General features: G+C 40.0%; 1 protein-coding gene across 2 annotated transcripts; it reads right to left on the bottom strand.

The window, feature by feature from the left end:
• Positions 1-44,352: 44,352 nt before the first annotated feature.
• On the bottom strand, positions 44,353-65,234 carry ANXA1 (annexin A1). Of its 2 annotated transcripts, none has more exons than XM_081103065.1 (13): positions 63,385-65,234; positions 56,596-56,675; positions 56,394-56,502; positions 55,812-55,906; positions 54,057-54,170; positions 53,558-53,648; positions 51,945-52,024; positions 51,687-51,743; positions 50,076-50,169; positions 49,118-49,213; positions 47,965-48,023; positions 46,188-46,310; positions 44,353-45,017 (listed from the first exon to the last, which is right to left on the bottom strand). In XM_081103065.1, the coding sequence occupies exons 2-13, from the start codon at positions 56,659-56,661 to the stop codon at positions 44,961-44,963; spliced, it is 1,041 nt and encodes a 346-aa protein (XP_080959191.1). In that variant the 5' UTR covers positions 56,662-56,675; positions 63,385-65,234; the 3' UTR covers positions 44,353-44,960. The 2 variants fall into 2 exon arrangements, with proteins under 2 accessions (XP_080959191.1, XP_080959190.1); XM_081103064.1 differs by lacking the exon at positions 63,385-65,234 and adding an exon at positions 62,396-63,346.
• Between the last annotated feature and the right edge of the window lie 6,855 nt (positions 65,235-72,089).

Raw genomic sequence — 72,089 nt, 5'->3', positions numbered from 1 at the left:
AAAATGTAAAACCTCATAGCAAAACCAGTAAAAATATCATTTCACAACATTCAAAACTATTTAAGACCAGCTTAATTAAAATCCACGTGAGCTGCACAGATTCATTCCTGAGCTGAATCTTGGTTTCTTGTTGTTGTTTTTTTGTTTGTTTGTTTGTTTTTTGTGTGTGTGTGTGTATTTTTTTAACTATATATACTTTACTGTGCAAATATAAAGACAATACATTAAGAGACATATAGTAAATTGTGTGTTTTTTTTTAATTATTGCACTTTTCCTCACTAGGAATTTATGACAATCCTTAAGCAGTGTGGCTACATGGCTTTTGTCTTGATCTTCCCCGACAGCTGTTCTGGGTCCCTCTCCCAAACCATCGCTTCTGTGCCTGGATATATGTTCTGCCTCAGGACCCTTAAACAGTCTTAGCTCTTACTTGACAACTTCATTAAAGGGCAGTCTTCCAAATTTGAGCCTGTCTTTGTTAGCGTTGAGAATGTCTAGGTCATGATGCAAAACCACTGTTCTCTGTCGTGACTTACGTAATGTTTATGTTTTATTTCGGTATCTGAGAGGAGTCTTCGTGATCTTTGTAGGCAACAAAACTCTTCCTGCTTAACCCCAAATAAAAACCGATCTTCCGTTATAGTCATGACACGTTCTGTGTAACACCATTCATGTTCTCCAGGCAATAGGAGCTCGGTATATTGCTTACTATGGTACGGGTAACATATGTGTGAAAGTATAAAGGATACCTTTAACTCCATTCGGCAAATATGTGTTGATATTGAGGGAGCCTAGCCAATGTAAACTTGTTTCTCAACAACAAAACAATTCATAAACTGATCCACAAAGGACTCATACCCATGATGACTCGTGCTGTAGAAAGATTCGGTATTGAAGTAACATGAGAGTGCAAAAGGCTCCTCCCACACATGTTCCAGGAGAAGAGAGAGGCGTGTTGCCCTTCATATAATAATTTTGACCTCTCAAGTGTTACCTTCTTCACAGTCAGGATAAGAGAATGGACAAAATCTAATCAACCTTTTTTGTCTCTACTGAGTGACTCTCATTGTTGAGTAGCATGATGCTTCACTGCTCTCTACAACAGCACTAGATAAAAAGGATCAGCTGATGCTAAAAAGAAGAGTCATGAGTGGGTAGTAAAGGGCCGTACAAGGGCTGAGTCTTCTGTGACGGCAGAGTGCAGTGAAGAAATAGTGCCTTTCACCCTACCTCCGTGTTCACCCCACCTCCCAAAGAAGCACTCATCGCTGATAGCGTGAGAAGGGTCTGAGTGCAGATGGGAACAAAAGGGCCATATCCAGGGCTATCTACATCTCAGTTCACTGACGTACGCCGTGAGCTGGGATCTTTCCAGTTCCTACAACCCGTCACCACCCCCACGAGTATTTGAAGTAGTGCCCACTTCAAATACTCGTGAAAATAATAGGGCTTAAATATATTTGAAATTGTCTAACTCTATGACAGATCAGTTTCTAAACTGATAGAGGCAATGGGATTGTTGCCTTTATGTGTACCTTTTACTTTGAATGTTGACTATGGTATTATTTTCTAGTCATAATAATGTACATTGTTTCCGCAAAATTGGTCATTTTTAACATGCAAATTAGGCACATGGATGCTAACTAATTACTCTTTCATAAAGGCTTTTCTTCTAGCCCAGAACTTCATCCTTCATATTTTCCCAAATCAGGGATGACAGATACTTGGTACATATGCTGATTATCCGCCTTCCTAACCATGACGCAATAATGAATTATTGCATGCATTCCTGTTAAGTCTCAGAATCCTTCTCAACACAGTTCCATTCAATACTACAGTCAATCAGAGTTGGCCTGGGACATTACAATTTCTTTGCTATCACTGTGATAGATAATTACAGAAACTTCATATTGAAGGTCATCCCTTATATTCTTGTCTGCATTGTGTACTCACTGGCTTAGAGTTACATCTGTGTGAAATAGTATTTTTCCTTTCATTATGCTTTTCTGACTTTGACATTATGTCTTCTGTTACTTTTTTTAAAAAATCTTCACCGAAAGATATGTTTTTATTGATTTTGGAGAGAGGAAGGGAGAGAGAGAGAGATAAACACCAATGTGAGGGAGAAACATCAGTTGGTTGCCCTTGGTTCAGGCCCCAACCAGGAGTTAAACCCACAGTCCAGGTATGTGCCCTGACTAGGAATCAAAACTGAAACCTTTTGGTGTATGGGACGATGCTTCAACCAACTGAGCCACGCAGGCAGGGTTTCTGTTACTTTTTAATAGTTTATTTTATTCTGGTTTTAACCAGACCATGAATCAAATGTATCTCAGCACTAATAACTGCCTATTGGTTTGTTCTCACTCATTTCAGAATATGTCTTTACCTCTGCCATTATGATACCAAGAATTAGTTATTTCAGTTTTTATTGTGACTAAGAGTATGGGCCTTGGAGTTAAACAGCCTGTATTATGTTCCTTTCTTTGGTTTCCTTACCTGAGAACATGGATACCTAGTGTATCAACCACCTACAGCTGCCATGAGGATTAAATAAGACATATGCAAAGCACTTAGAACAGTGCCTACCATGTCTGATATATGTTAGCTGCTAGCAGTCATTGTCATACTGGCCATTGTTGAGGACCCAGGCTAAGTACATTTATTTTTATCTGTACATTCTTGATGTAAGATATGATCATTTAATCAACTGTTACTCACAGAACCCAAGGTTTATAATTATACAATGGGGAGGGGAGGACATGAACAGCAAAGCAATGACATAACTGTTATTGTCTCTTTTACTCACCTGCTTCCATGGGGCTCTCTCTCTGAAAGTGCTTTCACGTGATCTTGGGATTCTTCAAGGCATATCCTTTCAGGCTTCCCTGCTGCACTACCATGTCTATTTGCCTTTCAATCTCCTACCCAGCATCACAGTCCTTGTTGTTCTGCTCAACCTCACGGTCAAATTCTATTGCTAGCCAATAGGACTTTCTATAATTATGAGAATGCTTTATATTTACACTTTACACTTTTCAATACAATAGCCATTAGCTGCAAGTGGCTATCGAGCACAAATGTGGTTAGGGTGACTAAGGACCCACATACATTATATTATACTAGTAGCCCTGTGCAGGAATCTGTGCGCCAGTAGCTCACCAGTAGCTAGCTGGAGCTCCCCCACCCTTCCCCCCTCCCACCTCCCCCCATAGCTTGCTGCCCTGCCCCCTCCTGTAGCTCTTCGCCACCCACTTGTAGCCAGTAGCTCGCTACCACTCCCCTATAGCTCTCCACCCGCTCCCCAACCCTCCTGTAGCTCCCTCCACCCCCCCATCCCCTCCTCATAGCTTGCTTCCCTGCCCCGTCCTATAGCTCTCTGCCACCTGCTTGTAGCTCGCTGCCCCACCCTCCTGCTGATCCGTGATCTGGTTGTTATGCAGTTGGTCATTACGCTTCACGGCGTAATGACCATTTGCATATTACGTCTTTATTATATAGGATATTTTTATATCATTATTTTATGTAATTTATAATATATAAATAATGTTAATTATTTATTTTTTATTACTTACTTTTAATTATTTTAAATCTAAACAGCCACATGTTATAATTGGCTACTGAATAGGACAGCAATAGAACTTGCCACCCCTGCAGGTATGCCATGTACTACATGGACAAAAGGAAGACTTCCATGTTCCTATTGTGTGATTGCTTAGTCCCTGGGACCTTTAAATAGTCCTGTGGGTGCTCTTTGCCTCACAGAGGCCTCTTTGAGAAGATATTTAGTTTCTGTCTTCAGCTCCTCATTCTCTAGGCCATAAATTCTCCTTAGGTTGGAGAAGGACACAAAGAAGACATTTCAGTTTTGTTTCTGGGTCCACTCCTCTATCTCCTTACTGCCAACCCAGGGTCTCTTACTCATTTCTTCTCTTCCTCATTCCCTTTTTCACATCAATGCATGCACATCAACTTCCCTGAGAGCGCACAAAATCTTGGTGGCTATTGTACACATGAATGAATCCAGATACTGCCCATAGATCATGAAAACAAATTAGTATTTGCCGTGTTCAAATCTATTAGAAAACTAGAGAAACATAATTTTCCCAATTTCTTTTCCCTTCCTCTTTAATCTGAACTCTATTATCCACCAACCTCCAGGTCATTCTCTCAACATGCACGAACTCAGTCACTGATGCACATCTTTGTCTTCACTTCCAGTCATCCCCAGTGTCTGAAATACTCAGAAACAGCACATTTATAACCTTACCATTCCCTAGCATCACTGCTCCTCAGTGCTAACAAATCTATTCGCATTCCTCCTTTGTCCATATGGGTGAGGCCATGGCCTGCCTCCTGCATGTTTTGGATCTCGTCCACCTACAGGATCTCAGACCCAGGGATGTTCTTTTCTGAGCAGCTGTTATCCTTCCACTCCCCTCACTTTGTTTTATGACATCCAACCTCCTTGGATGATAATCACGTGTATTTATTACTCATCTTCTTTAACACAGGGTGGGCAAAAGTAAGTTTATAGTTGTGAGTGTGTGAGACACAGAATTTATTCTTCTATTGTTGTTTAGTAATTATTGTGCTATTTTCCATACAAATGACTGTAACCCTACTTTTGCCCACCCCTGTATATTGTAAGTTCTTGAGAGAGAAAAAATTTTGTTTTCTATTTACCTGCAATGCCTTATGCATAGGAAGTGACGCTTTCATGTACGTGGCATAAATCACCATGTTGGATGATTATATAAGATATATTTTTTCATATTCCTTGAATGCTATGCTGGGGCTCATTTGCATTTCTGCCCCTAACAAAACAGTCTACACCTAATTTTCATAAAATAAATCTATGCTATTTGATCACAGACCTGCACTTTACCAGCGGTATGTTTTGCAGCAAAGTTATTTAATCTTTTAGAGCCTCATTTCTCACTTATATAGAAGAGAGAAGCTTTGCAGTATTGTTTTAAAGCGATAATAATCAAAATCACCAAGTACAAAGGTACAGCTGTTATTCTACTTATCCCTCATTGGTATATGATGTCCAATATATAAAAAAGGGAATACATTAAATACATTTTAACACAAGAGATTACTGTTCTCCTTACACAATGGGAAAGAGTAAGCATTTTTTACAATGACTAGTTTTTATGAGAATACTATAAGGAAACAGGTATAAGCTTATCAGTGCTGGTGTGAGTGTAAGTCAGTGTAAATTTTTTATAAAACTCATTTAGTAATGAGAGAAAAGGAGGAAGGAAAGGAGGGAAGGAAAGGGGAAAGAGAAGTAAGAGGGACTGAAGAAGGGAGAGCAGTTAGAAAAGGCTGAGGGCCTGGCTGGCATGGCTCAGTGGTTGAGCACTGACCTATGAACCAGGAGGTCGTGGTTCGATTCCCAGTCAGGGCACACGCCTGGGTTGTGCAGGAGTGGGGCGTGCAGGAGGCAGCTGACCAATGATTCTCTTTCATCTTTGATGTTTCTATCTCTCTTTCCCTCTCCCTACCTCTCTGAAATCAATAAAAAAATATATTAAAAAAATAAAAGCCTGAGGGAGGAGAGGAAAATGAAAAGAAGTGTTAGAGCCGGTAAAGAGGGTAGAAAGTGAGAAAAGAGAGCAGGTCAAATAGACTTCATGCGCTACCTGAGCATAACGCTTCTGGGATGGGGAACTACAGGAGCACAGGAGTACTGCACGCTGCACCAACACTGGGTGGTTGCCTCTGGCTTCCCCAGTACCTCTTGTGCTCCTGCTCTGGCCCTCTCTCTTCAGTCCCCACGTGGCCCCGATCCCAAAGCAGGCAGACCATGCAGCCACTTTCTTTCTTTTTTTAAAAATATATTTTATTGATTTTTTTACAGAGAGGAAGGGAGAGAGATAGAGAGTTAGAAACATTGATGAGAGAGAAACATCGATCAGCTGCCTCCTGCACATCTCCTACTGGGGATATGCCCGCAACCCAGGTACATGCCCTTGACCGGAACCGAACCTGGGACCTTTCAGTCCGCAGGCCGATGCTCTATCCACTGAGCCAAACCGGTTTCGGCTATGCAGCCACTTTCTTAAGAAGCCTTCGGTCCAGGGCTTTGTCTTCCCCGGCCACATTAAATACTTCTTACATTCTTTTGATCATTACATGTGAGATGTAGGATCAATAGAAATTAGATGGCCAATGTCATGAACATCAGAAAATAGAATAGAAATATGCTATTTTCTCATTCATTCCACAAAGCTGCTCTCAGTGTACAGGTGAATGCTGGCCGGCCCTCTTTCTGCACTACCTCTGTGTGGGTGTGGTGCATTTTGCCTCTCTGTATCTCAATTTCTTTACTTTCTAAAACTGAATCAGTAGTTTTAGTTTGAAATCTGAGTTTTCCAGAACCTGCAGAGTTCAGTGGCTCTTTGGTGAGAGAGAAGTCCGAGACTCGCACAGAGGTAAGGAAGGTTCCAGTAGGCAGGGCTTGACAAAGTGGCTCTGATTTTTTACATCCCCATGCATGCTTTCCACTGAAGAAGAGTTTGCGTTCTCTAAACCCTAGTATGTTGAGTGGTCACAGATGTGTCCTCTTTGGCAGAGGACACACTCATAATCCTGTTGGTCTCCTCTTATTAGCCAGTTTCCCCAGCTGTCCCCAGCTTGCAGGTACTGATGGGTTTGCATTGACTAAAAAAATCACAATCTTCGTTGGTGAATGCACGTATCCCTATAAAAATGAACCTTCAACCTTTGCAATTCCTTTTCCTCAAATTTCTCTTTGCATCCTCACTCATTATGTGATTGGGCTTTTCTACCCAGACCACTCTCCTCCCTACTATTAGCCTTTAAAGCTCCCTGAGCTCAGCCATCAGCCCTAGGAATGTGGGACTCCCAGTTGCTAAAGAAGCTAACCCCGGAGGAGCCCAAGTAGCATCACATCCCCCACAACTCTGAGTGTTTGGAGTCAGGAGGCATTTCATGCAGAAGGGAAGTTACCATTCTGCCCCATCCTGCAATGCATCTTTGTCCTCTGTGATAAAAACTGTATATAGGGTGTTCCCCAAAATGTACACACACTTTGAATCATTATAAAGGCAGTGTTTATTAAAATGCATTTCATTTTCAAAATTGAGCTATCAACTATCCAAGTATGTATACATTTGGGGGCACAGGTTGTATATATCAGTGACCTTTGTTCTATGCAAATATTTCTATTGACTGCTCTACCATGGGTAAGAATTTAGAGCACTAGTATAAAAAAGTATAAGAAATCAAGAGCTTACTATGCTAAGAAAGTCAGAACCAAGACACCCAAAGAATCATAAGAAAGAAAAACAAGCAAGTAAACCATGTCATAGCATCCCATTAGCTGTTAAAAAAAGAGGTAGGCCCACTTTTGTTTTCCCTGAAATAAATGTACTGCTGTACAACATACACCTTATGCATTTTAAACCAGTTCCTGAGTTTATCACCTCTCCTAGGATAACCTCATTCTTAATACTGTATAGGTTTTATAAAACTAGATTAATTATATTTGTTAAACCATTAAATTTTTATTTTGAGATATATAATATATACAAATATATGCATGTACACAATGTATTATATGTTTGAATGTTCATACAGATCAAAAAATTTAAAAGACTTTTTAGAAAGATTGGATAAATAGAAAAGAATATATATCAAAACCAAAATAACTTTTTTCAATGCTTATCATTATTATCAAAATGTGTTCCTAGAAATATGCTATGTAAAGCAACTAAAATTATTTCACAGCATCTGAAGATGAAAAGTATGTTATAGAGTTAAATGCATATGGAAAGATGTGAAAATGAAAACTGAAAAAAATAAGGCGCAATTCTAGAACCATTGATGCTTACCCTATCCACAAGTAAATTTATTATAATATTTTTAAGTATGCAAGGAGAACTCATAGAACCTCAACTCCAACCCAAGTAATATTGGCCAAACACAATTTTCAGAGTACTCTGGAGGGCAGTTAGGGAAGCATGCCTATATCAGTGTTTTAGAAAATATGAGTTAAGGCCTTCATTGATTCATTAGATTAATGTAATATATTAGAAGCCTTTTTAATGGAATAGAACATCTATAAATATAAAATCCTAATATGCAAATAGACCAAATAATGGAACAGCCGAACAACCAAACAACTGAACAACCGGTTGCTATGATGTGCGCTGACCACCAGAGGCCACACGCGGACCATGGCAGGCATAGGCAGCAGGTGGCAGAGTGTGGAACATGGTGGGCTTCTGCCACAGTGGGATGGTGGAGCAGGTGAGTGGGGGCGCCAGACCAAGGTGGTTACTGAAAATTCTTTGCTCCGCACGCAGTGGTCCCACCCGACACACCTGCTGTCAGCACCGGCCCTGCTTGCACCCACTGCTGGCACCCAGAAACCAGCCCCTATCAATTGGTGCCATCAGTGGGTGCAAGCAGTGGCTGCTGGCCCCAATTGCCCCTCAGGGCTTCTCCACCTCCCCCTGCTCCTAAGGGGTGACCAGGGCCAGCAGCCGCCTCTCACACTTGCTGCCGGCAATGGCCCTGCTTGTACCCACAGCTGGCACCAGAGCTGCTGCTCACACCTGCTGCTGACGCTGGCCTCAATCGCTCCACGTAGTCAGCAGGGGTGAACGGTGCTGGCGCCGTCAGCACTGTGGGAGCGGCAGCAGCGGGAGCGGGACTGCAGGCAGAGAGGGATGCAGAGGGACCAGGCAGGGGCGTGGAGGATGGGCTGAGACCTGCCCCTTTGCCCACCACAGCCTCTTGTCCCACAGTTCCTTTCAAGGTGCACAAATTCGTGCACTGGGCCCCTAGTAAAATATAAAAGAATAAAATCATAGAAAAGATAATGTCAGTATTATCCATGGCAAAGGTACTATTTTAAGAAACTTTTTTTTAGATATACACATGCATAGAAATCGATACAAGATGCATTTTCTACTGTGGTTACCTGCCATGTGTTTTGATAGCACTTACCTTTTACAATAAGAGTGAAAAACAATTTGCATGACACCGATAAGGGGATATTCTACTTTGGAAGTGTTGCAAATGGTGACCCTTTCTGCTAGTACAAATGATAAAGCCCTTCCCAAATAAAGCCCTGCCGTCGGAGTCATCAACATGAAGTGATGATGTGGGGAGAGGAAAAGGAAGGGAGGCTAGAGCAGTGGGGAGTAGTTGGCAGTGATAAAGAGCCACTTCAATCTATCAAAGAAAAAAAATGCAGCTATTAGATTAGCTACTGTCCACAACTAGTGGTTTCTTCTCCACTTCCACATCCCATACACTCTTTTTTTCAGATGCCTGAGTTCTTGGACAATACAGACTTTGACATTTCCCCTAATATAGAATGACTCAAAAATCATTCCAATCAACAATCATTACAATCAACTGGGTGAAATGGCTAGAAGATGCTTAAATGCCTTTAGTGCCAGCTTCTCAGTCACTGAAGCAGACCTCAGACCATCTCTCGCCGCTGATTAGAATCCATCACTTAATGTATTGTAGCTGGAACTCTGATTTACTAGAAAAAGAGGAAAGGGGAAAAAGGAAAAAAGTTGAATGTTTTAATATGAACTGAACTCTACATCAGAGCAAGTTTCTATAGGCATTATGTTAGGCTTTTCAATTACAAGGAAAAACAAAGTATGAGAAGGTTGCCCACAGATGTGTCTGATTTAAACAATTATTATGGAAATGAGTTCTATGTTCATCTCAAAGAAGGTCTGGACAGAACATTCTGTATTAGGGGGAAAAAACCTAGACTGTGACTCAGTTTACCCAGGATTCTTACCCTTCACTAAGTAGCAATATAAAATGGACGCATTCATGCACCTCTCTGGGTTTAGTTTCCTCATCAGTAAAATAAGAAACTTGGCTAAATGTTGTCAGGCATTTCTTTCACTTTAAAACTCCTGTAATTTATGCCTAAAACTATGAAGCATATACAAAGAGACTCACAAATAATCCATGTGTTTTTCCAAATTTCCCAACCTTTTTTGGACTTGGATTAAGACCACTAGTTCTAGACAATGGGTACTGAGCAGAAGAGAGACCTTCCACTTCTACACTTCGATACCTAAACGCAGGTTAGATTTAGGATTCCCAGATTCAGCAATAGAAATACAGGACACACAGTTAAAGTTTAGTTTTAGGTAAACAGCAAACATTTTTAGGTATGTGCCATACAATATTTGGGCCCAACTGATACTAAGAAAGTACTCATTATTAATCTGAAATTCAAAATTAACTGGGTGTTGTATTTTATCTGGTGACTATAGTTTTAATTGTCAAAGTTTCTCATCCCCTGTGTAAGCTACCCAAGAAGACACTTGTTGAACTGGATGTATTGCTAGTTGTAGGAAATGGAATTCCTGAAAAGCTAGGTGGAAAAAACTGCTTCGAAGAATCTTACAAATAGCATCAAAATTCAAAAGAAAAAAAAAGTATGTGTTAAGTCCCTGCAACTTTTTTTATTTTAAATATAATTTTATTGATTTCAGAGAGGAAGTGAGAGGGAGAGAGCGGTAGAAACATCAATGATGAGAGAGGATCATTGATTGGCTGCCTCCTGCATGCCCCCTAGTGATCAAGCCAACAACCCGGGCATGTGCCCTTGCCTGGAATCAAACCCAGGACGCATCATCCACTGAGCCAAATCAGCTAGAGCAAGTCCCTATAATTTCAAGGTTTATTTCTTTCCATCTTTGTTGAGATATAATTAACATATTGTATTACTTTTAGTTCTACAACATGTTGATTTGATTCACTTATGTACTGCAAAATGCCTACCACCATAGCCCTAGTTAATACCTCTATTATATCATACTAGAAGCCCTGTGCATGAAATTCATGCATGGGTAGGGTCCCTAGACCTGTCCGGCGATCAGGGCCTTCTGGCTGCCGGCCTGGCCTTCCTTTGTTTTTCAACGCCGCCGGTGGTCAGTGCATGTCATAGCGAGCCATTGAACTCCTGGTCTCCCAGTCGAATTCCCAAGGGGACACTTTGAATATTAGGCTTTCATATATATAGACTAGAGGCCTGGTGCACAAAAATTTGTGCACTCAGGGGGGGAGGGGGTGTCCCTCAGCCCGGCCTGTGCCCTCTCGCAGTCTGGGACCCATCGGGAGATAAGGACCTGCTGGCTTAGGCCTGCTCCCGGGTGGCAGAGGGCAGGCCTAATCCCTAGGTGCAGCCCCTGGTTGGGCTCAGAGCAGGGCTGATTTGGGAATTGGGGCGCCGCCCCCTGTCATGCAAAGAGCAGGGCGGATTGGGAGGTTGCGATGCCACCCTCAGTCACACTCAGAGTAGGGCCTATTGGGGGTTAGGGCACCACCCCCTGTCATACTCAAGGCAGGGTCGATGGGGAGGTTGCGGCGCCACCCCCTGTCACGCACAGAGCAGGGCCAATCAGGGGGTTGGGGCGCCTTCCCCTGTCAGGAACAGAGCAGGGTGGATAGGGAGGTTGTGGCCCCGCCCCCGTCACACACAGAGCCACAGGGCAATCAGGGCGTTTGGGCGCTGCCCCCTGTCATGCTGATCCCAGTGCCGGGAGACCTCGTGGCTCCACTGATCCCGGTGCTGGGAGGCATATTACCCTTTTACTATATAGAATAGAAGCCTGGTGCATGGGTGGGGGCTGGCGGTTTGCCCTGAAGGGTGTCCCGGATCAGGGTGGGGGTCCCCACTGGGGTGCCTGGCCAGCCTGAATAAGGGGAGGATGGCTGTTTGCAGCTGGTCACACACCCTTCAGGGTAGGGGTCCCCACTGGGGTGCCTGGCCAGTCTGGGTGAGGGGCTGAGGGCTCGTTTTCAGGCTGGGACTGAAGCTCCCAACTGCTCCTTTTTTTCTTTTTTCTTTTTTTATTCTGAGCCAGCTTTAGCTCTGAGGCTCCAGCTCTAAGGCCTCCGCTCCTGAAAGCAGGTATCTGGTTTGTTTCAGTTCTACAATCGAAACTCTGTATCAACTCCAGGTCTGAGATCCCAAACCTGGTTTCTGGGGTTTTGTTTAGCTTCTATTTTTGTAACTATGTTTCAAACTGCCAGCTCAGAGGCCTGCAGCGGCAGGCGGGGAACGTTGCAGTCCTCCGTCACTGAAGCAAGCCTGCCTCATGTTAGTTTCAAGCTGCCTGGCTGCCGGCCGCCATCTTGGCTGGCAGTTAATTTGCATATCGCCCTGATTAGCCAATGGGAAGGGTAGCGGTCATACGCCAATTACCATGTTTCTCTTTTATTAGATAGGATAATTACCATTCCTTTTTTGGGGGTGAGAACCACAAAGTTCTACTCTCTTAGCAACTTTCAAGTATATGATACAGTATTATTAATTATAATCACCATGCTGTACATTAGATCCTCAGAACATGTTTCTTTTACAACTGGAATTTTGCACCCTTTCACAAAAATTTCCCCATTTCCTCCCCCCCAAAACTCCCTAGTCCCTGGTAACAACCATTCTACTCTCTGTTTCTATGAGTTCAGTTGTTTGTTTTTTTGATATCTTTTTATTGATTTCAGAGAGGAAGGGAGAGGGAAAGAGAGAAATATCAATGATGAGAAGGAATTGTTGATCGGCTGCCTCCTGCACACCCCTTACTGGGGATCAAGCCCACAACCCAGGCATGTGCCCTTGACAGGAATCGAACTGGGGACCCTTCAGTCCACAGGCCATTTCTCTGTCCACTGAGCCAAACCAGCTAGGTCAATGAGTTCAGTTTTTTAGATTCCATATATGTGATATACAATACTTGTCTTTCGCTGTCTGATTTATTTCACTAAGTATAATGTCCTCAGAATTCATTCATGCTGTTGCAAAGGGCAGGATTGCCTTCTTTCTCATTTCTTGATCACTCCTTTATTCATTCATCTACTCATGGATATTTCCATATATTGGCTATTAAAAATAATGCTGTGATAAACATGGGAATGCAGAAATCTCTTCAAGATCCCAATTTTATTTCCTTTGGGTACATATGTAGAAGTTGGATTGCTGGAGGATATGGTAGTTTTATATTTCATTTTTTTTGAGAAACCTACATACTGTTTTCCATAGTGGCTGCACCAATTTACATTCCAACCAACACTGCCAAGGGTCCCCTTTTATCCATATCCTCGCCAACACTTGTAATATCTTGTCTTTTTTATAATAGCCATTCTAACAGATGTGAGGTGATATCTTGTTGTGGTGCCCTGGCTAGCCAATCTACGTTTTCAACTTGGCCCCTCTCCTTTCACAGTCCACAGCCCTATTACCTAATCCTTTAGCACTCATTTGTAGAGTCATAATAATACAGTTTTCTTATCTCTTCTCTCCTATTCTCTTTTAGCTAGAGATAGTAGTTTCTGACTCTTATCCTCAACTTATGTCTCAGCCCTTCTATTAACTTTTTTCATTTTCTGCTGTTATATTTTTTTAATTCCCTGGGCATACTCATGGACTTTAAAGGTTGCTTTTCTAACAATAGCATCCTAGTCTTATTTTAACAATACACTATCTTATTTCTCTGAGGATATTAATTATAGTTTTCTTTAATACTTTAATGTTTTCTCCAGCTGCTTGTATTTGTTTGTCTGTTTGGTCTTGATCTTTTATGTTAGAGGCCTCCAGCAAATGCCTGGCCATACTTACTGTCTGCTCAGATTTAAGCTTGAGGGTCTGTAAAGCATAATTGGATTCTCTGCTTTCCCAGATGACTTTTCACCTTGTGGGTTTCATTGTATGGGGACTGGACTGGTTGGTTTCAGCCTTGGCACCCCAATTGTTGGGATGGTCTGTTTCCCAGAAAGGACTCTTCCAATCCCCCGCCTGGGAGGTACAAGCCAAACATGAGGGAGGACAGGTGGCCATTCAGTAGGTGGATCTTCCTTTCATCTTTCTGGTTTCAGTTCTGCTTGCCCCAGGCTTCTTCTGTAACTGGGGTGAGATGATAGGCCAATGTGGTTTCTCAAATGTAGAAAAAGTGGGCAGAGATGTGGGACTCTCGTGGCTACTTACTAGTACTCAGACTCTCATTCAATCATTGTGTCCTAGGCCCATCTTTACCGGGACTCTCAATTCCTTAGTCTCTCTCTCCAGGATTTTATATCACAAATCTGTTGGATTCTTGGCTTCCTTTCTTATTAACTTGTGTATCTACTTTTCGTGTGTTCTATCAGATCAGTTTCCACTCATCCTTCTGCCTGACAACGTTTCTGCTATCCAGTCTGTTGTTCTTATAGACTTACTGTGTTATTATTGTAATGACTTTCTACTTGTTCATTAAAATTGTGAGAAATTTGGATTTGAACCTAGGCCTGTAAAACTGAATAGCCCATCTACTTTACCATGAGAAACCATTGCCCAACAGAGACTTTGGTGGCAAGAATTAGATCTGTAAAGAAGTTGACCAAAAGAACAATAACTTTGACTCAAAGAACAATGATACCTTACTACTTGGTTAGGACGTGGTTTCAACCAGGCAAAAAAGCTTCAGTATGTCTGTTGCAGCACATCTCTCTCAGGAGGGGCTGGTAGAGAAAGCAGCAATGGTGGCGATAGGGGATCCAGAAACAGTCTCCTGTAAAGATTGCCACAAGGGAAGGTAGAGACATGCAGGGAAGTGAGAATCCAGGCTTAATTTCCTTAGATTGTTGGGGGGAAAAACTCCTGAGATTGCATGAGACTCACAGAGTATAGAAATAACTGAACAAGCAGTTGGGAGATCTGAGTTCTGGAATAAGTTCTTATTTTAACTTGTTTTCCAATCTTCTGACTGGGTAGGAGCAGGAGGCCAGCTATTGTTGGCAGCTTTAAGCCCACACATTTTGCAGTGAGTTAAAATAGTGATGCAAATGACATTAAGTGGTACAGCGTTGAACCTGTTTGGTTTTAATAGCAATCTGTTTAATGTCTGTAACATATATAAAAACCTATGAATTTAAAAAATATTGTTGCTTAGATGTTGAAGGGAAATAAATAATTAATATAAATAAAATACACAGTAAACAATAATCTTTGGGGTATGCAGATATAGCAAATACCTTAAAGGTGACCCATGAATGAGCAAAGTGAAAAATACTTGACTTTCTAACTTCCTGTCTCTGGACATATGTTTGGATTTATTTCCTCCATGCTTTCATTTCTACTTGTTTTTCTGTTTTTGTCTTTTTTCATTTCTACTTGTTTTTGAGGGCATTTTTTGAGAAGACACATTTTTAAAGATAAAGAATCAATTCAAAATGCTAACATCAGCTTCCCATTTTTTAAAACATGATATTCCCTCCCCCCCCCTTAAAATAAGGAAAAATAAGGCTATATAGAGTTTATTAAGACCAGGGATCTTAGCAAAATGGTTTGCTGTAGGCACTGTGGAAACAGATTGGTTATAGCATAGTGTCTAATAATACCAAGGAAAGCAAAACTATGACAGGTGTCCAACTTGGCAACAGTTCCCCAGTAAGACCATTTAGTTTTTGGCAACTGAAAAAAAAAGCTTCATTAGATATACATAAAAATGATTCATAGCAACTAATCTCCAGATCTTACTTTCCCCTCCCAAAGAGACAGGAAAGCCAAAGCTCTTACCTGCATTACAAGAAGATGTTTCCACAGTACTCTCCATAGGCACTAACTCCTACGGATTGGAAAATTTTCCTGTTGTTTTTTTGTCCCAATGGTTTTGAATAAAAATGTTAAGACAGATGTTCTCCTAATTGTGTCAGGTAGACATCAAGCCTTTGGCCCTTGGGTGATTTTAGGTAAAAAAAAAAAAAAAAAAAAAAAAAGTAAATTCTTAAGTACACCACTATTATAGTGCTTCATCGATTTGGTAGGGCTAAGGAAACTACTATAAATACTAAATATATTGTCCTTTTTTATTTAAGAATGGCCAGTTTTGAAAGGGACATTCTGTTGCCTCAGAGTTATAGTACAGAGCACTGGTTTGGGGGTCATACCTAACCTCCAGCCACTTAGCTCTTTAGTCCTGGGGATGATACTAAACTTCTCTAGGCTTCAGATTACCTATCTGTAAAATGAAATAATAAGAGAATCCAACTAGAAAGGAATATGTAAATATTAAATTATATAATATATTAAGTGCTTGGGAAAGCAACTGGCACATTTAAGATTGAAGGCATTGTTATTTCATTAATCCTATACATACATGTGCCAAGATCAATTTGATACTGTAGCTAAAATCTGAAAATGTCAGATTTTCTTCCCACGTAGCAATACTTTTATTAATGTCACTCATTAAATTCTCACATTTTTCTCTGTTTTGCTCTGTTTCATTCTCTATTATCTTTTCTTAAGGTCCTGTAGTTGCTTGCACATTGTTTCCCTGCACAGTAGAGGATGTGGGTGACTTAGATTTTTGTTGTATTTAGTTTCAAAGATGTGTTCTCAGAACCTTAAATGTGGCACTGCATCTCTGTTTTGTATTGTCAACTTTTTAAAAAGCTTCATTCGTTTAGCTGTGCACTGGCATGTTGTCACAATGAGGCTCTCACAATCCACTTGGGAGAACAAAAAACATCTTGCAGCCTCCGCTGATGCATAATCAATAAGGACCTGGCTGCTTGAGATTTTACTTATCTTATAGCTACCTCTGCAGCATAAATGGAGATGAGAACTCTCAAGGATTCCAGGGGTATTCATCAGCTCTGCCGAGGGATTTTGGTTTCAAACTTAGAGACCCACCTAGAATGCTTTTATCATCTTCATCTGCTGCAGATACAGTATCAATTTAAATTCCCTCAAGGCAGCCAATGTTCACACCCCGATTTATATTCTTAAATTAGTAGTTTCAAATTCTTGTCTCATCCCTGTCTCCCAGCAGTTCTGAGAGGATATAAAAGCATGGAAACTTCCTGATTTGATAGTTAGTGAAGGGCACTGCATATTTCTCAATGTTTCATTTTACCTTTTTCACTTAACAAAATAGGTAACTCAAATATTGACTGTGTTAGTTTCCTATGGCTGCCATAACAACTATCACAAACTAAGTGGTTTAAACAACAAAAATGTATTGTCTGGCAGACCTGGAGGCAGCAGGCTGAGACCAATGTGTTAACAGGGGCCATGCTGGTCTCTGAAAACTCCAGGGAAGGATCTGTTCCAGGCCTCTTCTGACTTCTGATAGTTCTTCGTCTTGCAGCAGCATGGCTCCAATCTTTACTTAGCTTTCTCCTGTTTGAGCATCTATCCCTGTGTTCAAATTTCTCCTTTTCATAAGAATACCAACCGTATTGGATTAGACATACCTGATTATAGTATGACTTCATCTTAGCTAATTATATCTGCAAAGACCCTATTTTTAAATAAGGTCACATTCTGAAGCTCTAGGGATGGGACCTTCAACATATGCATTTAGGTGTGTGCATGGGCGGAGGGAGGGCAGAGACACAATTCAACTCATAACACAATTGAATGCATAATTGCAGTTATGAATAAATTACTTTGTTCCAAGACCTAGTCTAAAATAAGAGCTTATTTTTCAGATTGGCCCCTGGTAGGTGAATGTATAGCATTGCACTCCCAGGGGTTCCACCCAGCGTGCTGAGTGATAGAAATACCGGGAGGAGCACAGGGATGACGCTTGTTGACTATGAGCTGACTATACAAATAGTATATATCTTTTCAGTATTGTGGCTGAGGTTTACAGTGTATGATGTCTTGTCAAGTCCAAAACATACACAAGGAAATCATGTGAAGGTCTTGTATACAACACTGATTCACAAATTAATAACACATTTGAGTCTGTTAAAAACATCTAGATAGACTACATAATTAGTAAATTGAGGTGTAAAATTGAGAATATGTTAATGCTAATTCAGATAAATTAGTCACCAGTTGTTAAATCCTCTGATCTATCTATCTATCTATCTATCTATCTATCTATCTATCTATAATCTTACCTAATAATAGAAAAACATGTAAATTGACTGTACCTTCACTACACTAACCAGCCAATCAGGAGAGTATGCAAATTAATCCAACAAAGATGGCGGTTAATTTGCATACATAGGCGCGAAGCGAAGACCGAAGGCGGCTCTGGCCAGAGCAAAGGCCTGGGTCCAGGGTGCCAAAGGAAAACCGGTGCCGGCAGCCAGGGGACGGGAAAGACTATTGCACAAATCTCTTCGTGCAACAGGCCTCTAGTCCTATCTAATAAAAGAGAAACATGGTAATTGGCGTACGACCGCTACCCTTCCCATTGGCTAATCAGGGCAATATGCAAATTAACTGTCAGCCAAGATGGCAGCTGGCAGCCAGGCAGCTTGAAACTAACATGAGGCTTGCTTGCTTCAGTGACAGAGGACTCCAGTGTTCCCCGCCTGCCGCTGGAGGCCTCTGAGCCTGCAGTTTGAAACATTTTAACAAATATAGAAGCTAAAAAAAAACCCAGAAACCAGCTTTCAGCGAGCTGGGATCTCAGAGCTGGAGTCAGAGCTGGAGTTATACATTGTTTCAAACCGAAACAAACCAGATACCTACTGTCAGCAGTGGAGGCCTAAGAGCTGGAGCCTCAGAGCTAAAGCTGGCCCTGAATTAAAAAAAAAAGAAAAAAAGAAAAAACAGAGCGGTTGGGAGCTTCCATCACCCGCCAGCCTGAAAACAGCCCTCAGCCCCTCACCCAGACTGGCCAGGCACCCCAGTGGGGACCCCCACCCTGATCCAGGACCCCCTTCAGGGAAAACCAGCCAGCCCCACCCATGCACCAGGACTCTACCCTATATAGTAAAAGGGTAATATGCCTCCCAGCACTGGGATCAGCGGAGCCGAGAGGCCTCTCGGCACCGGGAGCAGCGTGACAGGGGGCAGCGCCCGTACCCCCTGATCACCCTGCAGCTCTGTGTGTGACAGGGGGCGGGGCTACAACCTCCCTATCCACCCTGCTCTGTTTGTGACAGCGGAAGGCGCCCCAACCTCCTGATCAGCTCTGCTCTGTGCCTGATATGGGGGAGCTCCCCAACCTCTGATCGCCCTGCGGCTCTGTGTGTGACAGGGTGCGGCGCCCCAACCCGCCCTCCACACCCCCAAAGGCCCTGCTCTGTGTGTGACGGGGTAGAGCCATAACCTCCCCATCGGCCCTGCCCTGAGTGTGAGAGTGGCGGCGCCCCAACCCCCTGATCGGCCCTGCTCTGTTGGTGATAGAAGGCGGCGCCACAACCCCTCCCCCACACGGGCCCTGCTCTGTGTGTGATGGGGGAGAGCCATAACCTCCCCATCGGCCCTGCCCTGAGTGTGACAGTGGCATCGTCCCAACCCACTGATCCGCACTGCTCTGTGTGTACTGAGGGCGGCGCCCCAACTCCCCTATCGGCCCTACTCTCTGAGTGACAGGGGGGAGCTCCCCAACCCCCTGTTGGGCCCTGCTCTTTGCGTGACAAGGGGGAGCTCCCCAACCCCCTGATCGACCATGCTCTGTGCATGACAGGGGGGAGCTCCCCAACCCCCCTGATGGGCCCTGCTCTGTGTGTGACAGGGGGTGGCGTCGCAACCTCCCCATCGACCCTGCCTTGAGTGTGACAGGGGGCGGTGCCCCAACCCCCCAATCGGCCCTACCCTGAACGTGACTGGGGGTGGCATCACAACCTCCCGATCCGCCCTGCTTTGTGCATGACAGCGGGCGGCGCCCCAACACCCCAATCGACCCTGCTCTGAGCCCAACCAGGGGCTGCACCTAGGGATTGGGCCTGCCCTCTGCCACCCGGGAGCAGGCCTAAGCCAGCTGGTGTTATCTCCCGAGGGGTCCCAGACTCTGAGAGGGCACAGGCCGGGCTAAGGGACCCCCCTTCCCCCCCTGAGTGCACAAATTTTTGTGCACCGGGCCTCTAGTAAATATATAAAAGCCTAAGCAACCATTCAGCCAATTGACCTTTCAACCATTTGACTGGTTTGCTATGATGCACACTGACCACCAGGGGGCAGATGCTCCAACTGATAGGTTAGCTTGCTGCCAGGATCCTGCTGATCAGGACTGGGCAAGATGGGCTGGACGTACCCTGGAGCCCTCCCACAGTCCCTCCTTGGCCCCAATAGTGCACCAGTGGGATTCCTTGGCCTGGCCTGTGCTCTCTCACAATCTGGGACCCCTCAGGGGATGTTGGAAAGCCAGTTTCGGCCCGATCCCTGCAGGCCAGGCCGAGGCACTCCACCAGTGCACAAATCTGTGCACCACGCCTCGGTATTTCATAAAAAAGCAGGACATTTCATAAACTTTCATCTACAACCAGCCAGCATTCACCATTCAAATAACCATATAGAATTTAATGAAAAGTATGGATTATGAATTTTTAGTGTACATTTTACCTACAATAGCAGAGCTTTATTTGGGAGACAGTCACTTAAATAATTCCTTTTAAGGACTCTGGCTTACTGAAAATCATGTTTATGCCTAACAGAGTGCTTACCACACAACTGGTGCTGAAAAGTAAAGCATTTGTTGAATGAATAAGAATGACTTCCCAAGAAATCAGTACTTATGCTACTTTCTATCTTTTCCATAAACATGCATTCCTTGTGGACAAAGTTTGAACTAGAGACTAAGAAAAAAAGAGAATAAGGGAGATAAAAGGCTGAATACAGAAGTGGTGGGGGAAAATGACAAAGAAAAGGAGAGAGAAGCAAGAGAAAGACATAATAGGGGCTTAAGAGGAGTCTTCAGTTCCTCAGTTCTGTGAATTATACCACATTGCTCCTTGAGAGGTCATTCTTCTTGTACTACACTTACTTGTACCCTCAAATAGAATTTGGAATTTGAAATGGCTTTTCAAAATGTAAGAGATAGCCCTGGCCTGGTAGCTCAGTTGGTTAGAGTGTCGTCCTCAGAAGCCAAGGTTGTGGGTTGGATCTCTGGTCAGGGCACATATAAGAAGCAACCAATGAATGCATGAGTAAGTGGAGCAACAAAATTGATGTTCTTTTCTCCTTCTGTCTCTCTCTCTGTCTGTCTCTCCCTCCCTCCCCCACCATCCTTCTCTCTCTAAAAACACCAATAATAATAAAAAAATTCAACATAATCATTTAAAGCCAAAGAAATAATAATTTGTTAAAAGACTTTGTTAAAACATTCCAAGAGGCTACGTCATGGCAAGAAGTCCTAAATCCCATTGGCTTATTTTTATTGCATTAGCAAGTATCTGATGAAAATGTGCAAATCAGCCCATCTCAGCGTTTCAGGCTTCCTGTTGATTGTGTGGCAGAGTCGCCAGGCACATAGCACATTTGTTTTACAGCACTGCCTGATGAGCTCACAGTGTTTTACCTCCAGGACTGAAAGTCCTTAATTTGTTCTTTGAGGAACAGTCTGTTTTCATCAGGAGACACGCTTTCGTTGATCAAGCAATTCTACAGAGAGTGACATTAAAGAAAAAGAATCTGAGGATAAAGGCTAGCGAGGAAGTTTCTTCCCACCCATAAAAATATAGCAGTTCTTTTCCAATTAAATACATTTATTAATTTTTAAATGAAGTTTCTAGAATATGCTTGCATCCAGCACAATAGCAATCTCCAGGGCAAAGAAAAAATGAAACAAAAGCAATGGAGAAAAAAATGATCAGTGAATTTGTAGAGAGTGCTCTATTAAAGGAACATAATATAAGTGTCAAAGAGTATATAACATGTTTAGAACAGGATTTTGGTAAAACATTACTGTCTGCTTAAGAATCTATTATCATTTTCATAAATAAATTTTAAATATGTCATGGGCTGAGAAAAATATATTACAATAGATATTGTCTTTCCAGTTGGTATTAGAACTCTTCTTAGGCAATACCTTGATGTATTCATTTATCAAATAATAATATTTTTATTATATTATAAAGTAATAATGTATTTATTACTTATCTCCTACATGTTAGGCACCCCCAACTCTATCCCTTCAGACACTGGGTATTCAAAGATGAGATGACAGACATTCTTCTTCCCCATGTGGAGCCTATTCTAGGGGCCTTGGGTGATGGGAATAAAAAAGATTTATAATGTGCTCAGGGAAGGAGAGGAGGGATGAGACAAGCACAAAATTAAATAAAAGGTAAGTGTTTAGGAAGGAAGAGAGGCCCAAGAAATAAACACCTTAAACCTAAAGCAGTAACATTTTTGAAAACCAAATTCAGCAATACACATTGCAGCAATTTGTAAACCAATGTCTGCTTATAGTAGTCATGATAGTAATACCTTTGTATTTGTACAACTCTGAGCTCTGTATAAAGTTCTTTACCATTCATCATCTTCTTTTCTATTCACAACCACTCTGCAAGATAGAATGTATCAATCCCATCGAAAGACAATAAAACAAAGCTATGAGAGGCTACTTGAGTATCTCAAAGTCACACAGCAAGCAAATGGCAGAGAGGCCACTTTCTATGCCGAGAGCAACACTTGTCCCTCTCCTTTCAGCCGCGTAATAAGCCATCAGATGGTCTGCAGTAGCTGATGCTTCACCTGAGCCATCTTCCCTTCTGGTCACAGTGGAGCCAGCTCTGTACAAATGACCCAGTCAGAGATCTTGAATGATCCAATTTTTCTATTTGGTTCAAAGCAAATATCCAGAGGTATGGAGAAGGTAGACTAAAAGGAAGGAAACTGGAGAAGGATGTTGAGTTTAAAACAGAGCTCTTATCATGCTGGGTAATGGCTTTTCATAGTTGTTGTTTTTTAAAGCAGAAATTATAGATCCATAAAATGCTAATGAACGTTCACATTCACAGCATGTACTGTCATGACTCTGATGGAGAAGCACGCAGCTTCCATTCAGTTCTGAACAGGCTGCCAAATGAGAAATACCTAGTTTTAAGCAATCATAGATTAAATAATATCGGTAGCTTGCTTTGAAATACAGACACACCCACGCCACCACCACCACCGTAAAAATAATATTTTAAATTATAATAAAAAGAAATTAAATTATAATATAAGAAAGAGTATCAAAGAGGAAAATATTATTTACAGAAAATTGTGAAATTGACCAAAAATTAAACATTTTTAACAGTTAAACAAAGTAAATTAGGGATCTGATGGAAACTTCATTCTCATCCAAGTTTACTGTCAGTCACAATTCTTAGAAATGCCAATACCTGGGCGACATAACAATAATAATAACAAAAAGTTGTAATAATAATAAGCAAAGAACAGTCTTCATACCACTTTTCCTAGACCAATACCGCTTCTCTTTGCCTCGATAGGGATGGGTTGGAGTGTGGGTGTTTTTATATACTTGTGAATAGATTACCCAGCCAGTCCAGCCCTTGCCACCCAGCCCCCCACAATAAGAAGGCTGCCAACCTTTCAGATCTGAGTGCATCAGACTTAAATAATTTACTATCGCCTCCCCAAATCACTTTGCCAAATGGATTTAAGGGAGATAAATAAAGTTAAGGGAGGTAACTTGGAGTCAGGAAGTAGCCGATTATTTTTACTATTCCTCTGGCTCTGGGGGGGTTGAATGCATTGTGAGGCAGCCATGGTTTTGTGCAATGTGGTCACTTGTGCCCTTCTCTGCTTTCTCTATGTGGCTACCTCTCTTTATTTGAACCTATATTATTAGTACTTTTCCTGAAGATGAAATCCGTTCTGCTTTCTTGTACCTTCTTCCCAATAATTTATATTATGCAAGGACTGAGACAGTACTTTCTCAGCCCCAGATACATACACCATATTCCTCTCCCCAACTCAAAGCAATTTTATATTTATGTGTGCATAGATGTCCAAGTGAATGTACAGATGACTCTTAGTTCGGGTCCCCCAGAAGCCATCCCTGAAATAAGGATTTGAGTGCAAATAGTTTATTTGAAACATTATCCCAGGAAACAGTGGTGGATGGGGGGAGTAATAGCTTGAGCTAGTTCTCCTGTACTTGCAGACTGCTGTGTAAGAGGGCAGACCTGGCACCAGCTATTAAGAAAGCCATTGGACAAAGAGAAGCAGAATGTGGCATTAAGTCAGAACTCCATGCATTGCATGGTAAGGCCTAGAGCAGTGGGTCTCACCTTCCTAATGCCGCGACCCTTTAATACAGTTCCTCACCTTGTGGTGACACCCGATTTCATTGTTACAAATTGGACATAATTAAAGCATAGTGATTAATCACAAAAACAATATGTAATTATATATGTGTTTTCCGATGGTCTTAGGCGACCCCTGTGAAAGGGTCGTTTGACCCCCAGAGGGGTCGTGACCCACAGTTTGAGAACCGCTGCCCTAGAGAATAAAGTGGGACACCAGCAGCATCTCCTACAGGATAGATGCAACCCAAATGAGATAAGAATAAAACTACATCATAGGGTGCTGTTAGGATGAAATGGGTACATACATTGAAAACCCCATAGGGACTATGTGTGATAAGTATCCAATAGACATTATTATGTTATATTTTTGATTATTATAAATACTAGAGGCCCAGTGCACGGATTCATGCACATTGAAAGGAAATTAATTAGAAGACATATTTTAGAGGCCAGGGAGGGACCACGGGAGGGTTTCAGGGCGTGTCCGGCCCGTCTCACCCAGTCCCAATCAACCAGACCCCAGCAGCAAGCTAACCTACTGGTTGGAGCGTCTTCCCCCTGATGGTCAGTGTGGGTCATAGCAACTGGCCAAATGGTGGAATGAACAGTTGGACACTTAGCATATTAGGCTTTTATTATATAGGATAATAATATATTTTTATCAGTGTGTTTTGCATTAATTTTTAAATTTAGAAATCATTCATCTCGTGCTATCTAATGAATTATTTGCCTATTATAGAAGATATTTTAATGACATAAAATATAAAATGTAAGCAATTAAAACTATTGAACATAGAGACACAATTGAAATTATAAAATAAAATAGTGAAACTAATAACAAATACCACAGTGACCTGAATTTGTCATGACAGGTGATATATCTGTCTACATGCTGTTTAAAAGATTATGTAAAAATAGCAAGATTCTAAGCCAGAACTAGCTTATTGTTTATTCTGAGCAAAGATGCCAAAGGAAGAATTAGGAATCTCTTCTGAAGTTAAACACGCCGGGTGTTTTGAGGCTCAGAGACAGTATACAAAAAATTTTGACCACATTTTTCATAAAAATTATAGTCTCTTACCAGAAAGAACACATCAATATATATGACATGTGTTTGCCATTTATGCAGAAATACAGTGTGTCCATATAGTCATGTGCAATTTCTCCTGCTGCTGAAACGTAAGATAATTTTAGTGTATAGAAGGTAGGTCTGTTCTTATAGACTCATACAATCCATAGATATTACCCAGGGAAAGGTTTCTCTCAAAAGTCCAAACACAAATTTTCATAAAGAAGAGGTAGGTTAATGGTTTGCAAAGTTTCTTGATTCATGACATCCTTAAGGTTTAATAATACTTCTATGGTAGACCAAAGTTAACACCTCACTGTTCCATTTATTAAGTAGTTAAATCCAAGATATTTTAAAGTATTTATTTTCTAAAAACATAGTAAATGTAGAAAAAATAATGCATGAAATTTAAAGAAAAGTATTTCTTTCTTTCTTAAATAATGCATACAATGAAATGTCAGCACTTTTCATACTAACCCTACTTCCAACTTGGACTTTGCATAGTAACCCTACTTCCAAATTCCAACATTTGCAGTTCTTCAATTGAGAATAATCTCTGGCCTTGAAGCCCATGTTTCTACTCGGCAGTGGCAGGTGAGAAATGCCGAGGAATTAACATCCCCCAGGAGCACCCCCAGCCAACCAGTAGTCAGAGTAACTGTATAAACACTCCAGCACCTCTACCCATTAGGGAGCATAACTCGGAGGTGTTTGTTCTAGTCTGTTTCCCAGAGTTTCCTATTAGGATTAAGCTCTAGTATCCACAGTGGGAGTTTGCTTTTATCGCCTGCCTTCTTCCCTTTCTGTCTAACTTTCCTACTCCCCTTCTAGTGCTTCCTGGAATCGCCTCCTAACCAACCTACTACTTACTGGAACCCTTGTCTCAGGATCTTCTCCTGGAGGAAATCAAACGAAGACAAATGAATTAATGATTCGTTAGCTTTACACCATGTGCTAGCAATGCTTTTCCTATCATTTTTCAGTTGTTTCCTTGCTTTCTATCACAGAAGCCAATCTGAAGCTTTATTTATATGCTAGGCACTGAGCTGATCATTATGCTCACACAGTACTTAACCACACTGCTATTCACTCAGCTGAAATGCATCAGTCCCCCAGGGCTTTTCCACTGTGCCCACTGGACAAATACCAGCATAAGTAAACATAAATAGGACATACAGTGCCTGCGTTTCAAGTTCATAGTCTCCTTTAGCTTGTCCTTATCTGGGGAGCATTGTGGTTATGCCTGATGTTGTCCCAGAAGTCCCTTCAACGAGACTCAACCTTATCAATTCTTTTTCCTGCTGCGGTTGGGTGTCTTCTGCTGTCTTCCAAATCACTGGTTTCATCCCCTGCCTCATCTAACTGACTGTTTATTCCTTCTAGTGAGTTTTTTATTTCAGCTTTTGTATTTTTCCTTTCTGACTGGTTCTTTTTGATGGTTTATATGTCCTTTTTTTATGCTTACTATCTCTGTTTAAGTTCTCACTGAGTTCTTCCCCTAAAATTTGAGCTAGGTATCAGGTAGATTGCTTGCTTCCACTTTATTCACTTCTTGTCCTGAGGTTTTCTCCTGCTATTTCATTTGGGGCATGCTTGTTTGCCTTTTCATGTTGCCTCTGTATTTGTTTCTGTGTTTTAAGTACTAGTAGATCTGCTATGCCTCCCAATCTTGGTATGACGGCCTTTTGTAGTAGGTGTCTGTGGGGCTCAATGGTGCAGTCTCCCTGATTGCCTGAGCCAGGTGCTCCAGGAAGATCCCCTGTGTGGGTCATGTGAACCCTGCTGTTGTAGTTGAGACCAGACTGCTGCTGACGAACCAATGGGTGGGATTGACCCTCAGTCTGGCCGACAATGAGGATCGACCCTGACCAGTATGAGCTGTTGTGGGGATTGACCTCCCAAAGAGGAATTCATCCCAGCAGGCGCTGGTGACTGCCAGGATGTTTCTTTGGGTGTGCTGCCCGCGGAGCTAATGGAATTGTGCTCTAATCTTCTTCTAAAGCCCGCTCCTGGCTGTGTTTGTTCTGGGGCCTTTTGGGAGGCACTCAGGTGCAGGTCAATGTCTGACGCTGCCTGTGACCAACCCTTGGCCGTCAGTTTGGAGCTACAAAAATGACCCACAGTTCGGAGCTGCCTCTGCTGGGCCTTGGTGTATGTGGTAGGGGCCAATGTACACACCAAAGTTGGTTTCCACCAGTACTGAGCCTGAGGGCAGGTCAGCAAAAGGTTCAAGGTACCCTAGATCTGCCTCTACCTGCCCTCTGCCTGCTAGGCTCAGTCACCGAAAGTGCATCTGGCAGGAGGCAAGTTGGGTGAGTAAGTTCTCAAGAAGTCCCGAGCCAGGGCCAGTGGTAATCACCAATGGGGTTCATAGATTCAAACTCGGCGCCAGTGTTGGGCCTGAGGCTACTCCGCAAAAGTCTCAGGGGACAGACACCAAAGCTAGTAGTGACCTGCCAGGGGCCTGCGGACCTTTTTGGTGGGGCAAGATCTCAGGGAGCCCTCAGGGTGAGGCCAGCAGAGTTCATCAGGCTAAACACAGATTAAGATTTGACTATGCGGAGGGAGGGCTCTGCACAGAAACAGTGATGCCAGTGAGGCCTCTCTTCTTAGGAGAAAACAATGGCCATCACCCCAGAGCTCCTTGTCTGTCTCTGCCACTGCTGAGTCTGCTTGGATCTCCTCAGAGCCTTCTAAGAAAGTCTGCACCACAGGCCCAGGCTGTCCAAAGCCAGCTGAGTCCTACACAGGCCATGAGCATGGCTGGGACCTTATGGAGGGAAAAGATGGTGTCTGCAGGTGGAGCAGGAGATGGACTCAGCACTGAGACCTTGGCAGCTGTCCCTCAAACCCTCTCCCTGTATGACTCCAGTCTGCTCCGACCCACTTCTCCTCTGAGTGCCTGCAAATGAGACTTTGTGTGCTGGCTCTTTAAGAGAGTACCTGGTTTTCTATCAGACTCCCCTCTGCCCCCTCCCCCATCTCTCCCTGGCAGATGGAATCAATTGGTTTTCAGAGCCAGCTGTTGGGTGAGCACCTCTCCTAGGCTCTAGTGCCCCAGGTTGGAAGCCCAGCATGGGGTTGAGACCCCTCGCTTCTAGGAGGTACCTTTGCAGCTGAGAGATCCTTGAATATTCTCTACCATCATGTGTGGGTGTGGGGCCAGCCCTTTTTGTGTCTCCATTTTCCCTATCACTCTGGCTGTGGCTTCTTCTGTGATCCCTGGTTATAAGACTTCCGTTCAGCGAGTCTTCATTTGGTTATTCATGTTGATTGTTGTCATTTCCTTGTCACTCAAATTCGGTCCTGGGAGGAGGTGAGTGTACCTTCTACTTACTCGGCTACCATCTTGCATCCGTCCCCTCGCCCCCCATCTGTGTATCTTCTGTAATGAGGTATCTGTCCAGAATTTATGCCCATTTTTAATTGGGTTGTTTGTTTTCTTGTGGTTGAGAATTAAGATATATATCAGTTCTTTATCAGATCTGTGTTTTGAAATCGATTTCTCCAAGTCTTTGGCTTACGTTAAAATCTGTTAGAAGACTGACATTCACAAAAAAAATGTCTTCCTCTCTACACTCTCCTGCTTTCCCTACCATTAGGGGCTTCTCTCTCTTCCTCCGGGGACAGCCTGATGGGACCCCACCTGGAGACCCATGTTCTCTGCTGGGGAGGAAGAGGGCTTTCTGAGTACACAAGAGATATGTCATTGACGGTGGCCTCATCTGGCAGCCACAGACCAAGTGGACGCCACCTGACCTGAATTTGAATGAGATGACGGCTCTCTGCCTCCTCTCCACTGAGCAGAGCCCCACTCACAGAAGCTGGACGTGCTGGGTGTGTGGGCTGGGCTGGCACAGGACTGAGGCAGAGGTCGCTGCTGGAGGACCTCTGTGGTTTGGGTGCTGTGGCCTGCCCTGAAGCCTCAAACCTGGTGCTCTGACCTCCTGGCGCCTTCTGTGAACCCCCTTGTGAGGTTCGTTTTGCTCACACAAGCTCAAGTGGGTCCTGCTGTTGCAACTGAGAACTTCCCCTGGATAGAGCATGTTCACGGTGGTCCCTATGACTGGCTGAGCCTCCCTAGATCTTCTTTCCTGACAGAGAGGAAGGGGCTCTGTGCTTCCAGGGAGAAAGAGCAGGTCCGAATGTGCAGGCCCCGCCCTCCCGTGGCCCCCATGGCAGGGCAGGCTGCTCAGCTCAGTTGAGTTTTGGAGCAAGGTGGAGCTGGTGTGGGGATAGTGGAGAGGAGGTAAGGGGGGAGACATAGGGGAGGGCAGAGGCAGGATGGATGGGACCTTCTACCTGGGTGTGTCACTCCCAGGGTTCGCCAGGGGCAGGAGCAGTAGGGAGTGAGCACTGTTGGTGCAGGGTTTCCTTTTGGGGTGATGAGACATCCTGAAACTAAATGGGGATGATGCTTACACAGCATCGTGAATATCTTTCATGCTCAGGAATGACACCATTTAAAATACAAACAAAACAATATAGAGCAAGCATGTCAAACTCGCGGCCCACAGGCCACATGCCTCATTTATTTGGCCTGTGTTAGCCTTTAAGTTTGACATGCTTGTCATAGAGGGAATGCAGAGAAGTAACAATTACAGTCCTTTTATCGAGAAACTTATATTTGACTTGAGATATACACAAACAAAAGTGTCCTTAAGAATGTATAGCCCTGGCTGGTTTGGCTCAGTGGATAGAGCATCAGCCTGTGGACTGAAGGGTCCAGGGTTCACTTCCACTCTGGGGCATGTGCCTGGGTTGTAGGTTCCATCCCCGGTGTGGGGTGTGCAGGAGACAGCAGCCGATCAGTGATTCTCTTTCATCATTGATGTTTCCCTCTCTCTCCCTCTCTCTTCTTCTCTGAAATCAATTAAAAATATATATATTTTTAAAAAATAATGTATAGAAGCATACACATACTTACCCCCAAAAAAGTACTGAATGTAATTATCATTATTATGTAGGAAAAAAAAGTTTAATATAAAAGGGCCACGAAGGCTGTTAGAATACAGTAAGAGCTCAATCAGTTGAATTTCAAAGTGCAAAAGGAGTGAAGTGCATCCAAGTTGTGGTAAAAGTAAGTAAAGGTGGGAACGATCACACTCTTTTAGAGGGATTTTGGCTAAAAAGATTGGACTATGGCATTGGGTTTTCAATTGTGGAAATCTCAGTTGCCACCCAGAAATTGACATTACATTCTAGACCAGTGCTGCCAAGAGAACTTTCTGTGATGAGGGCAGTGCTTTATCTGTGCTGTCCCATATTGTTGGCACATTAGGCTACAGAGCACTTGAAATATGGCTCGTGCAACTTTGAAACTCAATTTTAATTTTATTTTATTCTAATTAATTAAAATTTAAGTGGCACACGAGGCTAGTGATGTCAGGGTTGAACAGCACAGCTCTGAAGAGTAGGTAAATCGCTGTCGGTTTTCAATAGGGAATGACATGATGAAAACTGTGTATTTCAGTATGTTTTTTCTTTTCTGTGAAAATACTGGGACTCAGAGTCTCTGCTCAGTTATACCAAGGTTACCTGTTTTGGTATGTGGGAATGGCTAAATATCCTGCTCCTTCCATAACTAGCTTTTGCTGAAAACAAGCCCCACCAAAACTATATTTGTTAGTTAGGCATTCCCTGATTCCTTTAAGTGCTTATCAGTGAAAGAATGAGAAGATAAGAGGATTGTCTGGATGAGGGTCAGGGAGATGCAGCATGGTGGAGAGAGGAGAGGCTCCTGAGGAAATGGGAAGGGGGATTACTACCAATTACAGTGCCAAAGAAAATGAAAACTTCCTGTGTCTCAGAGGTCAGAGCAAAGAAACCCTTGGAGAGCTTTTCTGGACCTGAAAAGGGACTGCGGGGCTGACAACCAGAAGGCCTAGATGCGATTTCCTAACACGTGGAAAAACTGCACTGAGTGCTCACAGGGTGATTAATCCTCAGTGCTGCAGATAGGTGTGCCAGGAGGACTTGTCTTTGTTTTATTCTAGACTCTGAATCTGAGTTCCTGGCCCACAAAAGTGCCTCTCTCGTCCATCAGTCACAGAGAGCACACATCTAAAACATCTCACTCCTTTCTGTCTAGATAGCTGTGACTGTTACACACATGTTTGTGTCTTTAAAAAGCACCTAACAATCCACCTTACCTTTATTTCAAATGATGTTTTCACGACAATCCACATGGTCTCTTTACTTCTCTACCACCATTAAGAAAAGAAAGTTGTACCTATAAGGACTTTGCCGTGTAAAATGTAGACACCTGAGAATGGGGTAGACAGGCCCTTGTTGAGAGCTGCTCCTTTTCGTTGCCTCCGAGAATGGATTTAACATCATTAAATCGCAAAAGGCAGGACAGAAAGGTGATGTTTTGACAAAATGAGCGTGGTTGTTTGGAAGCCAGCCCCTGAAGCAGTAGCTCCGAATTGGGGGCCTTGTGGATTTCTCTATAAGGCAGATAAAAACTTCATGATGCATTTAAATCCCTTTCCTCAAACATTTCTCTGATTTATTGCCGAGACATCACTGAATTTAGTAATCCAGATTACCACGGGGGTTCTATTTTAGGGTCCTTCTGTTACTGTGACCACTGCAGCGGATGGGGTTACAGCTAGTATATCCTACCCACGTCAAATGCATTGATTCTTCAGGAGAAACCTGCGCTCCACTCCCATCGTGACAATGTCAGACTCATCACTGGGCATTTCTCTCTGAATTTCTTTTGTCGCTCCATGGTGGCCAATCTATTATTAACTCATGCGATGGTGTGTTGTCCTTTAGTTTTGTTCTGTGCCTTTCAGCACGAGCTCACTGTCATGTGTATGTGTGTGTGTTGGGGGAAAGGGTGGGTGATGGAAAATGCATGCTGAGGGTCACAGAGGACATACATAATTTCTCTGATTCTGAGGGCAGAAAAATATGTAACCAAACATTACTCTCTCCTACAAATGACAATATCTCCATCTATTGGTGAAAATGGGCTCAGTCATCATATTCTCTTTTAATTCCTTGGCATTTACAAAGTTATGTTAGAATGTAATTTGTATTTTACCTTTAGAAATTAAGATTTTTTTCCCCCCAAGAATAATAAATGTTTACTAAGCCAAGTTGGAGCCCTCCCTTCAGTCTTTGCATAAAAAAAAACAAACAAAAAAAAAACTCCATTTACCTCAGAGACAGTTTGGCCTCCAGAAATGACTGTTTCTCGTTATCCAGGCCCAGAGTTTGTCAATAATCTCTTTCATGATTTTTGTAAGACACTGGAAGGGAGGCCATTATAAAGTGTAATAAAATAACAAGTTTAATTAATTTCATATGGATTCTTGTATTTGGTCTGCAGAGCAAATTGCCCAAGAAATTTCTCATCTCCCATAAACAATGTTTTATCAATGTCATGGCAATTACTCCCCGGTAAACGAGTATATATTATCCACATATAAGCAAGTAAATTACATTTTTCACTTGAAGGAATATAGGCCAAAGAAAAATGTTAAGATTTTCTGCTTTCACTTAAGTTACTGCAACTTCAAACAAATAATTATTGGAATATAAAGCCAATAAATTCAGGCTGTCATTTACAAATGTACTTAATTATGTTATTGTTATTTGTTAATGGAAACTCAGGACTGTTTGTAACTAATCTTCCAATTCATATCAAATTATACAGACAGTAGTAAAAAAAAAATTATTTACGTAAGTATAAACACAGAGTTACCAGAGTCTAGATGGCCCAGGCAAAGACAGCCACTGAGCTTGCAGCAGACTCCCACCAGGTGGCAGCACTCACGTGAGCCTTGTACCTGAAGTACCCAAACCTCCACTTTGTTGGTGTGCCACAGGAATTTGGCCTTTCCGGGATGGAGTCCGGTAACCCAATGCAAAAGAGTAAGATCTTTCAAGTCAGAATGCAAATAGATTCATGTGAAACTATGGCTATTTCTTTCCTGGGGCTGTAATATCAGAATTCACAGAGAGAGAAGGGGATGGAAGTAAATACAGACATGTAGACATACACACACATTTGTTTCCTAGCTCTGTGTGTTGAACAATCTTAAAAGAAATCACACTTCAGCATATACGACTAGATCTTGTTTCCTAAAAATCAGTCACCCATAAAAGGAACCAGGGCTCTTTGGAGAAATGAGTGATTCCAAATAATGACACAAAAGAGGTAAGTAATCTTGTGGACACACCCTCTCCAGCTCATTAGGGTGCAAATGAGTGAAGAGTCAGCCACAGAGGAGACAGCCAAGAGATTGCAGAGTTGCTGTCCATTGGACCCCTGGGCCAAGCCGAAAGCCATTCACCTCTAGACTTGTTATGAGCAGGAAATAAATCCTTGCTTGTTTAAGCCAGAATTCATCAGGTTTTCTTTTATCTGGAACCAGAAACAACTAACATTTAAATGATCTAACATTTAAGTGCACAAATGCAGTTACTAGAAAAACTCAAAATAATGATATAATTAACACACATTTGTGGGATTATGTGGGCCTGTGGAGATTGATTAAAGGTTATCTTCATCTTTTGAGAAGAGATATTAATAGATATTTTTAAGGTTAGTAAATTAAGAAACAAGTATATAGGTTTGTAATAAGAATTATTGAGGTAAGCCATCACAAGAAGTAAAAATATAAGATTTCAAATGGTTTATACATAGAGAGTAGCGCTTTCTTAGACAATACAAGAATAAATTATGGAAAATTGCACCATTTGAAATAAAAATAAGGCAATGATATATGTTGAGAATATGAGATGGAAGAAGATATATAAGAGTATATATATCATTTTCTTACTTTGATAACATGTTAATACTTATTTGTACAAATACAAAAACACAAAAAGAAGTATTTACCATGATTTGAGGCATTTTCTAAGTCTATTTTTGGGATTTTTTTTTCTCAAGAATTGACCAAAAAAGCCAAAATATTTTTCTTCTTTTTTCTCTGCACAGATGGAAAATAATAAAATGTTTCTAGGGTAAAGGAAATAATTTACTTAACCTTTGGGAATAGATTTTAAAGAGCCCTTGAAAGCAGTAGTTAATAATATCTGATTTCATAAGCTGTTAGTGGGTGCTTTTTTTTTCCTCCCTTACATTTCTATTGTCAATATTCTCTTTTCATATCTTCTCATTTTGTGTCAGGTATAGACTCTCGGTCAGATATTGATGGTCTTAAACATTTAAAAATCTCCCTCTACATTGTGACATGGCTTTTGGCACTCTGCAGAAAATTCAAGGGTCCACTGGCAAGCACCAAGCACAGGAAGCAAAGAGTATTTAAAAGCTACCCTTTCTGCAAGGACAGGATGCTTTTCTGCCAGACTTCTGTTTCCCAGTTACTGAGTTCTAAAAGGATTATTCATGCTCAGTGATAGTTGAGCATGTTCATCGCCAGCAGAGTGTTTCTGTTGCGTAACATTCCTGTTTGCTTCCCACCCCAGTGATTTCCCTGGAAGCAGTCAGTGCCCTCACTATGTTACTATTTGTTGCCAGTGCAACCTCTGGTAAGAGGTGGCCACCCCTTATGCCATCTCTCACTGACCCATTCATTTATTCGGCAGGACAAATCTTCACTTTCAGGTTGCAAGTGCAGACGTGGTGAGCTTCAGTTTCTCGGGGGACATCCAAATGTTCAACAGGTCACTAGATGTGCCAGGCTAGAGCTCTGGGAAATCAACACGTACAAGTTAGATTTGAAGGTCACCAGAATATGGACGGAAGTTAAACACATAAATGTGAATTATCTTGACATGTGACCATTCGTGAGCCAAGTATGGCATATGCCACCTTGGATGATACCAATGCTATAGACTGAGAGCTTGTGTTCTCCCACAATTCCCATGTGGAAACCTAAACCCAAAGTGATGTTATTAGGAGGCGGGGCCTCATGAGTGGGATTTAGTGATCTTATAAAAGAGGCCCCAGAGAGACCTCTTTCCCCTTCTGCATGTGAGGTTACAGTGAAAAGTCAGCTGTCTGCCAACTAGGAAGAGCGCTCTAGACACACCATTCCAGACTTTCCAGCCTCCAGAACCGTGAGAAATAAGTTTCCATTGTGTATAAGCCTCATGGTCTATGGTGTTTTGTTATAGTAGCCCAAATGGACTATGACAACCAATAGCACTTAAAGAGGAAGCAAAGGAAGAGAAAGCTGTGGGAAAGGAGAAATGGAGAGAGAACCAGGAGAACCAGAGGACTGTAGTCACGAGCGGAGGGAAAAACATAAAAGAATATGTCAACCGGGGCCTGTGTATCTCAGTGGTTAGAACGGCAGGGGTTCGATTCCCAATTGAACATACCTGGGTTGCAGGTTCAATCTCTGGCCCCAGTCAGGGGGCATGTGTGGTAGGTAACCAATCAATGTATCTCTCTCACATCGATGTTTTTCTCTTTCTTTTTTCCTTCTCTTTGCCACCTTTCCACTCTCTATAAATCCTCAAGTGAGGATTAACTAAAAAAAAAAAAAAAAAAAAAAAAAGAATCATGATGCAAATGATCCCAGGAAAAGAATGACTAAAAATGCTTATTATATGTATTGAGAAGTCACTGCTAATTGGCAGGGTTATTTCAGCAGATTGGTGAGGAATAAATAAGACTGAAGAAACAGACCCAATAACTGAGGTGAGCTCTTTCAGGGAACTAAGTTAGGGAAAATGTAAAAATTAGCTTTCTAAAGCCTGACTTCAAATTAAAATAATAAACATAAAATTGCATATGAAAGCATTACTGTTACACAAATAGTGTAGACATATAGCTTTCCCCATTGTTGATAGTTTTTCTTTTCTATTCTTTTAAAAATGTTTTCTCATACTTTTCCTATATAGGCTATGTCTTCTGGGCTACACTATAAACCCTGAGAAGAAATACAACATTTTTCTAGTTCTTGATATTTGTTTACACACTTCTTTGTACATAGTTAGGAGGAAATTTTTAAAGTTCATCACTAGATGGCAGTAAAGATAAAAAATTGAATGAGGCCAAGGTAGAAAACTTCCACTATTAATAATTTTGAACTAAATTATGAATTTGCACATTTGGGAACAGTGTAAAAGTTATACTGCAAAATACTATGGCTAATACATATTTGAAAAAAGATGCTGACAGACTGTACTTAAAAAGCAGATTCTCTTGGAGGAAAACAATGGAAATATTGAAGGAAGGTGGTACAAAGCACAAATGAGTAATGACAACTATGTATGTCACTTGTATGACAACTCTGACCTCCACAACTCCCTAGAGAGAAACCTACAAGCCTTTATACAATATGACTATCATGCCTAAAACATAAAGTTCAGTTCTGTGCCTTCTGTCACAGAAAATATATATATACTTCCTCAACAAGTTGAGAAATTCTTTACATGTAGTATTTCAGCATTTTTCATTCTAGCATTTTCTTCACATCTCTGGAAATACAAAATATGTAGCAACTAGAGGCCCAGTTCACAAAATTCGTGCTTGGGTAGGGTCCCTAGGCCTGGCTGGTGATGAGGGCCGATCTGTGGGGCGACCGGCAGAGTGATCAGGGGGCCCACTGGCACCTGCCTTGGCTGGCCTGGGGCCTGCAGGCTGGGGGCAGTTCCTGCATTGAGCATCTGCCCCCCTGGTGGTGAGTGCGTGCCATAGGCACCAGCAGTTCCGCTGTTTGGTCAATTTGCATATTAGTCTTTTATTATATAAGATGTTAGAATGTTGAATAATAATTTTCACTATATTTATGCATTTTAAAAATATTTAAATAAGTTCACAGTTTCTTTTATTTGTGATCATTTTCTTTTATGAAAGTTATAATGTTCTTTGCTGTCCTTAAATTATGCATATTTATCATTTTATTCTTTGCACAATGTAAATACTTACGATAAAACATTTTTGTTATGAAACCTTTGCACTCTACGCAGCATTATTGGTGCCCCATGAACAAAGGATCAAGGAGGCCCGTAACCCCTATGTGGATATATTCACCTCCAAGAAAGTATCACAAAAGTAGTGAATAGCCCAGTGGTTCAGAGTTCCTCCTCTCAGCTCTGTATTAATGCCATTTTTCTCTGAACAGCCCCTATGATGCTTCACCCATTACTTAATTGAAACTGGTAGTTTATGCCGGTGATGGTACCAGATGCCAGGGGTATATAATGAACCGGTTTTTGGTTTGGTTTTTATTTTACTCTGTTTGTTCTCTTTTGATTTTGTTTTGTCCTTTAAGATGGAAAATTCTTGAGTCTTTAAAATAAAGATAGGAAAGAACTAGCAAAGGAAAAGATTTAAAAAAGAAATTAGCAATAATGAGTCCCATGAGGTACAAATGCCTCACTGTTGGATGCATTTATATATCTTCTCATGGAATCCATCATAACTCTGAGAAATGAGGAGAAATAAAGAACTGCATCCACTTTTTAAAATATACATTATTTAATAAATGATTTTTCTGCACTGTTCCTTTAAATACGTCAAATTTGTCTTTTTATAAGTAGGTTTTTTGTTAGATTATTTTTGTTTTAGAAAAATACATAAAATTTACCCAAAACATAAATCAATATTTTCTTGTAATGAAAAGGGACAATCTTTGAAAAATTATCATACATGACTAGATCATAAATTTCACATGAGTCTTAGCTTAAATCTAGAGCAAATTTAAACCGCCTCATTTTGCCTTTGGTTAATAGAATCGTTCTTCCAAGTTCCTAAGCACTGGCAGAAAAATTAACTCTGAATGCTGTCTCATTTAAAATCTAATAATGACAGTTCCTCTGTAGACTAAGTAGCCAGACTTTCACACCCCACATTAACCTCCAGTGTCAGGTTCCCCCAGGTAGAAGAGAGACGTTAACCAGCAACCAACAGGGCCAGGAGATGCTGAGCCGGAAAATCACACATATTGTTGTAAAAATATCTTCATTGATTTTAGAGAGGAAGAGAGCAGGGAGAGAAAGAGAGAGAAACATCAGTGATGAGAGAGAATCATTGATTGGCTGCCTCCTGCACACCCCCTACTGGGGATTGAGCCCGCAACCCAGGCACCTGCCCTTGACCGGAATCAAACCCAGGACCCTTCAGTCCGCAGGCCAACGCTCTATCCACTGAGCCAAACCAGCTAAGGTGACACTCCAAAAATGTTTAGATTGTGGCCAGAAAAGGAAGTAGAAGAGAAACTGATAAAACTAAGCTTTTTGTTCCTAGACATACAGTATAGAGGAGTATCTAAAAGTAGATTTTTAAATCAGACTAAAATTCACACCAGATGGCACTAGAAGTTTATTTTTCCTCTCCTTAAACTGAATATGAGGGCTTATGAAGAAGAATGGGTTATTTTTAGACCACCTAAAGGAGTTACATTCAGGGTCCCCTTCATGGTACGCAACCTGTAAAGTATTGCCCCTCGTTCAGAAAAGCCTCATGTTCGGTTAGAATTCAGTGGTTCTCAACCTTCTGGCCCTTTCAATACAGTTCCTCATGTTGTGACCCAACCATAAAATTATTTTCGTTGCTACTTCATAACTAATGTTGCTACTGTTATGAATCGTAATGTAAATATCTGATATGCAGGATGGTCTTAGGCGACCCCTGCGAAAGGGTCATTTGACCTCCAAAGGGGTCGCGACCCACAGGTTGAGAACCGCTGGGTTAGATGGTCTGCTCTCACTGTCTTGAAATTCTCAATAGCTTTCATTCAAGGAGCCCACATTTTGGTTTTGCCATGCAGCCAGGCTTGGCTATAGGTTCTCTGCATCTTCAAGTTGTCACGTGGCTTTATTTTCTTAATCTCACTAGAGACAAACCAATAAGGTTTTTTTGCTTTTTTTCTTTCTTCTCCATTTGAAAATTAACATAGAAGTTGTTTTTTGCGCCCTAACCAGTTTGGCTCAGTGGATAGAGCGTCGGCCTGCAGACTGAAGGGTCCCAGGTTCGATTCCGGTCAAGGGCATGTACCTTGGTTGCGGGCACATCCCCAGTTGGAGGTGTGCAGGAGGCAGCTGATAGATGTTTCTCTCTCATCAATGTTTCTAACTCTCTATTCCTCTCCCTTCCTCTCTGTAAAAAATCAATAAGATATATTTTTTTTTCAGAAAAAGTTGTTTTTTGCTATATGACTATGTAGAGAAGTTCTGTGTGTTTTTTTCTGGACCTCCCCCCCCCCATGGTACTAGATTTTGTAAGACTAAACAAGAAATATGAACATAGAAAATTTAAAAATAAAATACACAGACACTAGATCAATCAGGATAAAATATTTAAAGTATAAAAGATGAGGCATTTGAAATCAATTGTTGGCTTGCATTCTGACAACACAAATATTCCAGCGGCCACAATCTTCATGGAAACAGAATGACAATAATTGTTTCCAGTTAGAAGCAAGAAACTAGACATTTATTTCCATTAGACTGGCCAAGACAAAGCAGTGTTCTTTCCGCATGGGTTGTTGGTAGATGACTCAGCTTGGGACTACGCCTGAATTTCTATGCACTCCTGTGGTAGGGCCTGACAAGAGAAAAATTCTGAGCTGTCCTAAGTTAACTTACAGTGGGCAGGAGAGTGAGAGTAAGAGACTAGAGTCTTTAACCAATTAAGAGCTGTGAGGCAACGAAGGGTAAACTGCTCCTATTCCTGAATGTATGTGAGAGCTTTCCATCACCTTCTGGGGTGACTACCCAACACCACGGCATCCCTCCCGTGATGAACTGTCAGGATTGTTGCCTGTAACCACTCCCAAGTAGTAAATCTTTCTCACTGACAGACTGTGCACCTATCATAGAACTACCCCAGATGCATTTTCCTTGCCCCCACTTATCTGTAGCTCATGTAAATTCTTTCAGAAAAACTCACATCTTTCTTCCCCAAAACATAATGTGTAAAAGCGCCATCAATGCCAGGACAGTGGACGTGTTTGTCTTTTCCTCCTGGCCCTGTTGCTGTGGTTTAGATTTCATCCAGGTCTCAACAAACCCTTTGTTTTAGAAAAGCTTGCCATGAAAGTTTCTTTTGTTTACAGGCCTAAAATAAACACACACAGCCCTAACCGGTTTGGCTCAGTGGATAGAGCGTTGGCCCTTGGACTGAAAGGTCCCAGGTTTGATTCCAGTCAAGGGCATGTGCCTAGATTGCAGGCTCAGTCCCACCCCCTTCCCACCCTGGTCGGGCCCATGTGAGTGCAACCAATGGATATGTCTCTCTCACATGGATATTTCTCACTCTCCCCCTCTCCCACTCTCTCTGAAAATCAGTGGGAAAATATCCTTGAGTGAGGATTAACCAACATACAATAAACACACACACAGACACACAGAGTGAAATCCTTAATGAACAGTTATATTCAAGTCATTTTCCTTTCTTTTATCTCATATCTAATTTTTTGCTCCTTTTCACAGGTGCTTTCCCTGGATGCCTTTGTAGTTTCCTATCCCTTTGTAGGAAAAAATAGTCAATATATAAGCTCTCATAAGGCTGACACTATTGAATTTAATAATCTTCAGGGAGACAAGAATCTAAAGAACATAACCCATAACCATTTATGACATGCAAGAAATCTCATTCCATTTACCTTTGCCATAGCTAGAAGTGATCTGATATTTCTGATATAATGGGACATTTCATAATGCATTATCATATCAGAAGAAGGTTTCTTTGGTAGAAAGGCATTGCAAGCTCCTCAGAATAGCAACAGCTACTGTTACTTAATATTTATTGAGGGTTGTTCTTTTTTATATGTGCTAGATCAGTGGTTCTCAACCTTCCTAATGCCACGACCCTTTAATACAGTTCATGTTGTGGTGACCCCCAATTTCATTGTTACAAATTGAACATAATTAAAGCATAGTGATTAATCACAAAAACAATATGTAATTATATGTGTGTTTTCCGATGGTCTTAGGCGACACCTGTGAAAGCGTCGTTCAACCCCCAAAGGGGTCGCGCCACACAGTTTGAGAACCGCTGTGCTAGGTGCTTAGTACTCATTTCGTTTTCATCACAACTGTGAGCGAGAGGAAAATGTCCCCCTTTTCCTTTTAGTTCTTCTGGCTGATCTGATAATCACATTGACATGAGACAGATTAGCGGGACAAAATAACCGAATTTAATGAGGGTTCTGTGAGAATAGGGCGCCCCAGGACAAATCCGGTACCTGAGGCTTCTGTGCCATGTTCAGCTTAGGAGAGAGGGGAGAGTGGTGGTCCAGACGACAAAGGGAAGGTCAGCTTCACAGATGGATGAGAAGGAGCACACATTTGGTAAGTACATTCTTGCCGGGCCACCCAGAAGCAACGGGCACAGCGCGGAGGTGGGACTCGCTAGGCTCTGCCTCTGCGAGTTCATAGTAAACCACCGTTCCCTGTAGTGGCATTTCCCTTCCTGGAGCGGGTCCTCTGTCTCAATTATTGTAGACAGGCTGAGGGGAGGTCACAGGTTCTTCCTGGCTATTTTATTTTATTTTCTGGAAAACAACCAGCTTGAACATAATATTCCCCAAAAACATATTTTGCGATGGCAAACTCTCGCAGCCATCACTATCTTCATTTTGCACTGAGCAGAGTGAGGAGGCAAGAGAAGGTGAGCCAGCCGCGCCCCGTGGTGGTCAGAGCGGCGGGGCTGGGATTTGAGGCAGGCAGCCTGACTCCCTCTGAATGAGGGGGAGAAGGTGCTCACCTTCTCTGAGTCATTCTTCCAAGCCATGGAGTCAACAGCGGTTAAGAGCGGCACGGAGGTGCACTGGGTTCGCATCACTTCGCATCACAGCCACAGGGAGGATTTGGAAGGTGGGTCGCCTTGGCTTCTGAGTCAACATCCCAAGGAAAGGACTGTTTCTGCGTGGCTGCATTTTGAGTTTCAGGACAGCGAGAGCCCTTTCTCTTCCTGCATTTCTGGCTCGGCCTGAAGTAGTGGCACAAACCCCAGTGCAAGAAAAACAATTTTTTTTCATATCATTCCCTTTTTCAAAGTCATTTCAGTTTGGAGCTAAGAATTAGCTTAATCTAAGCTTAATCATCACCAGGTCTATGTCATCTATAGCAAAAGAGATGGATAAAAAGTAAAAATTCATTCAATTATATTGGTTGATTGGCATATCATTACCAAATATCTTAGTATTTGGAAGCAATGATTTTTTTTTTATTTTCTTTTAGGTGATTTCATGTTTAGCTTCCCCTTTAATTTCTTATGTACCTAGTAAGTGTCAGTTACTTTACCTCCATATTTCTAGTATTATAGTAACTCTGTGAGGCAGGTGGTGGTGGTGGTGGTGGTAGTAGTAGTAACAGTAGTAACAGTAGTAGTATTACACTGATTAAAAACCATAGCTTAGAAAAGGTAATTATTACGGTCAGGGTCACTCAGTAAGTGGTGGAGGCTTGATTAAAACTTGGGTCTCTCGGGCTCCAAGTCACAACCCTCCGTACCCCTCTGCTCCCATATTATAATGAACCTCTAGCAAATATTCACAAATGTCTTTTCTTCTTTCTCTTCTTTGCTAGCAATATTCCACGACTTCCACAAAGAAAAAACAAACCACGTCTCAACCCTCGCTTGCTGAGTGTGATCTATTGAGCTATGATGTGGGTATGCCAATACATTGGACATGCCTTTTCGGCACCCCACAAAAACACGTCCCAAGGTAGTTATCTATTTCTTGCATTAAAATAATTAGGAGAACCATGATTTCTGTTTTAGAGGCAATGACAATGTGCGAACTTGCATAGACAGTTCATGTAAGATATCGCAAATGATGTCACATGGCATGTAAAGGCCTGCTATCGTCCTACCTATGGCATATTAGCTATTACAAAAGTGGTGGTCACAATATCTCCATTCTTCCCCGAATCATCAAAGACCATGCCACTTTCCTGTAAGAGGTGAAATGTAATTACCCTCCTCTGAAACCTGAGCAGTCTTGTGCCCCGCTTCTTACCAAAATAATGTGGCAGAAGTAATGATGAACCAATATTGATACATTATTATTAACTAAAATTTATAATTTATATAAGGGGCCACTCTTTGTAGAGTTCTGTAGGTTTGACCGATGCTTAATGCATGTATCCACCACCACAATATTTACAAAATAATGTAACCACCCTAAACATGTCCAGTGCTTCACTGACTCATCCCTTCCACCTTCCCTCAAGCCCTGGCAGCTGCTCATCTTTGCTGTCTCCAGAGTTTTGCTGATTTCAGAACGTCATGTAGTTGGAATCATACAGTATGTAGCCTTTCCGGATCAGCTCCTTTAGTTCAGCAATATGCACTTAAGGTTCCTCCATGTCTTGATACAGCATTTCTTTTTATCACTGAATAATACATACTCCACTGCGTGTATGTACCACACTTTGTTTATCTATTCACCTACTGAAGGACATCCTGGTTGCTTCCAAAGTTTGGATATGAATGAAGTGGTATAATCATTTGTGTGCAAGGTTTTGTGTGGCTATAACTTTTCAGCTCGTTTGGGTAACTACCTCGTAGTGTGATTGCTGAACTGTACAATGACACTTCAACTTTCTAAGGAGCTGCCTGTCTTTCCAAATGGCTGTAACATTTTACATTCCTATGAGTGATAATTGCGAGTTCCCGTTGCTCCTACAGGAGATGAATTTTAGCCATCCTAACAGGTGGGTAGCAGTATCTCGTTTTAATTTACAATTCCTTAATGACATATGATGTTGAGTATCCTGTCACATGCTTACTTACCACCTTAATATCTCTGGTGAGGTGCCTGTTCAGATGTTTTGCTCTTTTTTATTTGTTTGTTTGTTAATCCTCATTGGAGGATATATTTTTCCATTGATTTTTAGAGGGAGTAAAAGGGAGAGAGGAAATAGTTCAAAATGGATTACAAACAACTGTAAAATAGAACTATAACATTTTTAGGGGGGAAAAACAGAAGAAAATTTTCAGGACTTAAGGTTAGGTAAAGTGTCTGTAGATGTGACACCAAAAACACAATCAATGAAATAAAAAAATTGAAAAACTGGACCTCATTAAAATTTAATATACTGGCTCTGAGGAAGACTCTATTAAGAAGATAAAAAGACAAGCTGTATACTGAAAGAAAAGTTTTGAAAACCACATATTTGACAAAGCACTGGTATCTAGACTACATAAAGAATTCTCAAAACTCAACAATAAAAAGACAACAATGCCAAAATACAAAACAGCAACAATGCCAAATGCTGGTAAAGCTGTGGAGAAACTAGATCACTTGTATGCTTATTGTGAAAAAGTGAAAGGATTCAGTTACTCTGGAAAACAGTTTGACATTGTCTTAGAAAACTAAACATGCAACTCTCTTATTTTTTTAAGTGAGAAATTTTTATTGCTGTTGCCATTTTTTCTTTACACTGATTCACAAAATATAGCAGAATGTCCAGTTATTAAAATCACTGATGCAATAAATCCATTATTAGAAAGACACACTCTCAATAATCTGTACCAAGATGATAAAATGTAAGGAGTCTATTTTCTAACTCTGTATTTTCTTTAATTGAATATGTAATATCTATGTCATTAAATGATTATAATTTAGTATGCAGGCTCCATATCCCCTGATATTAAATTAAACCACTACATTACACACAGAAGAAAATCGGAACAGAAGAACCAGTAACACACTAATTGTCCTGTAAAATCATTTTATTTTCTGTTACATAAACATCTTTCTCAAGTAATGTTAACAGACCAACCTGTTATGGGGTTTTACAGTTTGGGACAAATATATTTTTAAAAAACTTATCACTATTATACAGAGTTGTGATATAAAAATGATTTATAGGCTATAGTTTTCAGAAAGCAGTTAGCTAGACTAATCCTGCTGAAGAAACTTTCCTATTTAAATCTTATAACCTGGCATAAAAAGATATGATTTAAAAATCTTCTGATCAAAAAGCTTGAAATCATCAAAGGAATGTTTATTGTCCTCCACAGAGAGCCACCAGGATTTTTTCATAGTCTCCTTTGGTTTCATCCTGTTGATTAAAAATAGAGTATTACTTAATGCTACCTGAAACCATAATCAATATATTTTTAAATAACAGAGTAATTATAATCTTAGTAGACTGAAGAGTAGTAGAACGTACATCACAGTATATCAATTATCTAGGATCTTCGATAAGCATATTATTTATTTAATTAAATAACTTAATTCATATAGCAGATAACTGATATTTGTTAGTGGATTATTATGTAAAAGCAATACCTGTCAAGATTCAGATTATGAACTTCTCTGAAGTGATTATGTTGTGCATTATAGCTATTATTTTCCAAGAATAAGATGTCATGCAGAATTGAGTAAATATAACACAACAATCATTTCAGATCTTCTTAAGGAATATCTGACTCATTCACCAGAGAAAGTTATAAGCTTGTGATTTTCTCAGAAGATTACAGTTATTCATTATATATAACAAATTACATTTATTTATTTATTTTTTTAAAACTTTTTTTAAAAAATATATTTTATTGATTTTTTACAGAGAGGAAGGGAGAGAGATAGAGAGTTAGAAATGTCGATGAGAGAGAAACATCGATCAGCTGCCTCCTGCACATCTCCTACTGGGGATGTGCCCGCAACCCAGGTACATGCCCTTGACCAGAATCAAACCTGGGACCTTTCAGTCCGCAAGCTGACGCTCTATCCACTGAGCCAAACCAGTTTTGGCAACAAATTAAATTTAAATAGTCACCCATCTTTCAATAACTTCAAAACCCTGGACTTGCCTTTACTTTATAGCATTATATTTTATTTCTCAACATTATAATGAGATCACATGAACATGTATTTTATACATATTGCATATGACAAAAATTAAAGAAAAACTTAGAATAATAAGTCTCTAACCCTCTGATCAATATTCATTGAAAAACAAATCATTATATCTCCCTGCTAAAAATATTTTGGTTGCTAAATTTATGTATGAGAAACTAAATTTTCTATAAATGCTGAAAATTTTGAGTATTTTTTCAGTATAGAACTTATTAGTAGATTTTACCAGTGAATGTTAAATTTACTTATAAATTATGTATCCTAATATAATGAGTTAATCGTACATATAAAATTTATAGATACAGTAAGTCAGCCTTTCTCTTTCGAAAAGAATATTATTTGTGGGAGTAGCATTATGAAAACCACAACATACCAGGATGGCTTGGCAGAGAGAGATACCATACAACTTCTGATAGCATGCTTTGATGTCATTCATGTCGATTTCAGAACGGGAAACCATAATCCTGGTCAATATCTTATGACGTGTTCCAGCACCCTGTCCAAAACAAGTGAGGGTTAATTTAAGGGTCTCATATTCAGAGCATACTCATAATAAAGCAGGATATGGGTTTGAATATAAAGCTCTTTTGTTAACTCATATAGTTCTATAGAGAAACTATCTCTACATTAAAGTACACACACACACACACACACACACACTCACACTCACACACACACTTTACACAAGTGGTAATAAAATTACGAACCCAACTGCTGCATCAGCAGTATGTTAAGAGCTTTTACAACCTCCTAACTGGCCTTCCACCATCCAGTCTTTCCTTTCTCTAAACTATTCAATAATCACAAATACAGTGAACTATCTAAATTGCAAGTCTGATCATCTAATTCACCTACTTGAAATCCTTCAATGGTCTTTTTCTCATAGGATAAAAACCAAGCATTTTATCCGGGCTTGCAATGCCCTGCCTAATTCTACAATCTCTTCTACCATGCAGCATCACTCTAACTGTACTTACTATCTTGAAAGGGTAATACTGCCTCCTCCTCTTGGGCCAAGCTTACTGTATCTCTCCTTCTCTTCCAACCCTGTTCACATCTGGCTAATTCCTGTTCACTGTCAGGTCTTAATTTAGCTGAGAACAAGGCTACAATTGACATCCAAAGTCTAGGGGTAGAGGACACTCTTCCCTTCTTCTACAATACTAGGTGCTCATCATTACCCATCGGATTAGCCCACTAAATAGAGCGGACATGGGCTCAGGGACCGTACTGCCCAGTACATAATGGCACAATGCTTATCATTTCATAAGGACTCTTTCCTATTAATTGAATGGTTAGATCTTTCTCTATCTCAAGACTTCCTTCTTTTGTAGTTGCTAAAGGGAAAAAAAGACAACTTTTTTATGACTTTTCACAGTACAAGTATACAGATGGCATCCTATATAATATGATGCAAGCAGGAGAATAGAGTTAAAGTGGTTGAAGTGTATCTCAATACATCTTAATAACACCTTCTACTTCAGTAATCTTAGCACAACATTTTAAAAGCTTAGAATGACATATTAACCGATGGCATGGAAGACAGACTAATAAAAAACAAATTAAACTTAGAAAAAAAGAGATTATAAAACTCACAACCTTAGCAGACGTAAGTTACTAAAATCACACATTAAAATCGAAATTATATCACCCTTCCTATGCTGACTCCGCTTTTATGCAAAGCATGAGTAACTCACAAATTACCTACAAGCTCGCCTTACCATCTTACCTATAAAAAATACAACAAATCTAACCATTTTATTCTAATAAGGAAGTATTTTACCTCTTGCATTGGATGGAACCATGATTCTTTTTAATGGGAAAATATTAAAATAAGTGTGGTTTTCATGCCCTAGTGTGTGCCAGCCTGCAGAATGAAGGTTCTGGGTTTGACTCCAGTCAAGGGCACATGCCCAGGTTTCGGGTTCAATCCCCAGTGGGGGGCGGGGGGGGGGGGATGCAGGAGGCAGCCAATAAATGATTCTCTTTCATCATTGATGTTTTTATCTCTCTTTCCCCTCTCCCTTCCTCTCTGAAACCAATGAAAATATATTTATAAAAATGTGTAGTTTTCAAACAATCTGGGGTGTTGTGTTCTCTCCACTAACAATAATTTCCACCCTAAGCAAATCATATAAGTAGAATCTTACCTTCATGGCCTGATGAAGCTTCTCAGCAAAGAACATCGGTTTGTTTGTGGCACACTTCACTGCAAGAGAGACACATTTTAGTTGACATATTGATATACCCCAAAAGAAGAAAGATGCATATGAAAGAAATAGTATATACAGGGTTTTGCAACAAGCAAGATTCTATTCACCCCTGTTTCCCACCTCCCTTCTCAATATGGATACTTGGTTTATGAGAAGCTATTGGTTTTTAAAATTCTTTCCTCATAACACCATCACCTCTCTCCTATTATCTTAAAGACAAACAATAGCAGCTTCATGCTATTCTGAGCATACTCTTCTTAGAAATGTGGAAACCAGTTGGTGTCAGAAGCCATATTGGCATATAATACATACTTTTTTCATGTCATAACAAGAAAAAAGTGGGAAAGGACAGGCTGTAAGAGGCAGCTGCCAAATGAAACACTAACAGATGTGTCAATTAGTAAGATAATCTAGTTTGCTACTCAAAATGTTATCCTTGGACCAAAAGAATTGGTATCACCTGGGAGTTTGTTAGAAATGCAGAATCCCAGGCCCCACACCAGACCTAGTAAGATGGGAATTTGTGTTTTGACAAAATCTCCAGGGGATTCCTGTGCACATTAATGTTTAAGAAGCTGCTTTAGAACACAGGTTCTCAGCCCTACCTGGTCAGCTGAATAACATGAGAGAACTTTAATGTCTTTTTCTTTTAAAGACCTTGTCAGAAGCTACCAGAGAACTACTGAATCAAAACCTCTGGGCTTGCCTAGGATTATTCAATTGGCAAGTGACAGACGAGGATTTGAATCTGTTATCTAATTCCAAATTCCATCTTAATGACCATTCTGACTTTCCTCTGTGCTATGTCCAGCCTGGTGCATCTTGTGGCATAAGTGGGGTCTCAGTACATATTTTCCAACTGCATATCTATTTTTCTAAAGGGAATGATATCTGTTATTATTAAGAAGGCCATTGTATACATTTAGCTAACTATGCATTGCCATTATCTCACATGTTGCCTCTCTCTGAAGTTTAGATGAACTATATCTGAGTTATTTTGCTTTTGCTCTATTTTGTTTTATTAATTATGGGACAGCAATGATGATGCAATTTTCACTTAGAAAATTCTTCTCCTTCCAGGACTACATACCGATAGTTGTGAAGCATTTCTCGATGTCACCTTTCATCTCCAGGTCCAGCACTTTGGCCATGTCATGCTGACTGTACTTGGCGTACTTCTGAAACACTGAATGGGACATTTAAACATTTAAACACTGAATGTAGAAAGCATCCCATTCTTTAGCAAACTTTGGCAAAATCAGGGCAACTGACTCAAAGCACTCCTTGGGATGACTGCCCCTCACAACATATTTTAAAGCTAATTACTGAACTGAGTATAGGATACTTCATCTTCCCCTAGGAATGTAAGTCACATGGCTATTTTGGTGTTCTTGCATATTTGGGGGAAAATTTTGCAAGTGTTGACATTTATTAGAAATGGCATGTGATTGATAATCATAACACTTGCTACATCAAAGCTAAGTGCCATAGCAAATGGATCTTCGCTTATATAAAAATCTGTATAGTAAGTTTCACTTAATTTTGGCATTAGAAATCAGTGTGCTATTATTAGAATTTTGGGTAATTATTATGACTTTCTATTTGCCGTGGCTTCCAGTAGGCTCAGCAACATCTGTGCTCAAAGGGAAAAACTCCTTTTGGTTTTTGTTCTGGAGCATCTATATACACTTATTTTTTACTTAGTCCTGAGATTTTTGTTTTCCTTTATTGTCATTTCATGTGTTCTGTTGTATGTATATACTTTGTCACATCTGCTCCAAATATTTTGGGGGAATAGGAATAGTGAAAATAAAGAAATAATGCTCTAATGCCAAAGTCACAAAAGGTGCTTCAAATACTATAAAACGATTCCTATAAGACATTGAATGCACAAAGATCAATAAGGGGTCAGAAGCTCTATACAATATTCATTGGGTGTATGAGTGATGCTGCTGATTAAGACTTTTTGCTTTCCTTTCTCGCATTTGCCCTCAAAAAAACTGCATCTTCTATAAATAGGTTTTGGGAACCTTTTTTTTCCTTCTTACCTCTGCGAAGGTGGGAATAGCTTCTGCTGGTAAGAATGGTAGTGAACACTTTCACATCTGTCCCTTTTCTCTTTTCTCCTGCTTCATATAATGCCTGTCAAGAAACACAAAAATAGACGCTTGACCACCTGCTGACTTAATATCTGCACAAGAATGTTAAGATTTTCTAGGCATCTGCTTTGTATCCAAAGGATCAGAAAACATGATGCTAAGATTCAGAGTATCTTCCACATTATCTCTCAAGGTGCCTTGCAAACATTAAAGACTGAATATATGTTTGAAGAAGAAACGTTTGATAAATTAAATTGCTTTAAGATTACATTCTATATTAAGACAACTCCAAAGACCTCTCTAATTTTTATTTACTTTTAATTGTTCAAAGTTATTATCAGCAAATGGTACTAATAAATCAACAATTCAACCATAAATAGCCTAGGTCTTGAATTTTGACGTTAGAATTTCTAGATTCAAATTTTGACTCTGCAACTTAATAACTCTGTATTCTTAGGTAAATAATTTAGCCTTATTAAAGTATAGATTTTCCTCTTTTATAAATGAAAAAGATAATCACCCTTATTATCACATATTGTTCTGTTAACTTTAAAATCTTAATTGCCATCATTCTCTTGGAACACACTAATCCAAGTAGCTGCCATAAATATACATCTTAGAGCTCTGATAGTCTTAAAATGGAAAGTAAATTTAAAAATGTCACAAGCAAATAAGAATTCTTTTTAGTATGGATAATTATTCAAGTACTAACTTCAGTTCTTTGGTTTGCTTACACAATTTCTATTAAAATGGTCAAACTTCCAATGGACATAAGAAGTTATTTTGGACTTTCCAGGCAAACCGATCTGATAAGTATGCACTTATTCCGCAAAAAGTTAATGAATGCCTATTATGTGCAAGATAATGTACTGTTACTGTGAAGGGAGTGGGAGTAGAGAAATATCCTTCTATTCTTACTGTCTCACTGTGATGAATTTATAGAGACAATGCTATCCCAAGAGGAAGGCATATGCAAATAATAGTTTTTATTTTTTTTAACAGAAATTCCAGGCCCTAAAATGGTACCATTTTCTAATGCTGCCAATGGACTGGCATATTAATAACCAGCAATCTCACTGAAATGATATATAACAATATACTTGAAAATATATAAATATGTTATTGTAATTGTTTTATAATTATAATATCATTACTATAACATTTTTACAATATAAGCTTATATCTACAAGCCATTCCAAGTTCATTGTTAAAAGAATGTTAGATGTGCTTACTCTTTCCACTTCACTTAATAAAAAATTATGCCTGATAAAATAAAAATCAGAGTTTTCTTAATATAACAATTCTTTGGGACAACCAATCCAATTCTCATTGTTCCCTTTCAACCCTTTCCGACTTTCTAAATAATGAGATCTATTGAAAACATTAAGACTGCATTTCTTTTTCTTGGATGCTCAAGGACAGAACAGTGCCCATCATTCAGGGAATGAACATTAGATGCCTGTGGCCTCTTGAAGTATCTGAGGCTTGCTTCCATGTGGAGGTCATCGGGTGTAACCTGACTTAAGGCAGGAACCATTTGAGGTAGGAAGAATTGCTTACCCTGGCATCTGAATCAGCCATGTCCTCATTTGAGGAAAAGTCCTCAGCTCGGTCACCCTGAAAAAAAAAAAATCCCATTCTCTTGGTAAGTTGTTTACTAGCATGGAATCACATGATTCATTTAATTCCCTTAAAAATCAGATAAATAATGTTCTTTGAGAAAAGACAGAGTCAATTGCTCATTTCTAGAGTGAGATGAAATCTAAAATTTTACTCTTCATTAAAGAAGAGGCCTTTCCTGAACCACTTGAAGTATACCTTAGCCAGAGAGAGCAAAGCCGTCCGATAATCTCCAGAGGTGTCTGTAGTGATGTCTTTAGCCAGGTCTCTCTTCAGTTCTGAAAAATAAGAGAAGTATGTTTTGCAGCAAATTAATGATAAATAATGGCAATGTTTATAATACAAGACATCTTTATATTAGCTTAAAAATTTCAATTCCAAGTGTTTAATGGCTTATGGAATGCATTCAAAATATAATTTTTAAAAATAAAAATAGAGATATTAGGTCAAGTAAAACTTTGGATCATCAAATTTATATCCCCTAAGGCAATGAAAGCAATTTAGATAATACTGTGAATGAAAACCTACAGTCACAGAGCTTTTGCTAATATGAATTGCATGGGTATTAAATAATTATTTCTGAAATAAACATTCCAGAATTCAAGCAATGTGAATAGAACAGTTATTTAAAAGAATAAACCAGAGGTACTTGCTTGAACATAGATTATTCATTTATTTTAATTATAAGTATATATAATAGTTTAGTTATGTATGTATATAGATAGACTTAAAATTTTTATTTGTGTAAACACCCTTGCTTAACTATGCAAAATAATGCTGTATTAGGAGAAAATTAACTGAGTTTATAATTAACCAGAAGATGGGGCAATTTAATAAGCTATCACTGGACTATATCTTGGGTATAATGGGAAAATATGGCTATTTCCCTTTGTAAACTATGTTTCATTGAACAAAAAAAAAAACTAAAAATAATGCCCCTCTTGATTATTATCACTTATAAATGGATCTAAGATAAATATTGATAATGAGATAAATGCTGAAAATGAGGTTGAAATCTTCCTTATCCTGATCCTTTTATTAAATTGCTCCAAAACAATATGCAAGCGCCATTGTATTCTCTGTGCCTGGGGTGAAAATTCCAGGTGCTGCATATTGGTTTGGGAAACTGGAAAAGGAAAATAGGAAGGACCCAGCATTGCTCAGCTACCCTCTTTACAACGTTGAGCATATCATTTAAATGAGATTTTTCACCGAATAGAATAAAATGAGGAATGGCGTGGTCTTTCATCCCTATGGATGCAACTAGACATAAAAAATAAGCAAATCATTTATGTGCATAATGCTAAAGTTCATAATGGTAAGAGTTTCCATCACAGGATTGTTAAATACCTACCTCTTTACCTTTCCAAGGACAAATGGACAATATATTTTGGGGGGGAGATTTTATTTTTATTTTTGTTATCCTTTCCAAAATAAAAGACAACAGTATATTTTAATAAAATAAATCTCAGGATAACAGAAAACGTTTTTAGAAAATTCTTTAAATTTAATGCTTTGAATTGACTTCCATTACAATACTATGCGGCCATTTGTCTTAGAGGGACACTTGATTAACAACCAAACATTAACCATTAAAAGTGCAAACATTGTCTCACTTCAGCACCCCAACAAATGGAATGCTATCCAGTAACAGTGTGTGATTGCAGTAGACATGTGAAAACAATAAAAATTTTTTAGTATGTAGAGTTTCCAAAGTCCCCCTAATTAACACCCACACTCAATTTTAAGAAAAGTATATCACATTTCCTTTTCCAACTAAGGCACTTGGACTGTTGGACATTAAAACTTACCTTCTCTATAGACTCTGTTAATTTCTCTGATTTCTCTGTTAGTTCTTGATGCCAAAATTTCATTCAGGGTGTCTTCATCAGTTCCAAGACCCTGAATTAAAAGAGAAGAGGAAATGTAGGAAAATCTTCACTTGAGAGCATCAACTAGTTTTTGTGTCCTGAACTTTGTTTGAATCTGGCATTTAGTACATTTCCCACAATATTTAGTAATTACAATTAGTCCTATCTGGCATATTGCTCTAGAAACAAAATGGCTTTTAAACCAATATTTTGGACAAAGATATAAAAGGTGAGATACATGGTTGATATAGTGACATGTTGAACATGGGAATAACACAGCGATTAATGCCAATTTTAATAAGTTAATCAATACATGCATTCTATTCCCTTAATTGATAGGCCCTTATACTAGATGCTGAAGGTACAATAAGAGGCCTAAGTGGATTTGACCTACACATTCTTTTCAGGAAAGAAGTTTTTTCCTAAATCAGGCATTTACCTTCATGGCAGCACGAAGTTCATCCGCATCAAACTGGGCTGGAGTTTTTAATAGAGCCAAAGCGACTTCCTCAAGATGACCTGTGAGGGCTTTCCTCAGAACTTCATCCAAGGGCTAGAAGAAAGAGGTCTTACAATAAGCGACGCACTAGATTACACAGCAATGTAGAGTTACCTGACCTTTAGGTAATTTTGTTGCTGATTCCTAAACTCAACCATATTCAGAGCTCCTCCCTCTGCATAGAAAAGGCACCAGATTCTCAGAATGCTTTCTTAATCTTTTAGAGTGATTAGAATGAAATTTTACTAAATTTGTTGATAGCTTATTTTTTTTAATTTTTCACTTATTTACTTTTTCGCTGTGAAGTTATTTTTTATTGAATTTATTGGGGTGATACTAGTTAATAAAATTACACAGGTTTCTGGTGTACAATTCTATAATATATCATCTGTCTATTGTAATGTGGTATGTTCACCACCCCAATCAAGTTTCCTTCCATTACAATTTATCCTCCCTATAGAACGGGGTTCTCAATCTTTTATTCAGGGAAGAAACTATAAAACTCAAAACATAGGGTTGTATATTAACAGAAACTGTAGTAAGAATTCTTAAAAAATATGTAACGTATTAACAATTTTTCCAAACTTTTGAGGTTTGCACTGCTCAAAGAAGCACTATATAATCAGCCACTGACATATAGTATTCTAAGTGCATTCCTTAAGAAACACTGCCCTTATTTGGTATAAAAAATACAAAGCTTACTTTTAAAGTAGTGTGGGCAAAAGAGGGGCCACATACTAAACCTGACACGCTCAGGAGAGGCCTGAATGGAGAGCCTTGCAAACTCAGAGACAGAAAGGAACCACATAGGATAGTCAGAACATAGATTTGCTCACTAAAAGCAGGTTGTGGCAGGTAGTCAGGTACTAGACCCGCAGCTTCCTTGACAGAGGTCAATCTTGACCTGAAGTGAGCCAGTAAAATGGTTTTTTGCATCTAAAATGTCAGAGTAATTACCTTTTCCAGACCCCTGAGGGCACACCCACCACCACCACCACCACCACCACCAGAGCACTAGATCACAGAACCCTCATTGTTATCGTCTTCCTCACATGCCCTCGCTATGTGCTGTAACTGTTCATTAGCTGTCCTGTACCCACCTTAAACAAGTATGTGTCTCTCCATTTTACTTTTCACCCAATCCCAGAGAATTCCCTGTTTTTGCTTTATCCTGCCCCCTTAATCTAAAAATAATGAAATCCATGTATCCCTCCTTATGCCTCCTCCTTTGATTCTAATGTATAAAATAAGCTGCAAAATGTCACATTTTACTTCCTGGCAATTGTCATTGGTTTGGCTCAAATAAACTCATAAAAATTCTCTACATGTTTAGATGTTTCTTATATCAACAGTAGAATTATATGTATAAACCGTACACTTAGGCATTAACTCGGTTTAAATTTTAGCAGAAGACACATTTCAACCAGAATGTAGTCCTTATTACCCATAATAATTTTGATGTTTGTTATGTTGAAATTAAAGACTTGTCTCCAATATAGAACATATCTGCAAAGAACCTACACCACTAGGACAAAAGTATGAAATCAATAAATTTGCCGGAATTGATTGCAATCAAATGGATAAATACCGCAATCCCAGTCATAGTAGTTGTAATAGGAACTAGGTAAAACCCATGTTTAACACAAATGCAAATGCAAATGAAATTAAATATGTAAATTTACCACTCCAACCCACCTTTCCTTTTTCCTGGAGATAAGCTGCTTTGATCTGTTGGCGCTGTGCATTGGTTCTCTTAGTTAGAATGTCAATGATGGTTGCTTCATCCACACCTGGAAATAAAGGGTGGCCCGCCTTTTAAAATCAGTTTTGTTCCTCTTTAACAACCGACATTAAATGATTCCTTCTCAAGGTGCTCCAAATGAAGTTATTAACAAACTAAGAAAAATGGATTATGTAGATGCAACTACTCTCGAGCAAAGGGAAGCTTTCTCATATGAATGAGAGAGGAAGAGGACATTCGCCCTGACCCTCCATGTGACAGTGTTTGATCTTAATTCAAACCCTCACTGTGAGCAGTGGTGTTGGTTTCAGCATTGAGTTTATGCTAGAAATGGGCTGGTAAGGATATCTGTTTTGGCAGCAGAGATTCTCCAGATTTAACCTTTTTCTTTTTAAGTGATAAGAGAGGAAATATAGTTTCATTTGATAAAGAAGCCTTATCTTCAAAATGAAACAGACTTTTTCCACTGCATATGTCTGTTTTTCACTAGCCATTCTGAGTGTGCAAGAGGGGACTGTTGAAGAAGACTTCGTTACCTTTAGCCATTATTGCGTTATGCAAGGCCGCAACATCTGAGGATGGATTGAAGCTGGGGAAGGGGTACACTGCTGGCCCAGGACCACCTTTGGATCCTTTAATAGATTCCTGTGGATGAGAGAGATAAAATTAATGTCTGTTCACTCATAGTAGTTTCCCTTTTAATATTTAACTAAATTATTTTATTGTCACTTGACTTACGGTGTATTTCTGCTCTTCATTGTCAATGAACCAGGCCTGCTTGAGGAATTCTGACACCATTGCCATTTTTAAAGAAGTTTCTGGGAAGAAAACAGATAGTTGCTTTTACAAACCACAAATTCACCACACATAGACATCACTCCATTCCCTTACATACACAAGACATATTAGAGTAACCTTGACTTGACTTAACAGGACATTACTCTTAGAAGCATAATTAAAATGCTAGGTGTAAGTTTTTCAAAGGAGAATCTTACCCTTGAATAGGCACCCGTCATCTCCACTCAGAAATTTGGTTCTTTCTTAGCTTATTCAGTCCCTACCTTTTAGGAATCAGAGGACTACTACGAACAACAGATAGGCTGAAGAGAGGAGCTGGTGATTCACTTCATTGCTCTACATTTACAGACCAATAACTATTTGCCAAGCACTGGGGGTGCAAAAAAACATCAAAACATCATTGCTTGCCTCAATGAACTTAAAGTTCCTGTTGCTCTCGGTGGGAAAACACAAAAGCTAAGGAAACTTTTTAGAAGACGTGTTGGCTGGCCTGGGCCTCTCAAAATGAGCTGAGATCAACCTGGCAGAAAAGTGAAAGAGAACAGAACAGAGAGACACTTGTCCTATTTGGGGAGCTGAGAGAAGTTCACTGGAACTAGAAAGGTGGACAGAAGCTCCAACAAAGAAGTTTAAATGCATCTCTAAAGCTTTTTTTTGGGGGGGGGGGGGGAATTAATGGGTTTTTTAAAAGAAAGCAATATGATTCTAGTTATATGTCGAAAAGATTACTCATCCTCTATCATACTAGTAGAGAATGGCTAAGAGATGGGCAAGATGAAAGATTAGAGATCATTGAGTAGGCGATTGGAGAATCTGTGTAGGATCCCAGAAAGCCTGAACAAAAAGAGCATAATATTTACATTTACAAGGTAAATAAAACTGTGACAATCTGAAGGAGTTGATTGAAACTTAAAACTCTATCCATAAAAGGATATTCAGGTACTATTTCTCTCCCCTGCATGATTCAGTATTTTTTCCCATTCCTTGGTAAAATATTATTTCAGCACTTGGAGTGCTCCTATTTTTTTTTTTTTTTCCTTTTTGAGCTGTTCACATATTAGGCCTACATGTTTTTCCACCCAACACAAAGAACTGGGAAATGGATTGTTTTATACCTGGTGTTTTGCTCTAACACAGTGGTTCTCAACCTTGGCTGAACATTAGAATCACCTGGGAATCTTTTTAAAATCCTGATTTCTCGGCCTCATCCTCCAGAAATTCTGTTTCTTTGTTATGGGGTGGGGCCACAACATTAGTAACAAAGAAACAGAATTTCCGGAGGATGAGGCCCAGAAATCAGGATTTTAGAAAGATTCCCAGGTGATTCTAATGTGCAGCCAAGGTTGAGAACCACTGCCAGGAGAGTGAAATTGCAACATGGCTGTAGACTCTATCTTAAAGGAAATTTCTGGAGTTACTATCAGGTTTCAGCAGTGTTTTTGTGTAACCAACCATGAATATTTTGGAAACCTGAAGTGTGTGAACGACTGATGTATTTTCCGTGTTACCCACAAAAGATGCCCCTAGTGATGCTTTCTGTCTGGGCATCTGTTTTTAGGAGCCTGTGCTCCAGGGCTACGCTGATCTCTCTCCACGCCCTTTTGTTGATCCCTCAGGACACTACGCTCATGAATATTTGTGAGGGAGACCGGAAGGATAATCTACGCCACTGTAAATTCTTCATGTGAAGCTAAATGACTCATGAGGAGTGAAACCGTAACCCGATTCCTTAACAGCATGTTCAGACAGTATTTCAAGCCACACCTGCTGGAAAAGAACTGCAGTTCCAGGTAATGAGATTAAATGCATGAGGGAAGTGATCTCCAAAGCATAAACTATCTCCCCTTAACTATTATGGGATTGTTAAGATTACTACTCTGCCGTCTGGGAGAAGAAACAATATATTGTGCACTTATTTCATCTCTCTCCACTCCGCCACCCAGCAATTGATAAATCTAGAGCTATTTCCTAAGGTAAAGTCACGTTGTACAATTTTGCACAATTGTACAAAATAGGGTTTAATTCCTATTACAGACATAATCTGGTGCCGTTGCCGTTGGCATTTAGAGAATTTCCTTTTCCTATCGTTTCACTAGCACATCAAAAACATCTAGCAATTTCTGGCAAGGTTTCAGGTATTTGAAATTTCCATTTTTATCATCTCATCCAAGCCTTTCATAAAGTAGGATCCTCAAAATGTGTGACGTGATCACTCATGAATCTTCAAAAGAAAGTACTTTTCCAGTTATAGAAACACATGTTTGAATATTTCTACTCTTTTCAATTAGAAAATAAAAACTTCAGAAGAGGTAAAAATGAAGGCTATTGTCATATATATAACTTTTAAAATGAGACACAACTAGAAAATGAATTTTATGAGAACTTTCCCCTACTTCACTCATTTTTGTCACTTTAAAATGATGCTTACATAACACATCGCTTTCTTAAAATATAAACTTGAAAGTATAAGAAAATGTTATCGCTCTATTAATTAGATAGCACAAAATAAAAAAGAGGTTGCATGATTTATTTGACATAACAGTGTCCACAGAGGAAACAGCTTTATAACCTATCCTGAGTTCCTAGACTGCAGTGTGAAATGATTTGGGTGGCTTTCCAAAGAAAAGCAGCCTAAGGAGGACCCATCTCATGAAAGTAATTGGAGGAGAATGGAATCTCAATTGAGCTAAATGAGATCCACTAGCTCTGAGCAAAGCTTAGAGAAACAAGGATTTTGATAAGACGTCAGAAATTGCTCTGAAAGAATTCTAGGAATTGCCATGTACTACTACTGAAGTCAACTGCATGTTTAAAAAGAAATGCATAGCAATGGCAGCATACCTTACAAATTCCACAGCAAAAACATTTTGGCCAAAAACTTCAGCCAGACCATTCTGTCTGTTCGGGCTTTACCTTCATCTTATTTGAAGATGAAGTTGGCCATTTATACATAGGCTGACCTACATGGAAATTAACAATATTCCAGAATTTATCTGGTTAGTGATCATACACTAACCTACCAATTTCATTTATCTGTGCATAAATGTGCGTAGCTTTCTAGAGATTAGAATTTTTTGTATATATTGTACCTGTGTCCAAAGAGAGCTCTCTTCATCTCATTCAGCAAGGAATTAAAGAAGGGAAGTATGCACAAAAAGTATGCCCAAGGTATTAGAGGGATCTATGCTTACTAAATTAAGAAAAAGGTATTCCAGAAATGGTACATTAGCAATTGTATCCCCTAGACAATTTGAGAACACTAGGCTTGTTGCATTAGGTTAATTGCCTGATTTTTAAAAAACTGCACTATGGTTGTATCTTTATTTTTTAATTCATCCAGACAAAAGTATTTGGAGGCATAGGGACATCATATCTGCAGAGTTCTCTCAAATGTTACAGAAAAAAATATCTAGAGACGGTAGAAGGAGGAAGGGGAAGGATTAATGATAAAGCAAATGTGGTGAACTATTAACAGCTGGGTTATATTTCACATTCTTTTCACACCTACCCCTGTGGGAGAAGGTAATTAGGCCTTACAATAGCATGGCTTATGAAGAACCACTTTATGAAAAGTAGTCTCACAAATGTTTTGCTTCCAGGCTTTTGAGTAGGGTGTTCCCTTTGCTTGGAATGCTGTTTTCTCCTCCACACCCACAGCCCTTTGTCTAACTTCTAAGTCAGGAGTCACCATAGTCCTCACTACATCCTCCGGAAAGCCTTTATTAGTCCTGTGCTCTCCCCAAACATCCTACTTTTACCCTACGGGAGCCCCTACCATTCTGTATTATCACTTTCTATTTATGTTTCTTTTTACAGCAGCATTACATGAAGGCAATGCTAATCTATTGATTCAGTCCTTCCAATCTGGGCCAAAATGCCTGGTATTTAATATGCTAATAAGCATTATTGAGTGAATAAACAGTGTATGAGTATTAATTATTTAGGAAACTTATCTATGATAATTTAACAAATGTTTCTACCCATAATTATAGAATATAAAAAGGAGAATAGAGGAGTTCTAAGCCCTATTTTGATTCTCTTTAGCTGATTATAGGACTTCAAGAAAACATTTAAGGTCTCTAGGGGTCTTCATTTGTAAAAATAGGAGTGTTGGAATAAATAGTATCTAAAATGCATGATAACACTGAAGTGCCAAACTTAAGCTTTACCTCAAGAGGATGGAAGTGGAAAAACTTAGCTTAATGAAGATATTATATAAATTCTGTCTGTTCTGACCTTTCTGATAAAAAAAAATGATTCCATTTTACAGAAAGATGAACTCATTTACTTCAAAAACTGCTTTTGATTTATCACTGGAAAAGAATAGGCCCATTGCTTTAGCTGATTTGTAAAATAAGTCATAAATTAATGGGTCTAGAGAGGATTAAGAGCAATCAGCTCAGCAAACTTATGTCATCTACAACCTTTGCAGATCTTTTGAGTGAAAATGTATTTAATAAGCATGAGACTCTAGCTGGTTCCTTAATAATGTTATGATTGACTGTTTTGACAACATCAGTCAAATGTTGGGGAGCTGCCAGATGTAGTTAGCACCCGGGGCTAGGGTGTTGACCAACTTCTAGAGAAGAGGCCATTTCAGAATGATGAAACTAGCATTTTACCACATGTGAATCATTTTGCAATGGGCCTTCTCTTCCAGCCACCAAAAATACATTTGTGCAGGCAGGGGGAATATAAGTATTACTTTTTCAAAATCCATATATAATTTCAGACATAAACGAGTCAAGGGAAAAAACAACAACACCTTTCTTAATGAGCTAGCATTAAAAAGTAGATATGGGGCATTTAATTTAACATTCAAAATGGGCTAAGAGAAAAATCCTTGAAGGAACATTTGTAATGAACAATAGCCAGATATATGGTTATGATTAAAAATCTATTCCTTTTGAAAATGTATCCAACACCAGTAAACACTCTACTTTAGATTAGGGTTGTGCTTTTGTAAGGAGTGGTATGGCCATTAGCTCATTCAACAATCAAGATGCTACTCAGTAGAATAACTTTTAGACGGCTCATCTGGTTTTCCTAAGGGATGATTTATCTACCTGACACCCTCAAAAAAATGCTTCCTTCCCCCTAGGTTTCCTGATCAGCACGTGAAAGCCTGCCTATGACACAGACACTACAGGAATTAGAAGGCATCCACACCCTCCTTAAATGACCTGATTAATAAGCAGATCCTCTTATTATTTATTTACATGGCATGAGTAAAACTAACACTAATTTCAAAGTGTTAATTACAAAGGGCATGATACCACTATGAGGCCGGATCTATTACGTTTTCCTTACAAAAGAAAATAAATGATGTCAACCATGCAATTTAGAAACAGTTCCCCGAAACCCACCCTGGCCTGACTCCTTCCCCACAGGCACCCCACCTACATCATGATTTCCATGTGGGGCACACAACGCTCTTGGAAACTCACAACTTGTAGGAAAAAACACATTCTTTCCTTCTTTTCCATGGCAACTCACCAACAGTATAACAAGTCAGTATTAGGAAAGTAATACTTTAACATTATATTTAACTAAGTAAAATAAAACACTACCATTTGTGATTCCCAAAATACAAATACCCCGTGTAATTTTACGAAAAGATTTATCAAAACATACCAAACACAATTAGCCATAAATCTTATAGAAGCAGTAATATGTAACATCATGATGGGAAAAGTTTTCAAAACAACCAAAACCAACTAAAAGAAAAACCAAGACTTACCTTTGTTTTCTGCCTTCTTACAAAGAACTAAAGGGAGATTCTTCTCTGAAAGTCTCGCACTGGCACTGAAGCCTTGGGCTCCTGATTTTATAGAACTTGAAAGGAGACCACACCCAGCAACCAGAAGTTAGTAATTGGCTGTCTTTTGTTTGAAATACATGGCTCAGTCTTGCCCAAAACAAAGTGAAACAAGTCTTGCAAAACTACTCACCAAGCCAACTCATAGCTGACAACCCAAAGGAAAAGGAACGGGAGGACAGATTTTTTTCTCTCTCTCTCTTTAGTTTGCACAGTTTTTTTTTTTTTCCAGAGGGAGTAGTATGCAATGGATTTTCAAATATGCAGTACTCTCTGCTCCAGTCCTGATACCAAGGATTGACACCTTTTTTTCCTTACACAGGTTTAAAATGAAAAATGTTTAAATTTCAAAACAAAAGAGAACAAAATTTTTTTTAAAAATAACTTTCCATTTGAATCTCAGCTCCATCACAGTTACTATGTGACCTTGGTAACACATTTAATTTTTCTGAACCTATTTCCACTTTTGTAAAATGGGGGTGATGCTATCTAGGCTGCCTACCCATTGGAATTCTTATGACAATTAATGCATATTTGCAAATCCTAATGTTATATAGTGCTGAATAATTCTCTATTTATACTTCACCAGCATTTCTCCTGCCTTCAGAATAAAAGGCTTTTTGTGCTTGGATATAGCTTCTTGATATAAATAAGAAATATAAAAGAAATGGAGCTCTAGAATGACCCATAATTTCAAACAAAGAAATTGAGATACTTATTCAAAATAAGTATTGGCATTGCAGGAAGGCCTATTTACAGTAATTCATATATATAGGAACAATTTTATCTAAACTTTGATACAAATAGATCCTTGACATTTAGAGTATTTGAACAATAAACCAGAACTATAAATTAAAAGGGTTAATGGACTAGTAACTATGACGGAACAGGTACCATAAGAAATTTCTCACCTGATGCAAATGAGTTCTGGTAACATCACTGGTGATTCATTTTTATCCTTCGTGAAATCTTACAAAATATTGTATGACGTTTCCATTAAACTGTGCACAGGTATGAACTCTCCCACAGCATTCCCGTTCAGTCAGGCTACATTTTCGTGTTTTCTTCTTTTTCCTCTTATCCTCAGAGATATTTCAGGTACTTACTTATATGTTAGGTTTAGAAAAGTCAGTGAAAATACTTTTTCAAGATTGTCAGTTTTTTATAACACTTCCTAAATTCTCAATTCTGTTTTCAATGAAATCAACATATCTTGAAGTAGGATGATTACCTAATCTAAATATTTGAGAAAATTCCTGTCTATATTTTTGGGCACCTATCATAAGTATGTATTGAACTAATTAACTAGTTACTAACTAGTGAATTGATTGATATAATTACAAATCAATCTTGACATGTAGACCAGCCTTCTAAGATCATGTTTATTTTGTCAGCTGAGAAGGGAAAAGATAATTATTCAAAATTTTTTTTTCTATTTGTATTTGCAACATGAGTAATGGAAATGGAATGGAATCTTTCTACACAGTCACACTCTTATGAAATAAGGAAAACGTCGTGTACCTTTTAAACAATTTGACTACCTGTAAGAAACATAATTTTGTTTTGTTTTTGTGGTTACCAGTAGCATGAACCCAGAGGAATTGCTTTATATATGTGAATTGGTAATGCACTGGCAAACCTATTATAGCAACAATAAAAGGGTGCTTGTGGAAATATTAAGGAAAAAAAAATTAGAAAAACACTTTTTCCAAAATTCTAGTTGTAACTGTAAAGGCAATAAAACTCCAAAATATAAAAAGAAAAGAAAATCACTAATCGTGTGTGAATAATCTGTCAGAAACTCCCCCCCACACACACATATAATAATAATGCTAAGTGCATTTGTGGAAATAAAAAAACATCATATATGTTACTATTAACAGCTAAGGGATAATTACGGGTTAAATACTTTATGTGCTTGAAATGCCACGTACAACTCCCTAAAACTCCCAAGAAATGACTCACCACTTGCTGTTTCTACAAGATGATGACTCATAAGCTCCACTTACTTTACAGAGAGCACAGAAAGTAAAGGAAGCGAGGGAAAGAAAAAAAGATAGTTAAAGGCCATCACTGTACGTTACATTTTCACATTTCATTTATTTCTACTCCTTTAATGTAGACCTGATAGTGAAGAGAAAACAAATCAGTAAGACAACATATGGAGTCTCTCACACATTTTATATCTTCACAAAGGAAAAGCCCTTACATAAGACTAGCAAGCATCTGATTTTAATAAGGTGTTTTCCCCACCCCTTTGTGTTTGGCTCTATTTAAGTACTTTTCACATAGCAGAAGAAGATGTGTATTCAGAATCATCAAAACCTGCACTTCACTGAAATCCCAAAATCTCTTCACACCCCTATTCACAGACAATAAAATCCTTGTTTTAGTTTGTATTTCTAATATTAAACCATCAGGTTAAAGCATTTTGAGAAATACTAAATAGTTTTCCCTTTACCTCTAGATATGCTAAATAATCATCCCACTCACACATATACACACATACATGCTGAATTACTGGGAGTATTATAATTATCATTATTATTTTTGCTCAGTTATTCCCAACATCCCATAGAGAAATTTTTTTTAATCAATGAAGTTAATGGAATGGTCAAGTGGATAGCAAAAGCCAAAGGAAGGAACTTCATCTTCTTAACACATCAAGGTAGGGAGGGGATCAAGACTATGACAGATTAATATTTTGATAAATTATTTGTTTCCTTGAGATGGACTTAGCATAGAAGGAAAGGTATCACCCGGTGCTCAGTTGGTTGGCGTGTAATCTGGTACACGAGAAGGATGCAGGTTCTCTCCCTGGTTGGGGTGTGTTCAGGAGGCAACCAATCTATGTTTCTCTCTCACATGGGTGTTTCTCTCTCTCTCTCTCTCTCTCTCTCTCTCTCTCTCTCTCTCTCTCTCTCTCTTCCTTCCTTCCTCTCTTTAAATATCTCCTCAGGTGAATTTTTTTTAAAAAAATGTAAACATTAGTGAATTATGGAGTCAATTTGCTATGTCTGACCAATGTTTACAAAAATAAAATAGAAAGGAATATGATAAAATGGAACATAGAAACTATCATAGTGTTTCACATATTATCTGGTAAGTATTATTTTGTGAAACCTTGGCTTACAGTGTTATGTGTGCATATGTGTGTGTATATAGTATAAAGATATAAATGTATCCCAACTGAATGTTGTGCTTAAAAAAGTTTGTAAAAGACTGAAGATTACTACTAAAGCAGATGTGCCCCAAAAAGATAGAAAATGTTGTGTCTTCCTACTTATAAAATCTAGAGAATGCAATTGTATTTTAAGGAGTCATGTGTGCATAAGCTTGTATTATTACTTGTATAATTAAAAATTGAAAACAACTCAGGTATCTAGCAGTAAAGGAGTGGATAAAAAGTGATATAATATGAATGAACTAGATATATAAAGAAGAATACATGCAGCCTGACTGGTTTGGCTCAGTGGATAGAGCATCGGCCTGTGGACTGAAGGGTCCTGGGTTCGATTTGGTCAAGGGCATGTACCTTGGTTGCGGGCACATCCCCAGTGGGGAGTGTGCAGGAGGCAGCTGATCGATGTTTCTCTCTTATCGATGTTTCTAACTCTCTATCCCTCTCCCTTCCTCTCTGTAAAAAATCAATAAAATATATTTTTTTTAAAAAAGAATACATGCAATAAAATATAATGTTGACCAACAAAAGCAGTGGCTAGGCATAAGTAAGTATGATGCAACTTAAGGAAAATTATTAAGCATCAAAATAATATTATATATAGCAGAAATATTTACATATGAGGTAATATTATAACCAGCATGATTGAGAAGGATACTTATACTAAATCTGGATAAAGATTAACCCTGAGGAGGGGAAAAAAGTGAATGGCATAGAGTATGGGTTTTTCAACATTCCCACATTTTTAAAATTTCTTTTTAAAAAAGCATTATTAAATAAGTAATTTTAGTTAAGCTTGAGTATTAGATACAAAGGTGTTTATTATAGCCTTTTTTGTAATTTTTCTATATGTTCAAAAGTTTCATAATTGTATGTGATAAAGGAATAAGACATTATATCTGACTTTTCCATATAATATCATATTTATGAGTTTCATCCATATTATCCTATCTAATAAAAGAGAAACATGGTAATTAGTGTACGACCGCTACCCTTCCCATTGGCTAATCAGGGCGATATGCAAATTAACTGCCAGCCAAGATGGCAGCCGGCAGCCAGGCAGCGTAAAGCGAACATGAGGCTTGCTTGCTTCAGTGACAGAGGACTCCAACGTTCCCTGCCTGCCGCTGCCGGCCTCTGAGCTGCACTCTAAGCAACTATGTTACAAATATAGAAGCTAAACAAAACCCCAGAAACCTGCTTTAGTCGCTGGGCTTCAGCCAGCAGGATCACAACATTGTTTCAAATACAGAAGGTAAACAAAGGCCAGAAACCTGCTTTCAGCAGCAGAGGCCTAAGAGCTGGAGCCTCAGAGCTAAAGCTGGCTCAGAATAAAAGAAAAAGAAAAAAATGAGCGGTTGGGAGCCTCAGTCACCCACCAGCCTAAAAACAGCCCTCAGCCCCTCACCCAGACTGGCCAGGCACCCCAGTGGGGACCCCCACCCTGAAGGGTGTGTGACCAGCTGCAAACAGCCATCATCCCCTCACCCAGGCTGGCCAGGCACCCCAGTGGGGATCCCCACCCTGATCCAGGACACCCTTCAGGGCAAACCAGTCGGCCCCCACCCATGCACTGGGCCTCTATCCTATATAGTAAAAGGGTAATATGCCTCCCAGTACCAGGATCAGCGAAGCCGCGAGGCCTCCCAGCACTGGGATCAGCGTGACAGGGGGCAGTGCCCAAACTCCCTGATCGCCCTGCGGCTCTGTGTGTGACAGGGGGTGGGGCCACAACCTCCCTATCCGCCCTGCTCTGTTCCTGACAGGGGAAGGCGCCCCAACCCCCTGATCAGCCCTGCTCTGAGCCTGATAGGGGGGAGCTCCCCAACCCCCTGATTGCCCTGTGGCTCTGTGTGTGACGGGGTGCGGCGCCCCAACCCCCCCCCCATACACACACACAGGCCCTGCTCTGTGTGTGACGGGGTAGAGCCATAACCTCCCCATCGGCCCTGCCCTGAGTGTGACAGGGTGCGGCGCCCCAACCCCCTGATCCTCCCTGCTCTGTGTGTGACAGGGGGTGGTGCCCCAACTCCCCTATTGGCCCTACTCTGTGAGTGACAGGGGGGAGCTCCCCAACCCCCTGATGGGCCCTGCTCTGTACATGACAGGGGGCAGCTCCCCTCTGTGCGTGACAGGGGGTGGCGCCGCAACCTCCCCATCGACCCTGCCTTGAGTGTGACAGGGGACGGTGCCCCAACCCCCCAATCAGCCCTACCCTGAGCGTGACTGAGGGTGGCATCAAAACCTCCCGATCCACCCTGCTCTGTGCATGACTGTGGGCGGCGCCCCCAACTCCCCAATCAGCCCTGCTCTGGGCCCAACCAGGGGCTGCACCTAGGGATTGGGCCTGCCCTCTGCCACTTGGGAGCAGGCCTAAGCCAGCAGGGCGTTATCTCCTGAGGGGTCCCATACTGCAAGAGGGCACAGGCCGGGCTTAGGGACCCCCCCACCCCGAGTGCACAAATTTTTGTGCACCGGGCCTCTAGTTGTATATTTTATTTATTTTTTTAAAATATATTTTATATATTTTTTACAGAGAGGAAGGGAGAGGGATAGAGAGGTAGAAACATCAATGAGAGAGAAACATTGATCAGCTGCCTCCTGCACACCTCCTACTGGGGATGTGCCCACAACCAAGGTACATGCCCTTGACTGGAATCGAACCTGGGACCTTTCAGTCCACAGTCCAATGCTCTATCCCTTGAGCCAAACCAGTTAGGGCATATATTTTATTATTTGGTGTATTACTGTCTTTTCATCATTCCCATTGCTCTAGGCTATTTAATTATATAACTACTAGAGGCCCAGTGCACAACATTCGTACACTGGGCGGGGTGGGGGGGGCATCCCTCAGCCTGGCCTGTGCCCTCGCACAGTCACCTGCCAGATTAAGAGCAGTCAGACATCCCCCGAGAGGTCCTTAGCACTGCTGCAGAGGCGGTAGAGGCTCCCACCACTGACGCTGCACTCGTCAGCCATGAGCCTGGCTTCTGGCTGAGCGATGCTCCTCCTGTGGGACCACCAGGGGGCAGCTCCTGTGTTGATCGTCTGCCCTCTGGTGGTCAGTGTGCATCATAGCGACTGGTCCTTCCACTGTTCAGTCAATTTGCATATTAGGGTTTTATTATATAGGCTATCATTATTTTTAATTCATGTTTTTCTAATCAAATACTAGAAATGTTTCTAATTTCTAGCGATTACAAAGCTATGCTGCTATAAGCATTCTTACACATATCTTCTGCTAGTTTTCATGGGATATATACATACATTCAACTTTAATCAAGATTGCCAGTTAGTTTTCTAAAGTTGTACCAAGTTATACTCTAAAACAGCTGTACATGAGAAATCCAGTTATTCCTTATCCTTTCAATATTTGGTATTGCTTATTTCATTTTAAAAATTCTGGTGGAAGAATTGTCTTTTTCCAGTGACCAATGAAGTCAAGCACCTTTTTACATAAATATTGGTCATTGGATTTTTTCTGTTTTGGACTGTCAGTGTAAGTTTTTTACTCATTTGTTTAATGGGTAATCTGCTTATTCCTTATTGATATGTAGGAGTTATCTATATTTTCTAGATTCTTTGTTCACAATGGTCAAAAACAGGAAGAACTTATCAATTTTTAAAAATATTTTAAATTTAAATAAATTTACTTGCACTCACAAACACCATGCACAAAATAATTAGCCAGTTATGAAGAAGTGATGGGTCCTAGAAGGATAATAAGAGCTTTGCATACTCCAGAGCATATTGTCTTCTTGAAATTGCTCAAATGCCTCCATGTTAGCATGGTAACAAAAGAAGCTGATTTTTCAGGGACTGACTTCATGGGACCTCACCAACTTCCCTGATCTAGACTCTAGGGACTTGATGCATGTCCCTGCTACTGAGCTGGTCATCTGCAGTTGAGATGATTGGAATTAAGAACAAGGTGGTGACCTTTCCTATTTCTATAGATTTTTCTGAAACCTTGTATTCTATTGTGACCCAAGGATAAGAGAAAAAAAATGCCAAAAATTCACTCATATTGAACTTATTGCTATTCTCAGAGGATGAGTTTTGAGGTAAATATTAATTTGATTTATAACTTTAAGGCATATTATACTTCTAGTGTTATCATTCTAGTAGCTACAAAATAAAAATAGCTAACATGCTTGCGCTAAGATCTTATCTCTCTACCTCACTTTTGTGGGTGAGAAATCTTAGAAGAGATAGAAACTCAGATTCAGTTATGGCTTAGTGTCTATTCCTGTGTGACTTAGGAAAAGTCAGTAAATGATGTGGTGAGTCAACTATTACACTCCTACCAGCAGGATCACGCTATGATTCGTAATTTCATGTTTCACAAGTCTTTTTTTATCCTTGAATATGGTATCTCCATTCCTCTCTATATTTTCTCTTTTAAAAAAGTGGGGGGGGGGGGAGAATAAGACTATCCCACTGGCCATTGCAACTAATTTTATCCCCAATAAATTTCCCAGAAGTTTTGGGGAAAGAAAATTAAGATGTATATTAAGACCAAGAGGTCAAACTCTGCTTTCTAGGTCCAAGGAAAGCAAAATAGCTATTTAAATTCAAAGTTGTGAAATTTCAGGTTTCCCAATGCCAGTTTAATTACCATGCACTCTGTACACAAATTCTTTTATAACCCTTAGTAATTTGTGCTAGCATAGTGCTTTTTCTTTCTTTGTCAACCAACTTGTATCAAAGCATTTTGATGAGAAAAAAATATGTATATATCCTATATAATAAAAAAGTAATATGCAAATTGATCCTAACTACGGAACGACTAGTCGCTATGATGTGTACTGACCGCCAGGAGCAGATGCTTAATGCAAGAGCTGCCCCCTGTTGGTCAGTGTGCTTCCATAGGGGGAGCACCACTTAGCCAGAAGCCAGCTCATGGCTGGCCAGTGCAGCGGCAGTGGCAGGAGCCTCTCCTACCTCCACGGCTCTGCTAAGGATGTCTGACTAACAGCAGTTCCCGGGCTGCCAGAGGGATCTCTGACTGCCAGTTTAGGCCTAATCCCCCAGGGAGCGGGTCTAAGCTGGCAGGTGGACATCCCCCAAGGGCTCCCAGGCTGCCAAAGAGATGTCTGACTGCCAGCTTAGGCCTGATCCCATGGGGAGCTGGCCTAAGACATCATTCGGACATTCCCCGAGGGGTTCCAGACTGCGAGAGGGTGCAGGCCGGGCTGAGGGACCTCCCCAAGTGCACAAATTTTCATGCACTGGGCCTCTAGTCTATATATATAAAAGCCTAAGTGACTGAACGACCGAACAACTGGTTGACCAGTTGCTATGACACACACTGACCACCAGGAGACAGATGTTCAACACACAGGATCAGCTCCCTCCTGTGGGGATCAGGCCAAAACTGGCTATCCGACATCCCCGAGGGATCCCAGATTGCAAGAGGGCACAGGCCAGGCTGAGGGATCCCACCGGTACACGAATCCATGCACCAGGCCTCTAGTGTATATATAAACTCATTTCAGGACAATATTTGTTTGAGTAATAGATGTTACTTATCCAAAAGCCCAATGGACAGGAATACATTTATTGCTAGAAAGAATATAAAATGGTACAGCCCTTAAAAGTTAGCCTCATAGTTCCTTAGAAAATTAAAATTGTCTTACGGTACAATCCTGCTATTGCCTTCCTAGCTACTTACTCAAATGAGTTGGCCAACCTATGGCTATAAAAAATCTGCACAAAAATGATTATAGCAGCTTTATTTACAATTTGCCAAAAATTGGAAGCAACCAAGATGTTCTTCAAGAAGTAAATGAATAAACAAATTGTTGCATATCCATACAATGGGATTTTATTCAACAATAAAAAGAAATGTGCTGTCAAACCAGAAAAGGATATGGAGGAATCATACATACCTATTGCTAAGTGAAATAAGGAAGTCTGAAAAGGCTTTATAATGTATGAGTTCAACTCTATGACGTTCTGGAAAAGGCATATACTAGAGCAGTGATTCTCCCACGGTATGCGGCAAGAATTTTAAAAACATGCAACACCTGACTATTTAGATTTTCAAATAAATAAATGGCAACAGCCAGAACAATAGCTGTACAGTGTGAAGGAATCAAAATTATACCTATTTTTTGTCAGATCGGCAAAAAAATATAATACATTTTTTAGTGTGCAGAATTTGATTAATTAGTTAATATATTTCATGAGATGAAAAAAAGTTGAAAATTGCTGCTCTAGAAAGAAAAAAAAGATCAGTGGTTGCTAAGGTTTTGGGGATGGAAAAGGGAATAAATAATTGGAACACAGGAGATTTTTAGGCAGAAAACTATTTTCTATGATAATATAATGTTATATACATTATGTATTTGGCAATATCCACAGAACTATACAATGTGAAGAGTGAGCCATAATATAAACTATGGCATTAATGAATAATAATATATCAATATT

This window comes from Myotis nattereri, assembly GCF_964212035.1.
Source record: "Myotis nattereri genome assembly, chromosome: 12".
NCBI lineage: Eukaryota > Metazoa > Chordata > Mammalia > Chiroptera > Vespertilionidae > Myotis > Myotis nattereri.
This window is presented reverse-complemented; position numbering and strand designations above follow the sequence as displayed.

Excerpts from the sequence above, each read along its gene's own strand:
- ANXA1 (XM_081103065.1), bottom strand. The coding sequence starts at position 56,661 with ATGGCAATGGTGTCAGAATTCCTCAAGCAGGCCTGGTTCATTGACAAT. Across the intron at positions 49,214-50,075 it reads CTATTCCCACCTTCGCAGAG|TGTTTCAGAAGTACGCCAAG; the intron begins GTAAGAAGGAAA and ends TGTCCCATTCAG. Across the intron at positions 46,311-47,964 it reads AGCTTCATCAGGCCATGAAG|GGTGCTGGAACACGTCATAA; the intron begins GTAAGATTCTAC and ends TGTTTTGGACAG.